This window comes from Saccopteryx leptura, chromosome 8 (assembly GCF_036850995.1).
Source record: "Saccopteryx leptura isolate mSacLep1 chromosome 8, mSacLep1_pri_phased_curated, whole genome shotgun sequence".
NCBI lineage: Eukaryota > Metazoa > Chordata > Mammalia > Chiroptera > Emballonuridae > Saccopteryx > Saccopteryx leptura.
This window is the reverse complement of record NC_089510.1, coordinates 85,914,559-85,978,220: the sequence shown is the minus strand read 5'-3', so window position 1 is coordinate 85,978,220 and position 63,662 is coordinate 85,914,559. Positions and strand designations below refer to the sequence as shown.

At 40.1% G+C, this 63,662-nt stretch overlaps 1 protein-coding gene and 1 pseudogene across 1 annotated transcript; one reads left to right on the top strand and one right to left on the bottom strand.

Annotated features, from left to right (window-relative positions):
- Positions 1–19,577: 19,577 nt before the first annotated feature.
- SEC62 (SEC62 homolog, preprotein translocation factor) lies at positions 19,578–53,008 on the top strand. The gene is made up of 8 exons (XM_066346876.1): positions 19,578–19,936; positions 30,959–31,067; positions 32,026–32,131; positions 37,838–38,042; positions 38,284–38,376; positions 42,209–42,269; positions 44,704–44,823; positions 51,466–53,008. The coding sequence occupies exons 1-8, from the start codon at positions 19,901–19,903 to the stop codon at positions 51,933–51,935; spliced, it is 1,200 nt and encodes a 399-aa protein (XP_066202973.1). The 5' UTR covers positions 19,578–19,900; the 3' UTR covers positions 51,936–53,008.
- LOC136380181 (small nucleolar RNA U3) lies at positions 42,971–43,072 on the bottom strand (annotated as a pseudogene).
- Positions 53,009–63,662: the final 10,654 nt, after the last annotated feature.

The window sequence follows — 63,662 nt, the reverse complement described above, 5'->3', positions numbered from 1 at the left end:
ACTGATAACAAAATAAACAGAAAGCCAACTAAATGGGAAAGGATTTTTTCAAACGACAGCTCAGATAAGGGCCTAATATCCAAAATATACAAAGAACTCATAAAACTCAACAACAAACAAACAAACAATCCAATAAAAAAATGGGAAGAGGATATGAATAGACACTTCTCCCAGGAAGAAATACAAATGGCCAACAGATATATGAAAAGATGCTCATCTTCTTTAGCTATTAGAGAAATGCAAATCAAAACGGCAATGAGATACCACCTCATACCTGTTCGATTAGCTGTTATTAGCAAGTCAGGTAACAGCAAATGTTGGAGAGGCTGTGGAGAAAAAGGAACCCTCATACACTGTTGGTGGGAATGTAAAGTAGTACAACCATTATGGAAGAAAGTATGGTGGTTCCTCAAAAAACTGAAAATAGAACTACCTTATGACCCAGCAATCCCTCTACTGGGTATTTATCCCAGAAACTCAGAAACATTGATACGTAAAGACACATGCAGCCCCATGTTTATTGCAGCATTGTTTACAGTGGCCAGGACATGGAAACAACCAAAAAGCCCATCAATAGATGACTGGATAAAGAAGATGTGGCACATATACACTATGGAATACTACTCAGCCATAAGAAATGATGACATCGGAACATTTACAGCAAAATGGTGGGATCTTGATAACATGATACGAAGCGAAATAAGTCAATCAGAAAAAAACAGGAACTGTATTATTCCATACGTAGGTGGGACATAATAGTGAAACTAAGAGACATTTATAAGAGTGTGGTGGTTACGGGGGGGAGGGGGGAATGGGAGAGGGATAGGGGGTGGGGAGGGGCACAAAGAAAACAAGATAGAAGGTGACAGAGGACAATCTGACTTTGGGTGGTGGGTATGCAACATAATTGAACGACAAGATAACCTGGACTTGTTATCTTTGAATATATGTATCCTGATTTATTGATGTCACCCCATTAAAAAAATAAAATTATATATATATAAAAAAAAAAAAAAAAAGAAAGTCAGAGTCTGTTTATCACAGTACAGAGTTATGGCACGAAGCCACTATATTAATTCCTATCCAAATGGCATAACTTTATTTAATTTTAATAATTACTTTTAATATTATTTTAATTACTTTTATATATCTTCCATATTTTTATATTTCTATATATTTAATTATTATAACCTTATATTACTACAACATTATTAGATTCCATGTGTAAGTGAAATCATATAGTACTTGTCTTTGTCTGACTGGTTTATTAGTGTTGGAATCCATGGGAGTCCGAAAAGACCAGAGTAACAGGCTTTATTGAAAGGAAGAAAGGAACCCTGCTGGGCTGACTGGCAAGGGGAGTCATGCCAGGCACAGCCTGGGGCTGGGTTTTAAGGGTTTTGGGGAGGGAGAGTGAGATGGGTTGTGGAGCATTAGCCCATTGGCTGCTGGACCAAGGAGGGTCTTTTATGGCAGTTTGCCAGGACTTTTTGGCTTGTGACATCAGACATTCCTTTATGATTCATCATCTGCTGCAAACCCTGAAAGGAGACTTACTGGCAGGGTTAAAGAAATGAGACCTAAGAATTAGCTTAGCATAATTCTCTCCAAGTCCATCCATGCTGTCTCAAAGGTAAGATTTCCTTCTTTTTTACATCCAAGCAGTATTTCATTGTGCAAATGAACCACAGTTTTTTTATACATTCATTTATTGATGGACGCTTGGTGTAAGGCCGGTGGGCATGGCCATGCAGGTTCCCATTAGATTTCACAGACGGTAAAGGAATTGTGGAGCCTGAGGATGGCGGGCCATTCCGTTTATTTAGAGTCTGGCAACGTGGACAGAGCAAGCAAGCAGGGAAAACCACTTCTCTCTCTCAGGACTCATGAGCAAACAGGTGGGGAGGGAGGGAGAAACCCATTCACCAGCAAATAATGGCCCCTCTCAATGGGTGGCAGGCAATCTGCAGTCTACAATCTGCTGCCCTGAGGGCAAGCACCTGCAGCCTCACATAGACTATAAACGTGTGGTGCTGTCCCAGCTCATGCACCAGTCAGGCAAAGTGCAAGTGAGGCAGCCTAACACACTTGTTTGCCCAACACTTAGGCAGCTTCTAAATCTTGACTATTGTAAATAATGCTGTAATTAACATAGGGGTGCTTATATTCTTTTGTGTTTTGGGTTTTTTCAGATAAATTCCCAGATATGCAATTGCTAGGTCATAAAGCAGTTTCATTTTTAATTTTTTGAAATAACTATATACTGCGTTTCCCTGCACCAATCTCCATTCCCACCAATAGTGCACAAGAGTTCTTTCTCCACACCCTCGCCAATACTTGTTATGTGTTGATTTATTGATAATAGCTATTCTGACAGGTGTGAGGTGATAGCTCATTGTGTTTTTAATTTGCATTTCTCTGATGCAAATTAAACATCTCTGATTAGTAACATCGAACATCTTTTTATATGTCTATTGGCCACCTGTATGTCCTCTTTGGAGACGTCATTTCAGATCCTTTGCCCATTTTTAAATTGGATTGTTTGTGGTTTTGGTATTGAGTTTTTTATACGTTCTTTATAAATTTTGGGTATTAGTCCTTTATCAGATGTAATATTGGTGAATATGTTCTTCCATTCAGTGGGTTGTCTTTTTATTTTGTTGATTGTTTTCTTTGCTATGCAAAGCTTTTTGTTTTGATGTAGTCCCATTTATTTTTTTCTTTTGTTTCTCTTTTCTAAGGAAGTATATATATTTTTTATTTTTAATATGAAAACAGCAGAATTTTTTTCAAACATAAAATTATACTATCAAATATGCACATGACTTGCTAGTTTACTCTCTTTGGAGACACATACACACAGAGAACACCTCCAAATTTTTAAATTTTAAGTTTTGTCACATAACATTTCAACAGCTGTAATTCCCAACATGCAGAAGTTTCAGAACATGCCAAATATAAGTTAACAGATGTTCTGGTGTAGATAAAAGGAACGTTTCATTAATATTTTTAGAGGCAGAGGAATCACGTGGTTCAATCCATATGCTGGCTTTTGAATTTCTTATTCCTGCTAAATAAATCAACTGAGTTGGTACCTGATTCACTATAGCAGATGTGTCTCAATGTTGCTCTGAGAAAATATTCTGATATGCCATTCTAGCATGTACTATCACCAAAAAAAGCAAGGTGATTAATTTTAGATCTGTGCACTAAAAAAAGAACCAGAGGACACATTGTAAACCCCAGCTCTCAGCACTCTTCTTTGGAAGAAAAGGAGACTGAACTTGCTTGTCTATAATAAGTTTGCTTTCTTTTCAGATTAATAATTCTAGGTTACCTTTTAACAAAAGACCCACATTAGTAACAGAAAGGATTTTGTTTGGATTGAAAATGTTACTCATATAGAAGTAGTTTTTAACTTTTCCACAAATGTTACTTTAGTCATGAGTATACTCTGCACCTTTTGTGAGAATTAAACAACAGCAACAACAAAAACAAAAACCTCTCTTATGTTTGAAAAACAATCAATAAAACTGTGTTTGCTAAATAGTGTCTTCTGATTTATGAAATATTCGGTTTAGATAGATTAAATAACAGAATTCTATGCAACTGTTTTCATTTTCACCTCTGAAAAGTAAAGGATCTAAACAATGATCATAAATTGTTGCTGACATCACAAAAAGAGAAAAAAGAAACAGACATTATATGTCTTATGACAGGGGTCGGGAACTTTTTGGCTGAGAGAGCCATGAACGCCTCATATTTTAAAATGTAATTCCATGAGAGCCATACAACGACCTGTGTACGTTAAGCATTATCCAATAAAAATTTGGTGTTGTCCCGGAGGACAGCTGTGATTGGCTCCAGCCACCCGCAGCCATGAACATGAGTGGTAGGAAATGAATGGATTGTAATACATGAGAATGTTTTATATTTTTAACATTATTTTTTTTATTAAAGATTTGTCTGTGAGCCAGATGCAGCCATCAAAAGAGCCACATCTGGCTCACGAGCCATAGATTCCCAACCCCTGCCTTATGATGAAAGTCCATGAAACAGTTATGAAAATAGCAAAATCCAAACTGTGGTAACTATACAGTAGAAATTACTTGATTTTCTTCAACAAATAAATTTCAAGGAAAAACCAAGTAAGAAAAAAAAAAAACCCAATAGATTATAAGATACTAAAAATTCAAATGACCCAGATGTAAAAATTCTGGAAGTAGATACGTGGATATTTTACTACCTTCACTGGTCACTAGGACAGGAAGAATGGCCATCAACCCAGCCATTCTAATTTCCTACCACTTCACTGCCTAAGCACTTCCTGTAATAGTCAGACATCTATTCTTTATTCTGAATTGTTTGGTTCTCATATGGTGGTCATCTCACCAGTTTCCCACTCACTGCCCCAAGGTCCTGGGGAATTATGCAAATGACTCCCGGGATACCAGGTGATAATCTTCACTTTCTTCAAGAGCACACTAGGATGCACAATTGATGAGCTCTAGTTACACATGAAACTGAAATGGGCTTTTTTCTGTGTCTTTTACTGTGGACTTTTTTCTTAAAAATATTTTTAAGATTTAAATCACCCAATATAAATATTTGGATGTTTATTGAATATACTGTAAACAAATTAAACAGTTGGAGAAATTTGAATACAATTGGTAATATTCAATGCTATTAAAAATTATTGTCTATTTTAAAATGTGATAATAGTATTTTGGAGGGTTTTATTTATTGTGGTGAAAACTTTAACATGAAATCTTTCCTTTTAACAACTTTTTAAGTGCACAATAAAAAGTTAACTACAGGAACAATGTTGTATGGCAGTTTTCTAGAACTTATCTGTTTGGGGTTTTTTTTGAGAGTACATACCTCTTAGATTATATACCAAAATATGTACTGATAAAATAATATATGTAAGATCTGGGATTTGATTTTACCTTACCTATAACCTAATAAATTAGCCCCCTATTATTTTACGGAGGTTGGCAGAATACTCAAGACCCTTGGGTGAAAGACAAAAGACTTGATTACTCATTATACAATAAGCATCATGAACATCAGTATATTTGTGTCGATTCACCTTGTCCTCAAGTGTCATGAGGACAACACAGATGGGCCTAAAGGATGCTGCACGTGCAGTTCCTCACAGCTGAGGGACACTGAGCTTGGGGAACCCACTAACTTTATAGCTAGCAGTAAACAAGCCTGGGCTTTTTCCAGGAGTGGACATAGAGTGTGGAGGAGTGAGGAGATTTTACCTAATTTTTTACAGTTATCAGGTGCATAATCAACAGAGGTAGGAAATTTATGTTACCCACCATCCTAGCTTAATTTCTCAATCACCAAAGGTAAAAACAACACTGACTCACCCATCACTCATGTACTTCATTCTTGACCAGACCCTCTGCCTTGTCTTATAGGAAAAGAGGGAAGATTTTTATTGTGTTCCAGGTAGAGGAGAAGGTAAACCACACACTGTGCTTTGGATTCACTCTTTCCAGTAACACTGCCAGGGAAGATGAACGCCCCCAGGAGAGCACCCAGCAGATAGTCATCCATCTTTTTGCTCATGGTCCCTCTTTTTTCTAACAACTTTTTCTTGCTGAAATCATCTCACAGGTCTCCTAAATTAGGGCTCTGAGTTCTCACTCTGCCTTTCCCAGGTAAGCAAACCCAAAGAGTTCTACCCACTGTGAAAATCTTTCAATTCTCAGAAGTCTTACCCATCTCACTCTGTGGAGGTATGTTTCTTCCTGTCCTAGTGACCAGATTGGCAATGGATGTATCTACACCCTTTGTTCTGACTCCTGACTCTCAATTCTTAAGGCCATCAACCCAGCCATTTAAATTTCCTACCACTTCACTGTCTAAGCACTTCCTCTAATAGTCAGACATCCATTCTTTATTCTGAATTGTTTGGTTCTCATATGGTGGTCATCTCACCAGTTTCCCACTCACTGCCCCAAGGTCCTGGGGAATTATGCAAATGACTCCCGGGATACCAGGTGACAATCTTCACTTTCTTCAAGAGCACACTAGGATGCACAATTGATGCGCTCTAGTTACACATGAAACTGAAATGGGCTTTTTTCTATGTCTGCAATCCATTCTGCTTCTTCTCTCTGACTTATCTGGGTCCTTAAATTCTGTTTTACGCATTTCTACATCTTTATTCATGCTGTTGTAGAGATATTTAATGTATTTAACTGGATGCATTATGCAGTATCTATAAGGCAATGCTTAGGTGTTTGTGATAGATTAGAAGCCTGTTTCTCTCCTAAGGTAGGCTGTGCCACCCGTGGCCTTGAATCATAGTCTAGAAACGCCATTCAACTTCCCTCTGACACTGCAAAGTATTCTGTGGAAACTGGAAATTTCAATGCTTCTGTTTGGGCCAGGTAGATAATTTGCTAAACTGTCAATCTATTGTTTTGCATTTGTATAAACAATCCAACCAGTTCTGTGAAGGAAGCACAATATTTGCAAGTTATGTCAAATGTAGTATTGTGCTTTGCTTTGATAATAGAACTTTGCTTCCATTTTCTTTCACTTTCAAAACAGAAATTTCAAGTGTTTACAAAAAGCACTGCTACAATTCAGTTAATAATGTTTGTTCCCTGATCTTCAAGACTTCAACTGCAGACCTCTACTATAACAAGTTTCTTTTCAGGCATACATTTAGATCTCCAGACACTGAATAAATAGAAATGACTTCACTCAAAATAGCAGAAAGAAATTTTGTCTGTGTTACATTGTTGTATTTTGTTTTCTGGGTTGTTTTTTTTTTAAGTAAGTGATAATCAGGTGGTTTATTGTTTTATGAGATTACTATTGTAGTCTAACAGTGGGTTTAGAATCTTTTTTTTTTAATTTTTATTTATTCATTTTTTAGAGAGGAGAGAGAGAGAGAAAGAGAGAAAAGAGAAGGGGGGAGGAGCAGAAAGCATCAACTCCCATATGTGCCTTGACCAGGGAAGCCAGGGTTTCAAACCAGTGACCTCAGCATTCCAGGCCAATGCTTTATCCACTGCACCACCACAGATCAGGCCTAGAATATTTTAACAATCAGCTTTTTAAAAATTATTATCTTGGCTCTATGCGCTTTGTAGTAACATCAATGGTTTGCCACTAAAATCACTCATTTAATTCACAGCACAGAAATTAGAAAGAATCAGGTATCTGATTGCATAGGTTGTACATGAGAAGGATATCAGCAACTCCAAAGGACAAATCTGTAAAAGGCAACATCTTTATTCTTGGTAGGATATGAAAAAAAAGTCTTTATTTCAGGCCTGATGACTGTTTCCATGCCAGAGACATTAAAATATCAGTATTCACTAGCCTTTGTCTACACTCACCAATTCTTTAGGCAAATGACATCCACAGAATAGATTCTACATACTGCTTCTCTTATAGAGATATTTTCAAAGTGACAGGTCTGATTGGGTTACTTCCTATGATTACTATCATTGGAATATTTGTTAGTTCAAAAATCAGGGCTTTATTTTAAAATTTAAGATAATAATTAACAATAAAATGCAAGAATTCTTGTGAAGATTCAAACATTTTATGTGAACATTAAAATTTTTTATTTAAAATAATACTTTGTTTTAATTATCTTGTTTTAGGATGTTGTATCTATTAGGATGCTCTATGATGTAAGTGACAGAAAACCCAATTCAAACCGGCTTAAACTATAAAGGAAACTTATTGGATCTTGTAACTAAAATGTCTAGGTGTCTGGTGTCAGGCCAGGCTTAGCTCGTGGTTCAAACGATGTCACCAAGGATCCAGGTTCTCCTTGTGCTGCCTTCGTTTGACGTCATCTTTAGGTTTTATAACAGTGGCTTCCGAGCAGCTCCAGGGCTTTCTCTTCTGCTAGTAAAAGATGTGTAGCTGTCCAGACCTAATATTCTCAAGTCCTGGTGTAGAAAGAAAGAGCCCACGTCTCTTCTAATACATTTCAAAGCCTGGGAGTCACTCTGTCTCACTGAGTTCTGTGCTCAATCCCTGTGGCCAGGAAGGCTGCACACGATTGGTTCATGCTTGAAGTGGGAATTTTTATATTTTTGTAGACCCGTAATTTTATTTTTCATTTGTGATATCTCATCTCACCCTTTTGGTTATTAGCCCCTTGAGAGCGGCAACTATGACCTCTAAATTCCTGCACTATTTCAAAGTACCTACAACAATAAATGTTCAACAAATTGGATTAAATTATTTGTTGTGATGATTATAATAGTCATTTGTTTTGATAAACTGTTCTCTAGAATCCCCAAATACACTGTAAAAACAATATTAGAGTCCTAGGATAATGAATGTTCTTCGTGAGCCTTCTAGATTCCCTCTGCACCCCTTTCTACCAAGCTCAGCGCCCCAAGAGCAGGGTTCAATAGTCTGCATTAAATGGTCATTATTCCCTCTGGCTTCTGCTTGGTTTGGCCAGCGGGAAATACCAACAGGAAAGGGAGAAGAAAAGAGAGGGAAGAGTATTTATTTCTTGGTCTCTTCCTGCCAGGCTGCTTTCCTCATGAAGACCGTAGCTCCTGTCAGGCAGCCCTCTCTAACAGCTACAGTTAGGGCTCTTCTCAAGCTCTGCATTCTGGGAAGCAAGGCCCTTCCCTTGTAGTTTCAGGCCATCATATAAGAAGGTTCCCTGTTATTGCAGGTTCTTGTTGGCTTCCCTTAACCCCACCCCACCTGTGTAAATGGTTCTTCATTACCTTCTCCTCAGCTGTCTTGTTTAAGTGTGCCATTTGTGTCCTGCCAAGATCCTGACTCATTCACTCACACACACACACACAAACACACACACTTAACAACCCAAGTCAAACTGGCTTGAATCATCAATGAAATTCATTAAATCATATAACTGAAAAAATATAGACATTTCCTTTCAAGCTAATGCAATAGCTCAAATGATGATTTCAAGGCTATTAGAACTGGGAGGGACTTTATGAATCAGATTGTTACCTTAATTATTATAATACAATTAAACCTATGTGCCAAAGAAATGAGAGGAAGTTTTCTTGCTCCATTTTGCTGTTAAGAACACTAAAGAATGAGGCAAGTAGTTTGCTGGTTGTTTCTGAATTCGATCTTAGCACTCTGTAAACATTTGAAATAAATAAATGAGAACTTTCAGAGGCCAAAAGCCAAGACAAACTCCACGAAGTACACAGAACCTAAAGAGAAAATAAATCATTGGTCATCAATTACATCTTTGCATATTATTAACTTTGTCATTTGATTCACTGTATCTAACACAGTCTCTATAGGATAGGTGTTCAATAAATTGATGATTAATGGAAAGTCCAAACTAAGTATTGTAAGATACTTTCCCCGCCGAGGAAGAAAGAAGGGCATAGCCACAAAGGTTGGAATAGCAAAAGCTTTCTTTAGTAGAGCGCTTCCCAGATGATGTTCTCTGGTCCTCGAGAGGGGGGCCAGAGAAGTCACGTGAGGGGATCTGCGTGGGGGTAATTTATAGGGTCGTTAGGGTGGTCGAGTTGATATGACTTGGCGAAATTTCATTGGCTGACAGTCATTCTTTTTCAAAGGGCTCTTGGGAAGTTTCTTTTGGCACGCATGGGAGTTCCAGCCAAAGTTCCCGGGCCTGGTTCCCCACATGACCTTCCCCCATTGCCAACTGACCTCACAAGTATTTTCTTTCATGTGATGCTGGAGATGATGTAGCAACTGTTCCCAAACATTTGCAGGCTTATCCTGACAATTTCATATAATGAAGAGACTGAGGAAGACCAAAGGTACTACCAATAAATGATTTATTTACCAAAGGCAGCAAAACATACACCAGTTTTGAGACTTGTACTGTGAACATAATGTTTCTAAAAATGTGGTAATGTTAAAGAACAAGATAGGCTCTGGCCGGTTGGCTCAGCGGTGGAGCATCGGCCTGGCGTGCAGAAGTCCCGGGTTCGATTCCCGGCCAGGGCACACAGGAGAAGCGCCCATTTGCTTCTCCACTCCCCCCCTCCTTCCTCTCTGTCTCTCTCTTCCCCTTCCGCAGCCAAGGCTCCATTGGAGCAAAGATGGCCCGGGCGCTGGGGATGGCTCCTTGGCTTCTGCCCCAGGCGCTAGAGTGGCTCTGGTTGCAACAGAGCGACGCCCCGGAGGGGCAGAGCATCGCCCCCTGGTGAGCAGAGCGTCGCCCCTCGTGGGCGTGCCGGGTGGATCCCGGTCGGGTGCATGTGGGAGTCTGTCTGACTGTCTCTCCCCGTTTCCAGCTTCGGAAAAAAAAAAAAAAAAAAAAAAAAAAAAAAAGAACAAGATAATGAGAAATGTGCTAAAAAGTTTCTCATTATTTCAAGTACTTCGTTTTTCCCTGTGAATAATGGACAATTGCCCCCATTAAACTGAAATACTTGTATGAGTTTTAACAAGCTAACCTCTCAAAACTATTTTTTTTTTTATCTTTTACACTGTCTAAGTTAGAAAAATATTTTTTAAATATTTTTGATTCTACAGAGAGGGGGACGGAGGGGTATACTGGGGAACACGGGGGAGGGGAGGATGAATTCGGGGGGACACTAGAATCTATGTAAACACAATAAATTAATAAAAAATATATTTTTGATTCTCTCGTTAATCTCTTCTTTAGGTAACCAGTGAATGTGTCTCTGTCATTCCATGCTACACCAATGACAGCAATTTGTCTCTTATTTAACACAGACAAGAGAGTAACACGACCATTAGGAATTAGTACAAAGCATCTGTTGCCCAAGAGGCAGTAGATGGGGTAAGACAGGACATGCAAATGCAGGAACAAGCCCCTCCTTGCCTGTGTTCTCACTGAGCCAGGGCTTGCTGGAGTAAACTAGAGACCACCAAGGACACCTTGGCCCCAGGCTTAAGAACACCTGAGCACAGCCCACTTGGATCTCTGAAGAACTTAACTGAAGCAAAGGAAATCCTAATATCAAAACTGGTTGAGACAGGAAAATGATTAATAACTCAAATGTCTGGGTGGAAAGGGATTATGAACTGTCACTGCCTACCCATTCCATCCCATCAAGCTCAGAGCCATTTCAAAACATCATAGCAATTCCTTGAGAGCATTTAAGAGATGAGATGTTTCCAGCATGATCTGGGTTGTGCTGAGGTCTCCTTCCTGCATGTGCCTCCTCACCCTGCCTAAGCAGAGGGTAGATTAAACACGGTGGAGGAGACCAGAGAGCAGCAGGCTTGGAAACCTTGCTCCTGGAAGTCTGTTCACTCAAGTGCACCGTGGCATTGGAACTCACCACCTCCAGTGTCTGCTTTTTCTAAATCAGGGGTCCCCAGACTTTTTACACAGGGGGCCAGTTCACTGTCCCTCAGACCATTGGAGGGCCGGACTATAAAAAAAACTATGAACAAATCCCTATGCATACTGCACATATCTTATTTTAAAGTAAAAAAACAAAACAGGAACAAATACAATATTTAAAATAAAGAACAAGTAAATTTAAATCAACAAACTGACCAGTATTTCAGTGGGAACTATGGGCCTGCTTTTGGCTAATGAGATGGTCAATGTCTGTTTCTATATTTGTCACTGCTAGCCATAACAAGTGATATGACGCGCTTCCAGAGCCGTGAGGCGTGGGTCCCGCGTCACCGGAAGTAGTACTGTAGGTGAGCAATGCCGCGCTTTGCGGTGCCACCACATACAGTACTCCAGGAGCATCCGCATCCTGTGCTCCTCTCACTGACCACCAATGCACTTCCCGGAAGTGCACTGGGGGGCCGGATAAATGGCCTCAGGGGGCCGCATGCGGCCTGCAGGCCGTAGTTTGGGGACCCCATTCTAAATAATCAGAACAGGTTTGTTCATTCCCAAGACGGGTGAAACGCTCTCAATTTTTACTCATTTCCTCTAGCTTGGGACATGTTGCTCCTATGCTTATAGCATCATGGTGCCAGGCCTGCCTGGAAGTGTTGTCATTCATTCCAAGGGCCTTGCTGACCTAGCTATCATTATTGTGACCACCAAATGGGATGTGCGCTTAACAACTGGGTCCTCCTCTTCGTGCAGTGGTAGGAGCCACTGCTGCTTATCTTGCTAATAAAGCATTCCTCTGAACCAGCAGACTAAACAATTTGACTTCTACTCCCACCTCCATCTCCTGCAGGAGCACTCCATTGGCTGAATGTCACCAGAGTCAGAGAGGAAGGGAGACCATTGATATAACCACTGAGTCACAAAGTAATGGAGAAAGGCAAAGAGGAGAGCTGGAAGATTCCCTGCATGTGCACAAAATGACAAATCCCATGTTCCCTTGGAACTTGTTCCCTCAGACTCTCTACTTTGCCTCTTGAATTTTCTAAGCTCCTGGAAGACAAACACTAGTGGATCTAAGGTTTTTAGTCATGACTATCCATGCTTCCCCGCATGGTAGTTGGACACTGTAGCATAGTAGCCATATTGCCTCTGTATATGTTACTTGTAAAGTTTTAAAAGCTGATCATCTGGATCTTAGATTAGCACAGAGTCTGACAGAAGAAAAAGATATGAATAAAGAAGAGGCGGTTAATATTATTCATTTGCTCCTGGCAGATAATGTTTTGTGAAGATCTTGTTTTACAGGTTGAAAATAGCTAACATGTGTGCTCTGGAGACCAAGTAGGCTAAGTTAAGCCAATTATTCTTTTCACTCTAGAATCCTAGTGTCTCATTATTTTAAGGCAATGGGTACAAATTAAGCCTCATTGATATTAATATATAAATCTTATTTGTACCTCATGTCCACTTACTTGCTCAGCAATGTTAAGAATCCTAATTTTTAATGGTGACCCTATTTCTAGAAATTTGCTAGAATCCTCAGGGATTCTACATGTGCCCATGAGTCAGTCGTGGTCATTACTAGTTATTCTGGTAAGACGAATTAGGGTTTCACAAACTCAGGGGCTGATGATCCTATAGAAGTATCACACAGACCTGAAACGGCTCTTGTGCCCAAGGTCACCCCCTGAGTACTAGTAGAGCAGGAACTCAACAATGCCTAGAGCTACATCAAGTGTCATTAAGCTAGAGCCATGCAGCTAGCTGGCCTGGTGGAGTTGGAACTGCAATGTTGCCTATGAGGTTAGAGTTCCAAACATTGATCTTACAAAATGACAATACTCCCTCTAGGTTACATTCAGGTGCAGCAGTACAGGGTCCCACAACAAAGTTGCATGAACCCAAAGTGTTAGAACATTTGGTCTCATGGTTTTTTAAAATAATACAGTATGCAACTTTTACCTAGGGTCATACCTACTGCTAGAGGTCTGTGTAGAGGTAAGTTCTACAGCAGTGATGTAAAGTCAACACCCCCTCTGAAAGTTAGGCTCTGTTTCTGGGTCTAACTGGCTGGACCAGCCTCCTTCTTCTCTAATAAGGAGCTCTCATTGGTCTCATGCCCTACATCGTTCCTTTCAAAACGCTGGCCCTCATGTCCACCACACATGTTGCATATGCCTGTACAGAGTTCAAAGTCTTTTTCTTGGAAAGATGTTTGGCCTTGTTATAGATCAATGGATGCAAACAGATTCATAGTGAGAGATGTTCCTTAGGGCTTTCCAAAAAAACAACATCAGCTCTTTTCCAGACCATTCCTATCTAAAAAATAATAATTTAGCTGCACAGCTATGGTAAAATGGAGTAGTACTTTTGGGGTGGAATGGAGAGTACAATACCCAAAGGCAGTGGTGGGATTCAGCCAGTTCACACCAGTTCGGCAGAACTGATACCTAATGTTTTGTTGAGTTCAGCCAACTGGCTCTTAAAATGGCACTGGTAATCAGGGTTCTCTCTAAGGCAGGTGCCTGGGCAGCCGCCCAAAGTGGAAATCACAAATTTACATTCCTTACTCTTTTTTTTTTTACAGAGACAGAGCGTGAGTCAGAGAGAGGGATAGACAGGGACAGACAGACAGGAACGAAGAGAGATGAGAAGCATCAATCATTAGTTTTTCATTGCACGTTGCAACACCTTAGTTGTTCATTGATTGCTTTCACATATGTGCCTTGACCACGGGCCTTCAGCAGACCGAGTAACCCCTTGCTGGAGCCAGTGACCTTGGGTTCAAGCTGGTGGGATTTTGCTCAAACCAGATGAGCCCGCGCTCAAGCTGGCGACCTTGGGGTCTCGAACCTGGGTCCTCTGCATCCCAGTCCGATGCTCTATCCACTGCCTGGTCAGGCCATTCCTTACTCTTTTTTAATGTTCATCTGTGCAACAGCATATTCTAAGCACCTATAGTCATGTTCATTCTGTCCACAGGTGAGTAAAACTGCAAGTGAGGACGCCAATCAAGAAGCAATATGGAAATGTCTTAAAATAACAGTTTTGTTGTTTTTTGTCACGTATTATTTAATATTTTTTCATTAATATTTTAAAACTTTCTTATAACAATCTAGTTGTATGTACCTCTTTTATTGTACTTATTTACATATTAAATGCACGAAATAATAAACTACCTTTCAGTATATATTTTTTTATATTTAAAATGGTCATTAAGGCAGAGAATCAGTTGTTAAATTATTTGAATCCTACCACTGCCCACACAGGTTACCATGTCAACTCTCATTCACAAACCATTCCCGATTGACACTGACTCTAGAGAGTCAAGCCAAACTGATAATTTAATAAAGTAAGTAACTAAATGAATAAAAAAAAACCTCTTCCCTATAGTAGTATCCCAGTGAATAACTGTAGAAGGAATGATGAAAATAGAAAATCACTGTTTGGCAGACACAACAGAAATAATTATTTCAGGCAGAGGTAATTAATGGGTGCTAAAATGAGTAGGCAAAATGTGATGAAAAGAATATTTACAGAGTTTCAAAGGATCTCCAGATTAGATGCTTATTGATTTTAAAGAGAAGAACAATACCTACAGTGGTAAAACCTTGCAGATGTCACCTTAACTACAGTAAATGATCAAAGCAAGCATCACCCGTGATGGGACACATTGACGACAAGAAGCACTGGAAAAGCACAATGCCACTTTTATGACATTCTTGCCAAAAGTGTGTAACCTGAGTGTAATCACGAGGAAATATTAGAGAAATCCAAATTAAGCAACATTACACACACACGGACACAAACAAAACAAAACTGGCCAATTCTCTTCAAAAAGTCAAAGAAAGATAAAGGAAAATCTGAGGACTAGTCCCAGGTGGAAGACTAATGAGCCATGAAAACTAAATACAATGCAGGGTCTTGGATTGAATCCTAAGTAGAAAAAGTACATTAATAGGACATGATAAAATTTTAATAAGGTCTGTAGATTACTCAGTAGTATTCTGTCAAGTTAATTTCTTCTTTTGAAAATGGTACTGTGGCTGTAGATGTTAATATTTGTGTGGTGGGTGAACAGCTGGGTGAAGATTATATAGGAACTCTTTATACTATTTTGTTGCAACTTTCTCATAACTGAAAGTATGTCAATATTAATACTGAAAAAATAAAAATAAATGTTAAATACTGGCTGAGCAAAATTTACTTATTACAATATTGGTTTGAGGGAAAACACATTAATTAGAAGAAATATCCTCACTCTTGAATTTAAGATTAGACAAGCAAATTTTGATTAGTCATGTGCAAGATTATTCAAGCATTTCTTAAAAGCACATTCTAAGATATCAGTATTTATTTTACCACCAAAAGTTGAAGGTCAAAGTAGCAATTGTATGTGAAAATATTTAGGTAATCCTGGTCTGTCCTGTAACAATACGAATAAGCCTCTGCTGCAAACTGGCTTTTTGTTTTTGAATGAGAGGAGGGGAAATAGACTCCTCCTGCATGTGCCTCGATCCACCGGGATCCACCCGGCAACCCCTATCTGAGGCTGATGCTTGAATCAGACAAGCTATACTCTATATCCCGGGCCAATATTTGAACCAATTGAGCCACTGGTTGTGAGAGAGGAAGAGAGAGAGAAGGGGGAGAAATAGGGGTAAGAAGCAGATGGTTGCTTTTCATGTGTGCCCTGACTGGGGATCAAACCCAGGACATCTGCATGCCAGGCCAACGTTCTATCTACTAACTAAGCCAACCAGCTGGGACCTCGAAACTTTCATTAAAGCAATCAAACACTAAATACTCAACTTTCAGATCAGCAATTCCTAGGTGGAAGGCTAAAGGAAGAGGAAAGTTTTCCATTTGGCAAATGAAAAATCAAGATCCCCAAATCCTTTTCCTTAGGAAGTATAACTTAGAAATAGAATCTAGTACTTTTTGCTCTTTGGTCTGAAACATGTATCACTTCAAATGCAGTGAGTTTATTTCCAGGGGCAGGGGAGAAACCCTGCATAATTTAAGATTAGACAAGCAAACTTTGTCTAATCTTGAATTTAATTACAAAATTCAACATGTGGGAAAGTGAAACACTAATTGGAGCCGCAGGAAGCAAAACATCTTGCATGTCACATAGGATTATAAAATGCTATATTTTAGTAGTTTCTTAAGTAATACACAGGAAAAAAATAATTGAATAATTAGTAGCTTTAATTTGGGGATAGACCCATTAATTATCACAGCCTCCACAAAATTATTTAATTACCTAAAAGTTAAAATATTCACTCCATAAAATCTACTGGACTATTGTTCTTTTTATTTCGGAGAAATCAGCATTATTGAACTAGTACTTGAGAACAAGAGCTATCTGAACATTATCTGAAACCACATAAAAAGAAAAAATATTGATTTTTTTCCCCCAATCTCATGTGAGGTCCACATCTAGACTATTTCCTCTCTTTCTTTTGCCAAAAAAGTTCAATACTCCTAATTCAAGAAAGAAATAAAAGTTAAATGACAGCAGTAAGATTCAAAATCAAAGGGAAATCAGAGCAAGAAGTGGCTAGGAGAAACTCTCTATTATCCTCTTCAAAGATGTAAGTGGGGCTGAAAAGAGTGTTCAGACTATTTTTACATAAATATTAAATGGAAGGAGGATCCAAAATTTTCACATTTGGGTGAGAATATTAGCCATCCTTAATGCTGATGTACACAACTGGGGAGAAATGGTGGATGAGAGCAGTGGTTAAACAAGGGAATGGAAGGTAATATAGACTGTAGAGAAGATAGAGTTGGGGAGAATGATTAGGAGGCTCTTGCAATAATAGTTCAGGGAGGTAATGATAAAGACCTGGTCAAAGCAATGGCAGTAGGAACAAGGAGAAAGGGAAGAATGCCAAACCTCTTAGTTGTAAAATCAATAGGATTGGCGACTCATTGACAGAGGCATGGCTGAGATGCCTCCGAGGTTTCTAATAATGAGCAACTGAATGAACAATGATGTGGTTATTAGAGTTTCAAAATAAAGTACAAGGGGGAGATTTTGTGGGGAAAATGGGGATCTCTAGTTGGACATTTAGGAGATATCCAGAACACAGCTGGAAATAAACATTTATGCAGTATTTTGGAATTAAGCTGTAAGCACGAATGAGAATTCCCAGAAAGCATAGAGAAAAGAAAAGGGGAAAAGCTGAACCTGGAAGCATGGTGGTCAGGAACCTATGAGGGCTGGGTAAAGAGAGAGGAGCCAAGAAGAAATCAGAAGGAAGAACCTGGTATCATAAATGCTAAGGAAGAAGGATAAGTCAAGAAGTGACTTGTCAGCATTGTCAAATGCTTAATAAGATGCTAGCCGAAAAGAGCTATGGGGTTTGATGGGAATTATTAATAGATGATGAAGGTAGAAATTGAATTGTTGTAGTCTAATAAGTGAATGTCAGTGAGAACATAGGGATAGTAAATTAAAATTTTTCTGAAAAGTGAGTAGTCACTTTGAGAAGTCATTGGTCACAAAGCATTTTTGTTCCTTATCATAGTCCTAGCCTAGCATTTTGCATCTAGGCACTAGATATCTATTCTTCTTATTCTTATTCTTATTACTATTTTGTTACTCTTTTTAGGTGGGCAGGGGAGATAATGAGGCAGACTCCTGACTGCGCCCCAACTGGGATCCACTTGGCAACTCTGTGTGAGGCCAATGCCTGAGTACCGAGCTAACTTGATATATATTAAATGCAATATTTTCATTTATTAATCAGCTCTCCTATGAAAAGAATCCAGTGTTCACCAAATAAAAACAGTACAAAACAGATCCATCATTTTGGATGGGAAGAGAAACTGAAGGAAATAGAGACATTTCATAGTTTATGTTATATTTTGGGTTAATTCGTAAGAACCATCTCTTTTCTCCGCCTGCTGGAGCACACACACTAATTGTAGATTAGAGAAGGGAGAGAAACTAAGTGGCTTTTGATCCTGTCCTGAGTACAGCATTGCATAGCCCAAAAAAGAACTGTATGGCCCTGGCCGGTTGACTCAGTGGTAGAGCGTCGGCCTGGCGTGCAGAAGTCCCAGGTTTGATTCCTGGCCAGGGCACACAGGAGAAGCGCCCATCTGCTTCTCCACCCCTCCCCCTCTCCTTCCTCTCTGTCTCTCTCTTCCCCGCCCGCAGCGAGGCTCCATTGGAGCAAAGATGGCCCGGGCGCTGGGGATGGCTCCTTGGCCTCTGCCCCAGGCGCTGGAGTGGCTCTGGTCGCGACAGAGCGACGCCCCCTAGTTGGCAGAGCGTTGCCCCTGGTGGGCGTGCCGGGTGGATCCCGGTCGGGTGCATGCGGGAGTCTGTCTGACTGTCTCTCCCCGTTTCCAGCTTCAGAAAAATACAAAAAAACAAAAACAAAAACAAAAAAAAACCGTAGCTATCTTACGTTATAAAAAATTTTTAAAAACCACTATTTGCCTTAGTTACACATTTAGTTTTTATTAGATTATATATTTAATATGGGAAACTTGAAGAATTTTTAAATGATATAACTGCTTGCAAACCTGGTATCAAGTGGAACAAAAAGGCTACCATATTACATACACAGCATAATCTCAGTTTGGGGAAGATGTATAAATATAAATACAAATACACACACAAAGTAGGAATAAATACTTAAAAAATAATCTAAAATGATAACATCTCTGAGAGGTAAAATTAAGGATTTTTATTTTCTTTCCCTTGCTTTTCTGTATTTTCCCAATTTTCTACAATTAAAAATGCCTTAGAAGCTCCACGAAGTCATGGGAATTTCTAAACACTTACTAGCAATCTAAGCTCATTCTCTGGTATAGGTGGTTCAAAAATAACAATATTTAATGTAGTAATTCACCAGATGTGAAGTACCCTCAGGCCTCTTCGTTCCCAATTTCTTAGATTCATCTTCCTACTCAACTTACTAGTTGCTGTACTTCTTTCCCTAGGTTCTTTCTGACTCTTGGAATCTGGAGGTGAGTTCTGGAAGCAACGCAGAAAATAGAATGGAGAGCCCAAAGCAGATGAGCCCGACTACCCTGATTGTTGTATGGAAGAAAGGCACTGGCTCACGTCTCCGCCAGGCGACCAGCTACGCGCTGCGCAGCATGCGGTAAGCCAGTTCATAACGCTGCCCCTCGGCTGCCCCGTCCTGGAAGAGGAGCGAAGAGGCCGTGCTCGCGGGAAAGGCCGGGCAGGGCTCACGGGGAGACAGGAGGAGCCACGTTAGACGCCTCGAGCCCCGTGGGTCTCAGCCACCACTCCGCTCCCAGCTGCTGCCTCGGCGGGGTGGGGCCCGGGAGCCGGCATCTCAGGAGCTTCTCAGGTGATTCAGATGCTCAGTCTGGTTTGACAGCCAAGGACTCTTTCCAACCTTCCTGTTTACTGGTCCGCTTGTCAACTTCCTTCTGGTTTCAGCCACTTCCAGCTCCAGCACGAAAGGAGCCGAGGGAAGAGCGACAGACCGCGCCGCCGCCCACCCTGAGGGGCGCCGGCCGAGGGTTACATAACGGGCCCCGGGAGCGCTCTCGCGAGGTTTCCGCCGCCCCCTCCTCGCTCCACGTCAGAGGGAACCGGGCGGAGCGGCCAACATGGCGGAACGCAGGAGACACAAGAAGCGGATTCAGGTAGCAAAGCCGAATCTCGGGTTAGGGGCTCTCACGGCGCTCGGAAGGGGAAGAAGCGGGGGAAGTCCACGGACGGGCGAGCGGGACCGAGTGCGAGGCGGGGCGGGGTTGTGTCGTCTGGCCTCCGGCTGCGGGCGACGTTGTTGTGAGAGGCCTGGAGGCCGGCGATGCGGGCGACTGCGGCGCTGAGGCCGGGAAGGGGCGGCGCAGGCGGCCTGTGCTGTGCTGGGAGGTCAGCGACCCACGCCCCCCGGCCCTTTCTCCCCGGCATCCTTCGGCCTTAGCTGTCTCGGAGTGAAGGCCGCGTAGCAGCCGGCGGAGGACTGGCCTCCCGCAGCCCGCTCTTTGTGCGCGGATGGGGGGCTGTGCAGGGGGCTCCTGTGCGCGGACGGGGGGCTGTGCCGGGGGCTCCTGTGTGCGGACGGGGGGCTGTGCAGGGGGCTCCTGTGTGCGGACGGGGGGCTGTGCAGGGGGCTCCTGTGCGCGGACAGGGGGCTGTGCAGGGGGCTCCTGTGCGCGGACGGGGGGCTGTGCAGTGTGCAGGGGGCTCCTGTGCGCGGACGGGGGGCTGTGCAGGGGGCTCCTGTGCGCGGACGGGGGGCTGTGCAGTGTGCCGGGGGCTCCTGTGCGCGGACGGGGGGCTGTGCAGGGGGCTCCTGTGTGCGGACAGGGGGCTGTGCAGTGTGCCGGGGGCTCCTGTGCGCGGACGGGGGGCTGTGCAGGGGGCTCCTGTGCGCGGACGGGGGGCTGTGCAGGGGGCTCCTGTGCGCGGACGGGGGGCTGTGCAGGGGGCTCCTGTGCGCGGACGGGGGGCTGTGCAGTGTGCAGGGGGCTCCTGTGCGCGGACGGGGGGCTGTGCAGGGGGCTCCTGTGCGCGGACGGGGGGCTGTGCAGGGGGCTCCTGTGTGCGGACGGGGGGCTGTGCAGGGGGCTCCTGTGCGCGGACGGGGGGCTGTGCAGGGGGCTCCTGTGCGCGGACGGGGGGCTGTGCAGGGGGCTCCTGTGCGCGGACGGGGGGCTGTGCAGTGTGCAGGGGGCTCCTGTGTGCGGACGGGGGGCTGTGCAGGGGGCTCCTGTGCGCGGACGGGGGGCTGTGCAGGGGGCTCCTGTGTGCGGACGGGGGGCTGTGCAGTGTGCAGGGGGCTCCTGTGCGCGGACGGGGGGCTGTGCAGGGCGCCCACTCTCTGCGCGGACGGCGTGGGGGGGGCTGTGCAGGGGGCTCCTGTGCGCGGACGGGGGGCTGTGCAGGGAGCTCCTGTGCGCGGACGGGGGGCTGTGCAGGGCGCCCACTCTCTGCGCGGACGGGGGGCTGTGCAGTGTGCAGGGGGCTCCTGTGCGCGGACGGGGGGCTGTGCAGGGCGCCCACTCTCTGCGCGGACGGCGTGGGGGGGGCTGTGCAGGGGGCAGGCTGGGTTTGGGCCGTTGCCCTGGGGCCCCTGGCGGCGACCTGCCCCCCAGATGTTCGGTTGCGCGTACCCTCCTTTACCCGCGACTGTGGTAACTGGGTCGTCCAGTTGTGGCTCTGCGGCCTCCTTTCCGGCCTCCCAGTGTAAATACACACAGCCCGTCGGTCCTGCAGCGGCTGGTCGCGCCCAGAAACGTCTCAGTGTGTCATCCTCCTAACCCGCATAGCAGCCTCCCTCTTCCACACGCCTGTCACCTGCGCACCCATCCGTGCCATCCCCCCACCTCAGTGCCACCCCAGTTCTTGCTATTCGCCAGGATGATTAAATACCGGAGCATCTTAGACTCGGGATGTCCGTCGTCTCATCAGCTCCTGGGCCTAGAAACCTCCATATGTCGTAAACTGATAGCATGTCGTTTTGAATTGTTGCTATGCTAATCACACATTGCTATGCTCATTATCTTTCTGTTCCTTACTGCTTCATTGCTTAGAATGACTTTTTCTGTGTCATATTGTATTCCAACATTAAAATAAAAACCTGATCACTTCAGTGGCTTACACCACGGGTGATTTGAGCTATGCGAGTTAAAATTCGCCTGAAAACTGTGGAATGTTGGAATTGGGCAGAAATATGTAAGTAGTTCCTAACAGGAGGCAGTAGGAGATCCTAAACAAATTCCTTCCAAGTTCAGACAGGTCCTAAAAACCAAGGTTTAAGGTTCTTATGGAAGAAATTTCTAATTATACTATTCAGTCTTTCAGAATTCAGTTATTGATCAGGTATGAATATATAAGGCTTATTAGAATTTGTATTGACTTCATCAGATTTGGACTTACTGAATTTCTTATATTTACACATATAGTACATTTTATGCCCTTTAATAAACACTGTTTTTATCATTTCAATTATGACTTAATATTGTAAAGGGGATCTTAATTCACTTTTTGAATAGCTGCTCTCTTTCAGTTGTGATTTTATATTAAATGTAAAGGTAGATTAAGAAGCTGTATTGTAGTGGTAATGGCTAGGGGCCAAAACTAGAGCCAGATTAGACTGCCTGTTTGTACCGCATTTCACCAACTGTTAGCTGTGTAACTTTGGGCAAGTTACTTAACTTTTTACCTCAATTTCCAAATTTGTGAAAAAGAATATTTATCTTAAAGAGGAGGGGGGATACCTCCTAGGGTCATAAAAAAAGAAACATTAAAATACTGCTTGGGGCCTGACCTGTGGTGGCGCAATGGATAAAGCGTCGACCTGGAAATGCTGAGGTCGCCGGTTCGAAACCCTAGGCTTGCCTGGTTAACGCACATATGAGAGTTGATGCTTCTAGCTCCCCCCCCCTTCTCTCTCTCTCTCTCTCTCTCTCTCTCTCTCTCTCCTCTCTCTCTCTCTCTCTCTCTCTCTGTCTCTCCCTCTCCTCTCTCAAATGAATAAATTAAAAAAAAATACTGCTTGGCACATAACTTCTTCCTTTAACAGATGAAGGATATAGGGTGGTTTGTTTTGGTTTTTGTTAAGCAATCTGACAGGCTGAAGAAAGATTAACCCCTGTCTATTTCATAAATAGTGAGTATAAAAAATACAGCCATTTGCTTACTATTGTTTAGTTGAAGATCAGATAAGTATGTGAGGGTCTGATTGTTAAAAACAGCTTGGCATACTGCTAAATCAAACTAAATAATACTTGATGTTTTTCATCCTCAAAGTTTTCTACATAGTGGTACCAGAATGTGAAGATTTTGGGAGTGCTACTTGGAGTACTACTAAACAGTATTAACAAATTAATTAAAATATACAATATTTTAGAAAATTCCTTTGTTTTTCCCAGAATGACAGAATTTAGAGTTTAAATTACAGAAAAGATTCTACTGTAAGACTTTGGGGCAAAAAGGTCTGTAATATCCACCAAGTTTTCTGTTGTAACTTGCTGTTTTCTGTTTAGAAAAGATTTTTATGTTTAATGGAGTTAGTGACCTTGAATTATAATTTGTACATTGGTGGAAGTGATTAATACAGACAGGTTCAGGACTTTAAAAAGTAGCTAGCTAATTTATTTGCTTTCACTAGTATAGCATAGTTTCAGATTCTGATACCCCATCCAAGTCAGAAGCAAGAGGACTATTTTGGCACAATACCTTCTTGGACTCACTTTACTGGTTACTGAAAACCAGAAGGGAGCTATATATTCCTTGACATTATATTGGGAAGTTTTGATGATTGAGATTTTCAAATGAAAGTGATCTCAATCTAAGTTAATGAAACATTTGAAAATAAGTAATTTAAAGTTAAGAAATACAATTAAATAAAATTTTAAGAATGTAACAGTGTGTATAGGTTAACAAAGTGTTTGCTTACTAGAAAGGATGATTTCAAATCCTTGACCTATGGTGGTGCAGTGGATGGAGCATCAAACTGAAATGCTGAGGTCACTGGTTCAAGACCTTTGTCTTGATCAGTCAAGGTGAGAAGCAACGTGTTAATGCTTCCTGCTCCACACCCTTGCCTTTTTCTCTCTCTCCTCTCTCTAAAATCAATAAATAAAAATAAAATCTTTTTTTTTTTAAGAATCCTAGCCTGTATCATGAAATTATAATAGTTCTAAAGGATTTTCAAATAGTAGGGTTTGTTTGGAGTCCTTTTGCACAAATGTGGTTCTTATAACAGCAGAACGGTGGGCCCAAAGCCTTATCACTTCAGTACCCCACTACCATCATCCCTACGTCCCATTTTCCTTACTTTTAGGACCTTGATTAAAAGCTATTACTAGATATAAAACTTACTGCTCTAAACCATCATCTTCACTTTACAGATAAACTGAGGTTCAGTGATTTAATATAACTTGACCCAGGGTCACTCATCAAGATAGTAAAACCAGATTTAGACCAAGTCATTTAATTCTCAGTTGAATGTTCTTTCCACTGCACCATTGATAAAATAAGATTATATTAAATGTGTAACATACTTAACATGACTTGTTCCTGCTAAAGAGAGACAAACATCATGGGCCAATATGCTTAATTTTAGAAGAGAGAAGAAAAGAGAAATTTTAGAACTGTAAATTCTGACTCTCTGGGACCTTCTGATGAAAGAAGAGACCCAGGAAATGGTCCTAAGTGAAAAGTTTCCCAGCAGTTTAATGGAGGGCTTACAATAGGAGTGGAGCAAGGGGGTATTACAGAAGGATACTGTCAGAGTTAAGATACAAAGACTTGTAAAACTATTAGTAATGTGCTGTGTGACTGTAAGCAAATAATTTACCTAAGGTTCCCTCCAGCATTCAGATTTTATTCTGTTAACCCTATTTGCATTTTCACCAATATTTTTAGACTAACTTGTATGAAGATACCCAATTCAGATTGTAAACTAACCTTTTTCTTTTTCAGTTCACTCAACAAGTCAGCTAAGTTTGTTTCTATTGACTATAGCAATTTTTAAAATTCTTCTACACTGCTCACAAAAATTAGGGGATCAGGGAACGTGCGGATACTCTACTACTTTCAGCCTTTTGTATAGTTCATTTCAGCAATGAAATAAAAGGTGATTTTGCATTTCATTTGCATAATCTAACAACTTTCTTTGACTTGTCATTTGCTTTTCTGATGTTCTTGTTTAATAAAAAAAAAATCAGCCCTGGCCGGTTGGCTCAGTGGTAGAGCGTCGGCCTAGCGTGCGGAGGACCCGGGTTCGATTCCCGGCCAGGGCACACAGGAGAAGCGACCATTTGCTTCTCCACCCCTCCTCCACGCTTTCCTCTCTGTCTCTCTCTTCCCCTCCCGCAGCCAAGGCTCCATTGGAGCAAAGATGGCCTGGGCGCTGGGGATGGCTCTGTGGCCTCTGCCTCAGGCGCTAGAGTGGCTCTGGTCGCAACATGGCGACGCCCAGGATGGGCAGAGCATCGCCCCCTGGTGGGCAGAGCGTCGCCCCATGGTGGGCGTGCCGGGTGGATCCCGGTCGGGCGCATGCGGGAGTCTGTCTCTCCCTGTTTCCAGCTTCAGAAAAATGGAAAAAAAAAAAAAAATCAAATCAAATCAAATGCTTCTTTTTTTATCGCTTCATATTCATTTTGAAATATCTCCTAATTTTTGTGAGCAGTATAAATCAAAAATTCTGTAAGACTGAAAGAAGGCTGCAGCTTACTGACTTTTCTAATTTTTTTTTTCTCAAAAAGATTCCCTTAAGTACTGGCTAATATATAAATATAATTAGAAATGGTAATTTCTAATATAATTTCATTATAGTATTTGAATATTGATGTATCAAGTAAAAATAGTGTTAAATAACTAAAGAATGTTCAAACTTTCAATTTATATAATTTTGGATTGTGAGTTGTAGCAGCTAGGATCTTGGTATTTGGGTGCAAAGATGACTGTCCAGCCTCAAAATATTGGTTCCTTACTTACTCATTCTAAGACATTTGAGCTGCATTGAGCTATATAAAGTTCTTTTCATTTGAGGGTTGATGAGCTGGTTTCAGTTTATTAGTGGGTCATGCTATTCCCAAAAGGCCTTCACTCTTTGTTAGAAAGTTTCTAGAAAAAATATGGAAATATTCTGAAAATTTGTTCACATCAAAAGGGGAGATACTGCCTGACCAGGGCAGTAGCACAGTGGATAGAGCGTCAGACTGGGACTCAGAGGACCTAGGTTCAAGACCCCAAGGTCGCCCCAGCTTGAGCATGGAGTCACTGGCTTGAGTGTGGGATCATAGACATGACCCCATGGTTGCTGGCTTGAGCCAGGGGTCACTTGGCTTGAAGCCTAAGGTCGCTGTCTTGAGCAAGTGGTCACTCTGCTGTAACCCCCCCCTTCCATCAAGGCACATATGAGAAAACAATCAATGGACAACTGAGGTGTGAACAACTTAGGTGCTGCAACAAAGAATTGATACTTCTCACCTCTTTCCCTTCCTGTCACTATCTGTCCCTCTCTGTCTCTCTGTCACCAAAAAGAAAAAGGGGGAGGGAGGAGGTACTATAGTCTGATATGTAAACAGGAAAAGGTTAAGACTGTTTTGTACTCTTCAGGCTGCAGCAGAGGAGCAGTGAGAGGGAAGACTCCATGGTGTGATCTACTATTTGACCAGCTTCCCATGGTCATGTTCTCTTGGTGCTCTTCTATAGCAATCTTTCTTTTTGGCTTCAAGGCCCCAGCAGACGGCACAAATTCTATACTTTTTGTTAAGGACGGCCTACAATATACAATTTATATATGGTATAATGAACATTTATTTCATAGTATTTGACAAAGAAAAATAGAAAGTTTTTTAGGATTTGAATTTCAAGGAGCAAGAAAGGTGTCAGTTCTGTTGAACCAATATCTTGATAGAATTCACTACTTTTCTAGTTATAATTTTAAGGGAAGACTCTGATACTTTAAAGTATTAACGGATAAGTAACTGTCTAGTTGGGACATTCAAGTCCATGCTTCTGGGTCTGTTCTGTTCATTGTGCTTAGTAGTGCTTTTACCAAGGAGGGGAAAAGAATGGAAATAGAATACAGTTGACCCTTGAACAACATAAGTTTGAACTGTGTGGGATCATTTATATGATACATAATTTTTTTTTCAATAAATATAAGCTGCCCTCAGTATCCCTGTGTTTCACGTCTGTGGATCAACCAGTGGATCCTCAGTTTTGACTGTATGCATTTATTGATCCATGCCATTTCATACACAAACTTGAGCATCCAGGGATTTTCATGTGTTGGGGGTCCTGAAACCAGTACCCCATGGATACCAAAGGACAGTTGTAAAGATTTGGGGTACTCAGAAGTTAAACAAGGGTTTTCAACTGTGTGGGGATTTGGCTCTCTTAACCCCGGCATTGTTCAAAGCTTAACTGTATTTGTCTGTTTTGCAGTGTAGAAATGAGTTTGGTAAACTTGAAGTTAATTGTTAAAGTGTCTGTTGTTAATTGTTAAGTGTGAATTTATGTAGTATCAGATTCCCTACTGTATAATAATAGAATGGACTTTTCAGTTTCTTGTGTATCTTACTATCAGATTTATATGTGATGCCTCTGTCAACAATCAGTAGATTAATGCATTTTTGCTTGTGTTCAGTAAACAGTTTACTTGGGTGTTAGAAGGATGTAGACTTGTCATGTCTAAAGTTGATTGTTTTTTTCCCCAGAATCACCTTCCTCCCAAATTTGTTATTGAAAAATTATCCTTTCATTTGATCAAAGTAGAAGTCTGACATTATTTACTCAGCCATTTCATTCATCCGTTATCATTGAGTCCTATCTATTCTACATTTAAAATGTTTCAAATATCCACAGTCCTTCCTATTCCTAGTCCAGTACCACATCGTTTTACTTGAATACTAACTAGTTGCCCTGCCTTGTGCATTTTTTCCCAATTCATTATTTACACAGGCACCAAAATAATATGTCTAGGTAATTTTTTCTAACTATGTCCTTCTATTGAAAAACTACTAATGGTATTTCTGCTATTTACAGGGTAAAGTTGAAATTTCTCAACTGCCATGAAGACTTTATCCCTATTCTATTTATACACACTTATATTACCCTCACAGTGCTTCCTAACTTATCTCTACTGGAGCCCAGTTTTGTGCTTCTTCTCAGCCACATTGTCCACGCTGTCCATTCAACTTAACTCAGACTTCTTTCAGAATCCAGCTCTTTCTTCCAAGAGGGCTTTCATAGCTGTTCTCATCCACATTGGTAATCCTACTCCTAAAATAGTTTTTTCCCACTTATTTTGGAAAATAACAATTGCTGTTATGGATAGTTGCGACAAAGTATAACTATCATAATTTTGGATATTACCTGTAACACCCAACGATATTATAGGGTAAAAATAGTATGTAATTGAATGCTTTATGTTTGTTGTGACTTCTCACCCACAATCATATTTAATCAGGTATATCCCAGTAACAAGTTATCAGTTAATTATATTAACCTTTAAATTGACAACAGGTAAATCAAATGAAGGGGGGAAATGAGCATATATGGATATGCTATAAAATATAACTTGTTTCTGTACACCAATTATGGTATCAATATTTTTTAACTACAGTATTACTTTTTTTACTGTATCTCAAATACATAGGATATTATTTACTAATAAATGAGGCTCCTGGAAATGCAGTATGTTTTACACAAGCATAACTAAGTACTATCACTTAATATATGAAATTAACACGTTAATATATTTTAGTGTGATTTCAAAAACAAATATAGAATTTTCATCTTTTAGCATTTCAAATATTTTGTGACAAGGCTCCAAATTAAATCATTATGAACCTTGTAGATGTTAGTGAGCTTGGCGTGTTACATTTTGAATTTGAAATATTTTAAGATTTTATTTTTCTGTGATATGTACATATTTTTATATGTAAAGCTAAAGATTTTAAATTCATATAAATACTTGCTTTTTATTATAGTCCTTATTTGTGTTTATTGGTTTGTTCTTTTAAATAATAACCCACAGATGGGATAGCAGTGGAGTATAAGAATCCTACGCTGTTAGTTGGGCTACTGGAAGTAGAGGAGTTGGGAAATGCAAAGGAAGAAAGATGAGAAGCAGCTGCCAGGTGACTGACTCAACAACCAAAGCACAGGCTTTCCCTTCATCTAACAAAGTACCCCTTTTCAGGATAAAATTAAAACTGAAACCTTGGTTTGTTCATTGTTTTGTAGTTTCATCAAACAGGACTGAATTCAGTCTAAATTGTGGGAAAACTGACTTAAAGACAGATGGTTTAGGTAGTTTTTTTTCTATTTCATGTTAGTAGAATGTCTTACCTGAAATATAGCTGTCTTTAACATTAATTGTTCTCAGCATCCTAGATTTTGGGCAAATAATTCTTTACTATTATGTGAGTCTTTGCTTAGAAACAGACTTTCCTGAAATCAGTCACGTTTAGATTATATACTGCTAAAAATATTGTTTGTGTGCTCTATGTATCATGCTTAAACATGTAATTAAAGACAGTACTTTCGTTTCAATAGTTTATAGCAATAAGACAACTTCTGAAAGTAGATAAAAACATAGACCACCTTCATTTTCTTCAATATGTGGATAAAGAGAATAAGTACACAGGAGAAATTATCAAATTAAAGTATGTAATTCAGAATGTTAGGAAATAAGAGAAAGATAGGGAATGATAAACAATGAAGAAAGTAATAGAAAATTTAGAAAAAGAAAGAAAAGAGAGAAGGATTAAAAGGAAAGAAATGAAAGATGAGAGAAGCCTTTCCAAAACTCTGTGCACTTCCATAAATGGGTCTTCAAATAAGAGTGTAATTTATCTGTTTATTGCATTTTTATTTTTTGCTTTACTACTACAAGGGAAGAAAAGAAAAGGCAAGAAAGTCAAGTCCCAGACAGTATCTGGGATGTGCAACCACAAGGGGAAAGGGAAGGAAATACAAATCTTCAACACCTCAAAACTTCGTAGTTCTTATGTAGCCACCCTTACGGCTACAGCTGTCTTTAGTTTTTTTTTTTTTTTTTTCTTTTTTTTTTTTTTGTTTTTTTTTTTCTGAAGCTGGAAACAGGGAGAGACAGTCAGACAGACTCCCGCATGCGCCCGACCGGGATCCACCCGGCACGCCCACCAGGGGCGTCGCTCTGCCCACCAGGGGCGACGCTCTGCCCACCAGGGGGCGATGCTCTGCCCATCCTGGGCGTCGCCATGTTGCGACCAGAGCCACTCTAGCGCCTGAGGCAGAGGCCACAGAGCCATCCCCAGCGCCCGGGCCATCTTTGCTCCAATGGAGCCTTGGCTGCGGGAGGGGAAGAGAGAGACAGAGAGGAAAGCGCGGCGGAGGGGTGGAGAAGCAAATGGGCGCTTCTCCTGTGTGCCCTGGCCGGGAATCGAACCCGGGTCCTCCGCACGCTAGGCTGATGCTCTACCGCTGAGCCAACCGGCCAGGGCCAACAGCTGTCTTTAGTTAATGAGAACTGCTCCTAAGATCTATTGTCCATTGTTCAGGGTATATAGCTTTGGTTGTTATTTAGTATTTATTTATGACTCCTATCTTTACTTAGACATTTGGGCACTTAGTATTAGCAGCCACTTAATCTTTTGAATAATTGCTTTGTGGCTTATAAAAAGAGACCAGGCAAGAGTGAAGATGAACTGGTACAACGTAGTTACCATACTGGAAAAACAACTCAAAATAAATGCCAAGAGGCAGACTGGTTTTGTCTCTATCAACTTGTATTTGAAAAACATTAATTTAAAAGAACTCACCTGACTTGTGATGGTACAGTGGATAGACCATTGACCTGGAACGGTGAGGTCGCCGGTTCAAAATCCTGGGCTTGCTTTGCCTGGTCAGGGCACAGGTGAGGAGCAACAGCTATGAGTAGATGTTTCCCACTCCTCCCCTGCCTTTCCCTCCCTCTCTCTCTCTCTCTCAAATCAATAAATAAAATTAAATTAAATAATTAAAAATTCTCTATCCTGTCTTGTGTAGATCATCAGTTCTGCTCCAGAGAAAGCTTGAAAGAAAGGCCTATGCTCCACTTTTTTTTTTCTTTTTTTTCTATGCTCCACTTAAAAGGATTTGCAAAACAGATTATTCTTCAGTGCATGAATTTCTCAAGTACATGATTACATTAAATTAATATTTTTACTTTGCAGGAAGTTGGTGAACCATCTAAAGAAGAGAAGACTGTAGCCAAGTATCTTCGATTCAACTGTCCAACAAAGTCCACCAATATGATGGGCCACCGGGTTGATTATTTTATTGGTAGGACTACATGAGTAAAATTATATTAGTGTATATACATCTTATGAAGATACCTAAATTTAGGGTATATATATGTTTTAAAAAGTATTTTCCAAGTGTAATTAGTGAAGCTGGGTGAGCGTATGACAATTGATTATGCTATTCTTTTATGATTGAAACTTTCAATAATAAGATAAAAGGAAGTACTTTGTTATATTTATTGGGAATTTTTAAAACATTTATTTTCAGTGTAATACTACCTTTTGTTCAGGTAGTATATATACTTAAAGGTAATCCTTTGGTAAAACTCGAGTAGAATTCAGTGTGAAACAAGTCTGTTAGAACCAATTTAGGAACTTTGGATTTTCACATAATCCAAACAACCATCTTTATAAGCTAATGTCATCTATAACATAGCAAGTTCGCTTCTTTGATCCATTAAGATTCAATTGTCATTAGAAGAAATTTCTTGTCTTTCAATTGAATTTGCTATTCATTAAGAGTTTAGAAAAAAAGACATGCCATTTGCTTCAGAATAAATTTAGCTTCTAGTGACAGCAGTAGATTTTTAGAGCTTATTCCTTAGTGGGTTATAGTAACGCATGATAACAGAATTTTTATTACTGTGGGAAAGGAAGATTTTTGGTTTATTTATCCCACCTATGATTATTTGATAAGAATGATACTTATATTCATTTGGAATTTTTTGTTTAGGACATTTCTCCATTTATCTTGCTTTAGTTTATATTTTTAATGTCATTTATTTTCCAGCATTACTTTAAAAAGATGCTTATTGATATACTTCATAAATTGAGATTTTGAGGAACTGTTTATTATGAATATGTCACACTTAAATTTTCTGTTGAATTTTGTTTTATTTTCTGATGCCAGGATATTGAAATTCGCCTTGTAAAATACTATCTATATAAACATAAATATCTACGTTTACTAAATTTAAAATAATAAATTTCTTCTTTAGCTTCAAAAGCAGTGGATTGCCTTTTGGATTCAAAATGGGCAAAGGCCAAGAAAGGAGAGGAAGCTTTATTTACAACAAGGGAGTCTGTTGTTGACTACTGCAACAGGTAGTGTTTATTTCTTAGTGAAGGATAACTAAATAGTAATTTAGTAATCTCCATAGCTCTAAAGCATCTTACCCATTTCCATCATTAAATGTATTGATATTACAGCATAGTTCAAACGTAGCTTTTACATGCAAACTGGATTTCTTCAGTACCTTTGGAAATATATTTACTTGATGTTAGACTAACGTATTTTTATAATTTTTATTTTCTATTAATATTTGTACATTTGCCAGGCTGACTAAACTGAATGGTCACCAATAAAAATCATACACCAGTGCCTACAGTGAACAAAAAAGTCTTTTCTAGAGCAAATGGTTGAGGAATCTTTTCCAAAACTTGGGCAGGGATTCCTAATAAACCTGTTGTTCCTGGGCTCTTTGTTTGTCTGTTTGTTTGTTCAGTGCCTACACACTGAACTGTTAGCCAGCACTCTTCCCTAGTTTGTTTAGTGACAGCTGATGTATTCCTTGTAAAATCAAGGCAGCTGCAACATCAACCTTTTCTTGGCTCCAAGAGGAAGAATAGACAATTCAGTAACGTATTCATGTTTTTCATAATAAATACTTCTTTGGGAAAAAACTTGTTGGTGAGTGATATACAAAAATCACTTTTCTCTTAGAAGTATGCTGGCTTTTCTTTTCATTTTTTCCCTTGGTTTAAATAAGTAAACATTTATTAAGATGTTGATAAACCAAATTTTGTTTTTGTGACACTACAGTTTATATAATAGGTAGGAATTTGGCATTTTAGATTATTTTGTGTGTTTGATAGTAAGGTACATATAGCAATTTACTAATATATTGTTTAATGACATTTGAAGTATCAGCCACCTGAGGCCCCTCTTAAAAACCACTATTTCACAAGTTAAAAGATTATTAAAAATGTCTTCAAATTTGTAATTGTCATAAAGTAGAGTCACTAATGGACCTTTCAGAAACAGTGAAAATTTTATTGTGGAGCAGGGATGAGCTAACAGTGATATAGTTTCTTTATAGCCATTTGTGTGTTTAAAACTTCAAAGTGCAAATTTCCCTGCCTTGCCTCAAAATGTGTAGATTTACTTTATATATGTGTAATAAAAACTAAGATGTACAATAAATGCAAAACAGAATGTTAGCTAAGTTACCTAAGATTATACAGTTAGTAAGTGTCAGAGCCACAATTCTAAATCCAACAGTCTGGCTCCATAGTCCATGATCTTAACCACTACATGTTATACTGTCATCCCCAACAAAATGATTCATTTAATGAAGCAAAAATTAAGGTGGAGTCACCTGTCATGACAGGTATCCTTCATTTTTGAAAGTTCATGAAAGATTTACATCAGCATGGTAACAGGTTTATTTATAAAAGAGAAAATTCTCTTCAGGGTTTAGAGAAAACAGGTGCTAATCAGGTTTTTTGTGAAAGTGAAGTGACATAAAGCAAATTTTCTTTCTTTCTTTCTTTCTTTTTTTAAGTGAGCAGAGGGGAGATAGTGAGACAGACTTCCGCATGTGCCAGAATCCACCTAGCAACCCCTGTCTGGGGCCCATGCTTGAATCAGCCGAGTTATTTTTAGTGCTTGAAGCTGATGTGCTTGAACCAACCAAGCTATCAGCGCCCTGGGCCATGCTCAAACCACTTGAGCCACTGGCTACAGGAGGGGAATTGGGGGAGAAAGGGGAGAAAGAAGAAGAGAAGCTGATGGCCCTTTTCATGTGTGCTCTGACTGGAAATCGAACCCCGGATGTCCATATACCGGGCCAACACTCTGTCCACTGAGCAAACCGCCAGGGCCGTGAATTTTCAAAAAGGATGGGATGTGTTTAATTTTGTGCCCTTTCAGCTTACAAAAGGTTTTATAGGCATGCTCTACTTTCAGATAGCAGGGGAAACAGTAGTATTTGAATATTAAATCTCTAAACCCAAATCTCAGAAGAGCAGCCAGCATTAATCCACAATTTCTTGGCCTTTTAGTAGCCTTAATCCTTATAATATGAAAAGTCCAAAATACCTGAGTACAAAAAATGTCCTAGAGATAACTCAATTTTCATTGTATATATTATTCCCATTCATAGATTGTTTGTATCCTTTCTGCACATTTTAAAATAAGGAAGCGTAACTACCTAAATTCTTCAAAGCCTCTTCTGTTACAACCATGGAGGCTTCCTGGTGGCCAGCCATCAGGGGTTCCCACTTGGCTACAGACAAAAGTACAAAAGGATACTTTTCCTGTCTCAATTTCTGAAGCTGCTAAAGTGGGCTAAGGGAGTCTGAGGAAAAACAGTACAAGGAAGTGTAGGATAATACAAGAGCAAATCTAGTAGCCCTAATGCCTCTTTATGGCCTATTTCAAGTATGAATCCTTCAGCCTTTAGCACCATCCTAACTCCCAATGACTGCAGCACCAAACCCCACTCTAATAATGTCCTCTGACTCCTCTTCATATACCACATTTGTTCTCTCCACTGGTCTGTACTTGAGCATAATCTGCCACTTTTCCCAATGGTTCTCCCTCTATCTTGCCTGCTTTTCAATAGAAGTATCTCTCAAGTTCCAATCTCACCATGTTGTATTCCCCAGGCCCTCCAGCCCACATTAATCATTGTATCTAAACTTCTATAGTTGGTGTCGTATAGTTTACTTATTTTAGAATTGTTGCATGTGTTAGTTGTTTTCTTTAATTTTTTGGCAACTAAATCTGAAGGCAATTGTAGGACTGTTTTAAACTTTATTGTAACTCCATAGCACAGTGTGAGACACTCCTCAACACATATCTGGCATCAATAAATGTTCATTAAACATGAAAAAAAATTAAGAGGTGAGGAAAGCAGTTTAATAGCTTGCTGCTTTTAATTCATTTGTTTATTCAACAAATATTTATTATATGCTGGCTCCAGAAATACAATGATGATTATGACTTGGTTCTTGCCTCCAAAGCACATATTCTAGTTGGATAAAGAAGATTCATGACTACTACAGTGCAGTGTGCTCTGTAAGAAAGACAGATAGTGAAATAACTTCACAGGAAAAATGTGTCTTTTCAGATTTTGAAACATAAATAGGTGATTACTCAAGCAAACAGTAGGGAAAGGACATTCGATTCTGGCAAAAGGCACAGAACATATTAAGATAGGGAAGCATGAATAGTTCAATGAAAATGCCAGATGTATAAGTAATATGTACTGATGATGTATTTAAAGCTTTCATTGATGGAAGAACTGATATTATTACGATAGTAAATGGCATCTCACTTTTGAGGCATAGTGTGAGTTGAGGTATATTCCATTCTCTGAATTCCTATCAAGGAATAAGTCAGTGATTCTACTCATTACTACTATTTATTACAGAATGGAATGATGCTATAATTAATGAATTTGTGAAATCATGCATGTTTGCGTATGTGTACTCCATAACTTTTATGACTGTTATACTTTCATATTAAGGGGTAATAAATATTCTTGATAGAAAATCTGGAAATCAAATAAGTACATAAGTAAATGAAATTAGAATATTTTAATTGTAAATTTTTATAAGTCCCCCTTCATATTCAAATACCCACCACTACACTGAAATCTCATTTTCTGCTCATAAGTAGTTAATTATTAAGGAATCCATTTCAATTTTTTGTTTATTTACATACATATGTATATGTGGAGCAGATATTAATAGTGGATGGAGTTTTGGGGGGCATTTCAGACACTTACACATTTACTGTATTTGCTATGTAGATCTTCTGAATAAGTAGAAGACCAGGTAAGGAGACCTAGAAGTTACCTTTGTGGAAATATTTAATATTCATGGCGTATACTAATTATAATTAGGCAGGCGAAAGAAGCCCAGCCAGGCAGATAAACACACAGGTGCTCCAGAGGGCACACTAAAGACCAGAAATAAATGGTCGTTGAGCAGGAGGGAGGCATCTAGATAGTTAACAAGCAGTATGATGTGTTTCAGCAGGCACGTGTAGGGTAGAAAAGTAGATAATCACCATTTATAGGCACAGGTGGTGGCAGTGAGTTGTGTTTTGGTGGTTGTAATTTATTAGGCAGAAATGAAGACACAAATCAGGAATTCTGAAACTGGAATGTAAGATTTGGAAAAGATGGCTTTTAAGTGACAGATATAAGGGCAACACAGTTTTTTAGTAGGATTATATAATTAAAAAGAAACTACCACCAAGTTTGACTTAATTTGGGGTCAGCTGAACTTCTAAACTCATCATATAAAGAAATGAATAGGCCCTGGCCAGGTGACTCTGGTAAAGCATTGTCCTGGGGTGCCAAAGTTGGGTTTCAGTCCCAGTGAGGGCACAATTAAGTGGAATGGCAAGTTGATGGTTCTGTCCCCCTCTCCCTCTCTCTGAAATCAATGGGAAAAAATGTTTTAAAAGAAAAGAATAAAGCAGGGATCTTTCTTGTAAATAGGTTTCAGTCTGGTAAAAGGGACAAACAGGCATCACATAAATTCTGTATCCACTTAGATAAACATATGGATAGGATAACAGGAAAACAGGAGGAAGAATGGGGAATGAATTTATAATTTTAAATAGGGTAGGCCTTGGTGAGAAGGTAACGTTTGAGGGAAGATGAAGGAAATGAGGTAGTGAATTAAAAGGACATGCTTATTGGCCCTGGCCGGCTAGCTCAGCGGTGGAGCATCAGCCCAATGTGTGGAAGTCCCAGGTTCGATTCCCGGCCAGGGCACACAGGAGAAGCGCCCATCTGCTTCTCCACTCTTCCCCCCTCTACTTTCTCTCTCTCTCTCTCTCTTCCCCTCCAGCAGCCAAGGCTCCATTGGAGCAAAGTTTGCCCCGGGCACTGAGGACTGCTCCATGCCTTTGCCTCAGGTGCTAGAATGGCTCCAGTTGCAAAAGAGCAATGCCCCAGATGGGCAGAGCATCGCCCCCTAGTGGACTTGCCAGGTGGATACCGGTTGGGCACATGCCGGAGTCTGTCTGACTGCCTCCCCGCTTCTCACTTCAGAAAAATACAAAAAAAAAAAAAGAGAAAAGGACATGCTTATTTGGGGAAGAGCATTTCAGGTGGAGGGGATAGCCAGTGTAAAAACCTGAGGTAACAATATAACTTGAACGGAAGGAAGAGCAACGTCTTGAGAGAAATTAGTGAAACGAGGAGTGTGTAGTGTTGTTTTGCCAAATATATTGTACAGTTGTCAGTTTGATATTGTGAGAATTGTTTTCCAAATTCCAGAAATTTCATCTTAGCATATTTAATTATTCACTACTTAATTGAAGATACTTCATTATAATAGCAGCCTGAATGGTGAAGTACATGGCAAAAAAATAATAGAGAAAGATAGCATAAGACACGATTTGGATCAATCATATCATGGGCACATTTTTAATCTTGTTAACATTTTTTAAACTTAGATTTATTGGACATTCCTTCTGTGTTCTCTTGAATTTGAGACTTTATTAGTCTTAATGAACATACAGAAAAGTTTTATGAGGATAATTCCAAATCTGTAATATCATACCTAAATTATGTAGTTAGAAAGTGAAGATTAGGGTGAGAACTTTTATATAATTGGATTGGCTGTACAGTTTTTTGTTTAGAGATGGGTTTGACTTTTTTTCTCATGGGCTTACTAATTATAATTTCTCTGAGTTGCCAATGTATGTCTATCTTTGCTTATTTTATGCAGGTCTTGATGTTCTTGCATTTATTCTATCTTATAATTGTCATACCTTTTTTTCTGAAGGCTTTTAAAGAAACAGTTTTTTCACCGGGCACTAAAAGTAATGAAAATGAAGTATGATAAAGACATAAAAAAGGAAAAAGAAAAAGGAAAAGCTGAAAGTGGGAAAGAAGAAGATAAAAAGAGCAAGAAAGAAAATCTAAAGGATGAAAAGGCCAAAAAGGAAAAAGAAAAAAAAAAAGATGGTGAAAAGGAAGAATCCAAAAAGGTGATTTCAACTGAGATTAAGTACAAATCAAAAGTTATTATGTGCACATGATCACTGGCATCTGAGCACTTTTGAAATATGCAACAGCCACTTAAAATGACCACATCAGAGTTTTTATAAACATGGTTCAGAATTTTTATTTCTGTGTCTCATAGAGTGAAGTTTTGACTATATGAATGTCTTAGTGCTTTCTGCTTATTTGTAAGTCTCTTTTTCTCCCATTTAACTTGTGTCTTAATAGGAGGAAACTCCAGGAACTCCCAAAAAGAAGGAAACTAAGAAAAAATTCAAGCTTGAGCCACATGACGATCAAGTTTTTCTGGATGGAAATGAGGTAAAATTATCTAGCTGATAAGTAGAAATCCAGTATTCCATAGGAGTTTTTAGAATTTTCTGTGATGCCTTCACTAATAATTCACATAAATCTAACCATGTAGAGATTACATCTACTCTTTTTAAAAATTAATAATTTCTCTGAATTTATATTTATAAAATGAAAAGTTAGTCAGAAATAGGGTCAGCTATGTATATATGATAGGAAACCTGCGTAACCGTGGCTTGAGACAGAACAGACACTTACTTCTCATCAGTGAAATGTTAAGGTGAGCACTATAGATAATGGCAGCTCTGCAGCAGATCTGAGCTCTCCCTCCTGTGTGACAGAATTAGTAAAGGTTACCTCATGGTCCTAAATGACTGCCAACCTTGTATCTGCACCCAGAGGAGGGAATGAGAGACATGCCTCCTCTTTAAGAACATCTTCTAGCTAGCAGTTTCATTTCTGCTTGGATACCATTCTCTAGATTACAGGGGTCTCAAACTTGCGGCCCGCCCACCAATTGTGTGCAGCCCGCAGACTAATCAAACTTCGTGGATTAGTCTGCGGGCCAGTCTGCAAGCTGCACAAAATTGGTGGGCGGGCCGCATGCGGCCCACGGGCCCGAGTTTGAGACCCCTGCGAGTCTAGAACCTAGTCGTATGGTCATGCCTACTTGTAGTAAAATCTTAGAAATGTGCCCCTTTTTTTTCTTTTCTTTTTTTTTTTTTGAGTGAGAGAAGAGGAGCTAGTGAAACAGACTCCCTCATGCGCCCCTACCAGGATCCATCTGACAACCCCCATCTTGGGCCAATGGTCGAATCAACCGAGCTCTTTTTAATGTCTGAGGCCGAAGCTCAGACCAGTGAGCTCTGCTTAGCACTGGGGGTCATTGCTCAAACCTGTGGAGCCACTGGCTGTGGGAGGGAAGGGAGAGAGGAGGGGAAGAGAGGGGAGAAGAGAAGCAGATAGTCACTTCTCCTGTGTGCCGTGACCGAGAATTGAACAGGGACATCCATACACTGGTCCAGTGCTCTATCCACTGAGCCAACCAGCCAGGGAAGAAGTGTGCTTTTTATACTGGGCAGTCATTTGCCCTGCCAAAATGCAGAATTTTCCTGGCCGGTTGGCTCAGTGGTAGAGCGTTGGCCTGGCGTGCGGGGGACCCGGGTTCCATTCCCGGCCAGGGCACATAGGAGAAGCGCCCATTTGCTTCTCCACCCCCCCTCCTTCCTCTCTGTCTCTCTCTTCCCCTCCCGCAGCCAAGGCTCCATTGGAGCAAAAATGGCCCGGGCGCTGAGGATGGCTCTATGGCCTCTGCCCCAGGCGCTAGAGTGGCTCTGGTCGCGGCAGAGCGACGCCCCGGAGGGGCAGAGCATCGCCCCCTGGTGGGCGTGCCGGGTGGATCCTGGTCGGGCACATGCAGGAGTCTGTCTGACTCTCTCCCCGTTTCCAGCTTCAGAAAAATACAAAAAAAAAAAAAAAAAGCAAAATGCAGAATTTCTATTACAATCAAAAAAAGAAGAACATAATGATTAATGGGGGACACCTACCAGTTTTGCCTCTTAAAATCAGATACACTAGTTTAGGGGCCTAAAATTTACAATGTAACTTGATGCTTTACTCAAAGAGATGGTTTTGTTGTTGTTTTTGTTTTTTGGTTTTTTTTGTAATGGAAGATTGATGTGGTGGTAGTGTTCTGGGAAGACTGCTTAATTTAGTCATTAAACCAATACAAAAACATTAGTTTTATACTGACTATTGAATTGTGAATTTCAAGATACAGCTCTTCTTCCAATACCTAATACAAAAGTAGTATATATAAAGTAGTGATTCTGGGAGGTATGAGTTTGAAATTCTAGGAAAGATTTTCAGAAGACAAAGTGCACTAGGCTTATTCCAGGCACACTTTCATGAGAATCTCTACTGTGTGTGTTTTGTGTAATATGTTCCAGGATTCTGATGTGAACCCATGCTTAAGGACCATGTAATTGGAGCCAAAGGTCTTTCCTAATGTGAAAGCTCAAATACCTTCAGTTTTTGATATCAAGCATCAGTATATGCCAAGACATTTTCTGTACATGCTGGGAATACACGATAAATAAGATAAAATTAACTTTTTAGAAGTTTTTATATAGTACGGTGTTTTTTAACAACCAGTCTGTAGACTGGCCCACCAGAAATTTCATAGTGGTCCACAAAAGAGTTAACCGCCTGATGTTGTATGAAAATTATATATAGACCCAGTGATCTTAGTTGGATTTGCTTATGCTCAGGGTGATTTCTGCCTTACAGTGCCTGAAATAATTCTCCTATTTTCACAGGTCCCCAGGTGTAAACAGGTTGAAACCACTGGTCTAGCAAACATACTCACTTTTAAACATGGTACTGTGTTACAGTGTTTTAAGTGTTACGATATGAAAACACCAATTAAGGACTGTTAAGTTAATTAAGAGAGGGTGAGGAGGTTCTGGAGAATGACCACTGGAGCTGAGCCCCGAAGGCTGACTGGCGCCTCGGCAGGTGCACTGGGAAGTAGATCCGCTCGGCAGAGAACGCAGTCTGAGCAAACCTTGGGTGCTTGCATCCCGGAAAGGGCTAGATTTTATTCTGTAGAAAGAAACATTCTTTCAAACTTGAAAAGGTGGGAAATCTCTTTAAAAACTTGTTTTTTTAGAATGCTGACTGCAGAAGTATGTCTGTGGATCTGATTTCTAGGGGAAATGTACAGAATTTTTTTTTTTTAAAAAAAGAGAAGAGTGAAACCTCCGATGTTAGAAGTAGAAAAAAATCAAAAGACAGTAACAAAGAATTCTGGTCAAAGTAGAACTAAGAAATAGAAGAGTACTGTTATTTATTAGAAATTAAGAAATCTACGAGTTTTATAGATGATGAAGTTAATTTCTTTTTTTGTTTGGGGGGGATAGACAAGGACAGACAGGAAGGGAGAGAGATGGGAAGCATCCACTCATAGTTGCAGCACCTTATTTGTTTACTGATTGCTTTCTCATATGTGCCTTGACCAGAGGGCTCCACCCGAGCCAGTGACCTCTTGCTCAAACCAGTGACCTTTGGGCTCAAGCCGGCAACCATAGGGTTGTCTGTGATCTCACACTCAAGCTAGCAACCCTGTGGTCAAGCTGGTGAGCCCACACTCAAGCCGGTGACTTCAGGGTTTCAAACCTGGGTCCTCAGCATTCCGTGCCGATGCTCTATCCACTGTGCCTCTGCCTGGTCAGGCATCAATTCTGTTGTCTAAAGGAAATGAAGCTTTAAAACAGTCATTTCCCAGAGTATGAGCTACAGACACTTCATGGAGAAGTAGACAGTGAAATTACTGCATGGAGTCATGGAATCTATGTTCACTAAGCATGATCTTTAATGGCAGTTTTCTGTGTCATCAGTGGGAAAGCACAGGGTGGATTGAGAGCTGCTTGGTCTGTAAAAGGGCCTGGCTGGCCCCTCTCTGAGCTGTGCTCTTAGCCCACACTGGTTCCACTCATGCCAGTGCACATAATTTAGGGCAAAAGGATTGTATAATATTTGGTCTTCAGGTTGAATAAATAGTGGTTTATACATATGAACAAATTGTTAAAAACAGGTAAGTATGTAGAAATTTAAGTGCATTACAGAACTGATAATTTTTAAAACCATTTTCTAACTGAATGGATACCAAAAAAAACACTCCTACTGAAGAGCAAGTCTTTGGAATTTGTTCACCTTAAAAAGCAGTTTGTATATGTTAAGAGGTTAGAAGTTACTCTTATAGAAGATCTAAAATATAGAATTAAGCTTAACTTTCTAATGTGACCTTAAAACTTAAAGCAGTTTGGTTTCTTGATTCTTCTAGGTATTTGTGTGGATCTATGACCCAGTTCATTTTAAAACCTTTGTCATGGGATTAATTCTTGGTAAGTATAGTCTCTAAAATTTAGAAAGGAAAATAAAAATACATAAGTCCTAAAGAAAAATATTCAACATACAATATTTCTTTTTTAAAGTATACTTTAAAGTCAGGAGATGAATTGTTAATTGAGGAAAATATTCGCGGCACATTAAAGCAAAGATATTTAAGAAATTAACAAACCTGATAGAAAAACATTAATGATAAAGATAAAGAAATACAGTGATCAATATTTATATATGATACTTAATCACACTTATGATAAATACAAATTAAAATGACAGTGTTTAAGAGAATGACAGAGTTGGATAGTACCTGGTCTTAGTGAAGATCCAACACTTAGGAAAAACCAACAGTCTCCAACAATTGCTGGTCTGTCCATTGTTTTCATTTTTATGGAGGGCAATTTACTAATACCGTTTTACATTTTAAGTGTTTATGCACTGACCCAGCTATTCTACTTCTAGGAATTTATCCCATGGCCATTCTTAGTGCACTTGCACAAAAAATCTAGTCAGAAGTGTGCACTGACACTATTATCTATTCTTATTTAAATCCTTCAGATTATATTTAGGAAGGTAATTAGCTATACCATTTGACCTAACAGTTACACCTCAAAGAATTTATCATGTGCTGTCAGCAGTTGTACAAATGTACGTGTACTTTGGCATTTGTTGTACTGTTGTCTATAATAGGATAAAACTGGAAACCATTCAAATTTTTCATTAAGAAAATGGTGAAACTGCCCAATAGAATACCATATGGTTTTTAGTAACAAACTATAGAAATGATCCCTGAAAGTATAGTCTTCTATATGGTTTTTAAAGAATTAAGTAGGATGTACTGATAGACATCTAGATTCAACTAAATGGGGGGGGGGGGGGACTGCAAAAGAATAAGAATAGTATAAGCTTATTTATGTAGAAAATATTCCGTGGCTAGTTTTAATTTTATATAGTCAGTCTCTGGTAGTACAAATAAGAAACATAAATTAACCTCTGAGGAGTAGACAAAGAATTGGGTTAAGACTTTACTTTATACCTTTGGCTTAGTTTTTATTTGTTTTGTTTTGTTTTTAAGTGGGTATGTGCTACTCAGGGTAGAGGGCATGGATGGGCAAGGAGAGAATGATTTAACAAGTAAAAAAAAGCAGTTAAACTGACACTCGAGCACTAAGCTATCATAGGATCCGATTCAAAATAACTCTTAAGAGGTGAAACTCAGTTCCAACCCAAATATCTGATAGCTATTGATCACATACTATGTGCTGATAACTTTACTAAATATTTTATGTGCATTGTTTCATTTCATTCTTACAACCTTTTTTAAAAATTTTTATTTAGAAAATTAAATCTAACAGGGTAACATTGATCAATAAGATACGTAGGTTTTAAAAGGTAAACGTTTCTATAACATTTGAACTGTTTGTATACCCATAGCCCAAAGTCAAATCATTTTTCATCACCTTATATTTGTCCTTCTTTACACCCTGCTCCCCACCCACAACCTTTAAAAAATAGGAACAGACACATATTAAATATAAAGTAACCTAGCCTCAAAGGGTTAAATAACTTGCCGGGGGTTACTTTAGCTTATAAATCATAATAGATAGAATTTGAATCCTGATTTCTTTTGCTCTAAAGACCTACTAACCAGACTTCTAATATTCTATGAGTGTTTAATATGGTTCCACTGTACTTAGAAAAAGACTGGAGATGTTTGTATACAGTTTCCCTAACTACCACAAACCATCTGTATCACCCCCTAAATGCACCTCAATATAAAAGTGGTGGTAGTTATGAATGATTTTAATATTATTTTTACACTTGTTTTTATATTTTACAATGAACATATTACTTACCATGAAAAACTTCAACAAATATTATTTTTCTTAAAATCCTAGTCTTTGAAGATTTTCCCATATAGAATGAAAAGTGGAATTCACTTTCACTGTGGAAGGGAAATAGGAGTATGTCTTAGTTTAGGTCACCAGCTGTCAGCTTTACCCTAGAATCCGAATCTCTGGAGAGGATCTGTGGAATTAATTTTTTGGGTTAGTTTTGTTGTTAGGTTGTTTCTTTAAGGCTCTCTTATTTAGTAGACAGAGATCTCACAGTCAGAAAGTGAAGTAAACATTGCTGGAGAACAGTGGCAGTTGGTCATTTGAGGAGCTAACATTTTGACAGCACTTTTTTCTAACTATATGTAACTTATACTAGAAAAATCCTAACCTAATTTAAGAAGAGTAGTTAAAATGTTAAATTGGATTATAGGAAATGGCTGACAAATGATTATTTTTTTATCTATAAAAATGACAGTTTCTATGTATTACCATGTTTATATTTCCATTGTTTCCCCTAGGAATATATTGTTATTGCAACCAGGCCATTTAAAATTTTAATTAAAAGTAATCTATGTAATTTTGTCATTTCTTGTTCCAGTGATTGCAGTGATAGCAGCCACCCTCTTCCCTCTCTGGCCAGCAGAAATGAGAGTAGGTGTTTATTACCTCAGTGTGGGTGCGGGCTGTTTCGTAGCCAGCATTCTTCTCCTTGCAGTTGGTAAGTACTGTTATTAATAAAACTGACTTCAGTAAGGTAGATACTGAATGTTTAGAACTGTAGTCTGGAGCTTCAGTAAAGCTTGATAGCAAAATTATCAAGGCAAATCAAGGAGTATATGGACCTACTTTTTGGGTCCTATCCCAAATCTGACTCAGGCTTGATGTAGAAGTATATCTGCTTGATTAGATTTGGTCTATTCTGAAGAAAAAAAATTTAATATGACCTAATCTACACATATGTGGTTTAAAATTTAGCTACTGCAAGGATGTTAATAGTTTTATAGTAGTGTTCATTTATTAGACATAATATTGTCAGTAAAACATTTTTATATTTTGATTAAAAGCAGATGAAATGTATAAATATTTAAATTCTATATATATATATTTAATAAATTTTTCTAAACAATTGTTTTGTCATTAGGAAAAATCAATTTGTACCCATGTACCAAAATAAATTCTAGATGCATTAAGGAGTTTAAAAAAAAATTTTTTTTTTTAGTCAGACAAAAAGTGTAATTGTCTTTTTACATTTCTGGATATCTTTCATAGAATACATGAAAAATGTTCATCACTAGTAGTGAAATGGGTTTTGCCTATTTAATTAGGGAGATATTTTTGAAATGGAAATGTGCTAGAAGGAGGTGCCCCTAAATATAACTAGTGTTGTTAGTTATGATAATTATAATGTTATTTTTTACAATGAGTATGTTACCATGAAAAAACCCAACAAATATTATTTTACTCAAATCCTAGTCTTTGAAGACTTTCCTATATAGGGTGGACAGGTCTAATTTAACTTTTCACTTTGGAAAAGAAATAGGAATTTTTCTTAGCTTATCCAAAGCTGTCTAGTGACTTTTTACTTCTGTATAATTCCTTGAGCCATCTAGAGTTTTTGTTGGTATATGGTACTAAGTTCTGATTATTCTTCCCAAATGATAAATCAGCTTTTCTACCAAGACATATAGAAGTACTTCTGTATAAAAATTATAACCAATACCCATATTATTGACCTAATACCTATTGTTAGAGGATATAAGTTGGCCAAGAGTGTCTGAAGTGGGTGCATGTTATTCTGAGGTTCTATGATAATAATAGACTGTTAGGTTTATAAACATCCTTTCATCCTGGACATCAAGATATGTCCTGAGTTGATGCCACCATTCCTGGGTCCAGGAGCTCATCTAGTGTTTTCATTTAAATTGTGTTTATGGACCTCATTTCTTTCTCAGATCTCAAACTCTGTGTGAAGCCTTTTCACCTGTCTTTCATTTTTTTCCTTCCTCTAGTTTAGTTATCTTGAAAAAATCCCAATGCTTCTGCATGTAAAACAGCACATTTGTAGGCCAAGAAATAATATCTAAGACTGTAAAGCAGGTAACTAGTGGTAGAGTATCAAGAATAATAAGCCATAGCCCTGGTTGTGTTGCTCAGTTGAACATTGTCCTGATACACCAAGGTTGCAGGTTTGATCCCTAGTCAGGGCACATAAAAGAATCAACCAATGAATGCATAGATAAGTGGAACAACAAATTGATGTTCTCTCTCATTCTTTTCCCCTTCCTCTCTCTCTCTCTCTTTCTCTCTAAGTCAATAAATTTTTTTTTTTTTTTAGAAAGCTGGGTCTTTTTTTTTTTTTTAATTTAATTTATTTATTTTTTAGAGAAGAGAGAGAAAGGGAGAGAGAGACAGAGAGGGAGAGAGAGAGACAGAGAGAGAAGGTGGGGAAGAGCTGGAAGCATCAACTCCCATATGTGCCTTGATCAGGCAAGCCCAGGGTTTCAAACTGGCGACCTCAGCATTTCCAGGTTGACGCTTTATCTACTATGCCACCACAGGTCAGGCCTTTTTTTTTTTTTTTTCTGAAGTTGGAAACGGGGAGGCAGTCAGACTCCCACATGTGCCTGACCGGGATCCACCCGGCATGCCCACCAGGGGGCAATGCTCTGCCCATCTGGGGCATTGCTCCGTTGCAACCAGGGCTGTTCTAGCGCCTGAGACCGAGGCCACAGAGCCATCCTCAGCATCCGGGCCAACTTTGCTCCACTGGAGCCTCGACTGCCGGAGGGGAAGAGAGAGACAGAGAGGAAGGAGAGGGGGAGGGGTGGAGAAGCAGATGGGCGCTTCTCCTGTGTGCCCTGGCCGGGAATCGAACCCGGGACTTCTGCACACCAGGCCGACGCTCTACCACTGAGCCAACCAGCCAGGGCTACACTTGCTTATCTTTTATTTAACCCATTATTCACAATAATTTATGGTCATTATATTGTTCTACTCTTTAAAATACTGTATTTTCTATAATTTTGAAAATATATGGATTTAAAAAGCATTGTGCATTAAATAGTTTTAATTGATTTTAGAGAGAAAAAGAGAAATATCAGTTTATTGTTCCATTTATTTATGCATTCATTGGTTGATTCCTATATGTGCCCTGACCAGGGATCAAACCCACGACTTTGGCATATCAGGGTAATGTTCTAACCAACTGAGCTACCCAGCCAGGGCCTCAATAATCTTTTGTTGTTGTTGTTAATAATCTTTTGAATTAAACCAGAAAATAAACCCAACATTTTGTTGTTTTTGTTAAAAAATGTAATTCCAAACATGCTTTCAAATAATTTTGATATACAGCTCATTTATAAACTGGTATTTTTTTATAATATCCTATGAGGTATTCTGTATGGGTCAAAATTATATTTGGTGCTACTTTGAATATGTATTGTTAATATTACCACTTAAAATAAGACCTTTGACAATTTTCTAAATGTGTCGCTTTTATTTATTTTTTTGTGACAGAGAGAGGGACAGATAGGGACAGACAGACAGACAGGAAAGGAGGGAGGAGTGAGAAGCATCAATCCTTCGATGCAGCTCTTATGTCTCCTTAGCTGTTAATTTTTTTCTCATATGTGCCTTGATGGGGGGGGGGGGGGTTGCTACAGCAGAGCGAGTGACCCCTTGCTCAAGCCAGAGACCTTCAGCTTCAAGCCAGCAACCTTTGGGCTCAAGCCAGGGACCATGGGGTCATGTCTGTGATCCCACACTTAAACTGGTGAGCCCATGCTCAAGACGGCAACCTTAGGGTTTCGAACCTGGGTCCTCTGCGTCCCAGTCTGATGCCTCTATCCACTGACTGCGCCACCGCCTGTCAGGCATTGTGTCACTTTTAGTGTAGCAACAGTATGACAATATATGTTGTGGTTTTCACATGAGTTCTCCCCTTTTGTCCCTGGTAATCTAATGTCACATTGAGAAAAATTGTAAAACGCGAGGATTCTGCTATGCCCAGTTTAGATATGGTAAGAATTTAGATTTTATTTGTGCCAGTTCTATATCACTTTTTCTTAGATTTGAGGCAAGATTTTATATTGTGAACCATCTGTCTTACAACTCTACAAAGCGTATTGTATGTAGCATCATAATTTTTGTCTCTTCTGTTTGTACCACAGGATACTAATATGTACAGGTTTTTGGAATATTTATGTTCTTTTGTGAAAATAGAAATTAACACCTTATAAAAATAAAAACAGCTAAAACTGTTTTCTTCTATTTATGCAAAGCAAAATGAAAGCAGCATACATGAGCTTTTTTAGGCCTTACATGAAAACAGTGATATAATTGTCTATAAAGAAAACCAAAAACCTGTTATAATGGACTATATTACATTTACATAATCATTATGACTTTTTTTAAAAATAGGAAAATCACTAAGCTCTATGTAATTGGTAAATTAAGAGAAAACTGTAAAATATTGGGTTTTGTGTTTGTGATAACTTTTTATGATAAAATTTCTCAAATTCTTCCATTAACTGGCCACAGGTTTGTCATATATTGCTCTAAAAGTAACCACAACACCATTTGTTTAAGTGATCTGGCTTTCATTAGCATTATATTGTTTCCTAATATTGGGAGAGGGTTGGTCCTTTAAAAAGCAGATATTAATGTTAAAAAATGGTAACTTCTGGCCCTGGCCGGTTGGCTCAGCAGTAGAGCGTCGGCCTGGCGTGCGGGAGACCCGGGTTCGATTCCCGGCCAGGGCACATAGGAGAAGCGCCCATTTGCTTCTCCACCCCCGCCCCCTCCTTCCTCTCTGTCTCTCTCTTCCCCTCCCGCAGCCAAGGCTCCATTGGAGCAAAGATGGCGCGGGCACTGGGATGGCTCCTTGGCCTCTGCCCCAGGCGCTAGAGTGCCTCTGGTCGCGGCCACCCCTGGTGGGCGTGCCGGGTGGATCCCGGTCGGGCGCATGCGGGAGTCTGTCTGACTGTCTCTCCCCGTTTCTAGCTTCAGAAAAATACAAAAAAAATAAACAAGTAAATAAAAATAAAAAATGGTAACTTCTAGGAAAATGTTCTCTAATTGTTTTTACTTAGAAGACATATCCTTTAGGCAGAATAGGCAAATGGCCTTGGACCCACAGAAATATTTTTATTTTCATTTCTTTTAAAATCAGTATCCTAAAACAAGACAAGGTCACAGGTTCCATCCCTGGTCAGGGCACAAATGGGAAGCAACCAATGAATGTACGACTGAGGGAAACAACAAATGAATGCTTCCCTTCCCTCTCCCTTTTCTCTCTCTTCCTCTCTCTGTCTCTCTAAAAATCATTTGATAAATAAAAAGCCCTGACCAGATAGCTTGGTTGGTTGGAGCATCATCCCAAAGCACAGAGGTTGCTGGTTCAATCCCAGTGAGGGCACATAAGGAACAGCTTGATGTTCTTGTCTTTCTGTAAAAAAAAAAAAAAATTAAAATAAAAAAATAAAATAAAATTAGAAGTAATAATTTGTATATATGTATGTAATAATGAATCTATGCGGGATTATATTTTATCACCAATATGGTGATAAAAGTATAATTAAAAATATTTTTTTCCATTGATTTTTTGAAAGAGAGAAGCATCAACTCATTCCACTTAGTTGTGCACTCACTGGTCGCTTCTTATAAGTGCCCTGTTCGGGGATCAAACCCTCAACCTTGGCACCCCAGGAAGACACTATCCACTGAGCCACCTGGCCAGAGCCAAAAGGATAATTAAAAAAAATATTTTTTTTATCAAATTTTGAGATAGAGGAAGGGAGAGAGAGAGACAGGGAGACAGGAACATTGATCAGTTCCTACAGTGTGTCCGTAAAGTCATGGTGCACTTTTGACCTGTCACAGAAAAGCAACAAAAGATGATAGAAATGTGAAATCTGCAACTAATAAAAGGAAAGCTCTCCCAGTTTCATACGTATTCAGTGCATTGCGATGTGGGCTCACGCACAGATTTTTTAGGGCTCCTTAGGTAGCTATCCCGTATAGCCTCTACAGACTTGTCACTGACTGATGGCCTACCAGAACGGGGTTTCTCCACCAACTGCCGGTTTCCTTCAACTGCTTATCCCACCGACTAATATTATTCCTATGTGGTGGCGCTTCGTTATAAACGCGCTGACATTCACGTTGCACTTTGGTTCATGGATTTGAATTTAGCGAGCCACAGAACACACTGAACTTTCCTCTGTACCGTCCACATCTCGACTGGCATGGCCGTGGGCTGCTCCACTGTATACACGGTGTTATGTCATCATCTGCGCATGCGCACATGCTGCCACATCATCCTACAGAAACTGGGAGGGTTTTCCTTTTATTTGGTGCAGATTTCACATTTCTACCTTCTTTTGTTGCTTTCCTGTGACCAGTCAAAAGTGCACCGTGACTTTACGGACACACTGTATATGTGCACTGACTGGGGATCTAACCTGAACCTCTGTGCTTAGGGACAACATATCTAACCCAGCTGTCCGGCCAGGGACAAAAGTATAATTTTTAATGTTTATTTTTATGGAGGAATTGCCTTACAAGGGCTAAAGTGCTTAGGGTCTAGGAAAGTCATCTTGCAGCCCTGTTTTTTTTTTCTTTTTAGAGGCTTTTTAATATACCTCTATTCCTTACATTTATTTCCTTTTTATATGATGATCTTGTGCATACTTAAACATCCAACTGATGGCTATTCTTATTTAACTATAGCATAGCAAAGTGCATAAATCATTTAGGAGTATACCTATGAAACAGCACCCAGCTGGAAAAATAGAAGAGTAATTTTTTGAGTGGTATTTTAGCATTATGCCTCTAAGCAAAACGCTCCATGCCTAGAATACTGAGATAGCTGCTAAAGTAATCAGGATTTAATTGTTTAATTTAATTGAAGGTGCATATAATAGACAAATAAAAACACTGAATGGCCTGACCAGGCGGTGGCGCAGTGGATAGAGCATCGGACTGGGATGCGGAAGGACCCAGGTTCGAGACCCCGGGGTTGCCAGCTTGAGCAAAAAGCTCACTAGCATGGACCCAAGGTCACTGGCTCGAGCGAGGGGTTACTCAGTCTGCTGAAGGCTCGCGGTCATGGCACATATGAGAAAGCAATCAATGAACAACTGCGGTGTCGCAACGAAAAACTGATGATTGATGCTTCTCATCTCTCTCCGTTCTGTCTGTCTGTCCGTCCCTATCTATCCCTCTATCTGACTCTCTCTCTGTCCCTGTAAAAAAATTAAAAAAAAACACTGAATGATTTCCTGGGATTTTATTAACAAATATTCCCTGCTGTCAGAGTCAATGCTTGAATTATTCAACTAGAGAAATTTTTCTCCCACAGCTCGTTGCATTCTGTTTCTCATCATCTGGCTCGTAACTGGAGGAAGGCACCACTTTTGGTTCTTGCCGAATCTGACTGCTGATGTGGGCTTCATCGACTCCTTCAGGCCTCTGTACACACATGAGTATAAAGGACCAAAAGTAGAGTTAAAGAAAGATGAGAAATCTGAAGCCAAAAAGCAGCAGAAGTCCGACAGTGAAGAAAAATCAGACAGTGAGAAAAAGGAAGATGAGGAGGGAAAAGGAGGACCAGGAAATCATGGAACAGAGGGCTCAGGTGGAGAACGGCATTCAGACACAGACAGTGACAGGAGGGAAGATGACCGATCACAACACAGTAGTGGCAATGGGAATGATTTTGAAATGATCACAAAAGAGGAACTGGAACAACAAACAGATGGGGATTGTGATGAGGAGGAAGAAGATGACAATGATGGAGAAACAACTAAATCTTCACATGAAAACTCATAATCTGCCTAAATTTGGGACTAAAGAGTACAGGAGGTTGGATTTTCTATGTTGGCTGATCGTCATAATGTACACATGACACTTGTAGCGTTCTTGAAGTCCATGTACTGAAATGTATTTGACATCCAAGGACTATTCAGTTCTTCATTTCATAAAATACTATTATTGGTACAGTGAAAAGCCATTTATAAATTTTATCTATTTGATAATTTTACAGTAAATAGGGTCTCATTAATTTTGATAGTTGTCAAAGATGCACTTTCCACAAGGACATTTAGATTAATGGCATTTTTGATAGTTGTATGGCTTTTTACTGTTACACTAATCAAAATAATTAAAAGGGATAAAAAAGAAACACCAACATTTCAGATTATGTATAGTTATATAGCCATTTTAGTTTCTTTGAGATGAAATGCTTAAACTCATTGTTTTTGATAGTTATCTTTGATTTTAAAATTATACCAGGAAATTTCTAAGATTCTGAATTAACAGTGTTCAAAAGCCAACTAGTAATACTGCAACAGCACTTTTAGTTTAGCTACAATTCTCCTTTTCCAGCTTAGGAAATCCAAACTGGTTTGTACATCTGATCAGAGAAAGATGGTCATCTCCAACGAAGGGAGCACGTTGGCTGAAGGGGCCACTCTTCTTGTTTCCTTGTCATAAAGTAAAATGTATTCTGTATATAATTTACAAATAAACATTTTATTTTAATTGTTACTTATTATTTAGACATTTTCTTAACACTTAAATTTGTAAATTTAAGACCATTTAAGGGTATGTTTTTAGAGAAACAGAAGTTTCAATAACCCACAGAACACCTGCGATCTTTCTACAGCAGCTTCAAGTTTTGTGCCAACATTCCATGTATTCGAATGAGTTAAAATGATCCTTATTAAATAAGAACAGACTTAAAGTAGCTCTTTGTACACCTTAATGTTCATTTTGATTTATCTTAAATCTCTACATTCGGAAGTGGGGTACTGTATTAGACCAGGAGGCACTGCTTTGAAAGATAATTTACTGTTCTAAAATATCAATTTAAAATAAAGAACATAAAAGAAAATATAAGAGAACGATTGGACTCTAATTGCTTTAAACTAGTTTTGCAGCTTAATTTTTTTGTCTTGCATATCTTAGCTACAAATGAAAAATCTTGCTTTTGTTTATGAGCATAATCATTCCTTGGAGTTATACTGTTATAAACTGATAATATTAAATTATTTTCCTTCAGTCACAATGAAAGCATTTTGCTTTGTAGTTGAAATAGGTGGTGTGTGTGGGTCTTTATTTTTTAGGCTGTTTCCCATCTAAGTTTGAGTAAAGATGTTAAATTTTTCTAATTGTGCAAAAGTAAACTTTCTGTGTACTGATACATTTTATTACATATAGCTTTATAGTTTTTCTTGTAAGTGGACAGAAGTGTGGCTATTTGATGATGCAGCTCTATCAAGGCTATCAAGGTTAGTCATTTTAAAAGTCTTATTCTAGCAAATATTTATTGATTTACATGTGTGGGTGTTTTCCCTTCACATTTTCAGAGCCCTTCTGCATTATTTCCACAATAAAGAAGGTATAATTACAGCTTTCTGAGCTTCCTAAATGGTAGCATTAATACCTATTTTTGGGTATAGTATGGTACCAAAGTGTTTTTTAGAAATAGAAATTACTTAAGCTTTACTACTATGATAATACCCAGGCACTCAATATTTACCTTTAACTTCTTTATAATGTAAATATTGTGTCTCAACAACATTTGGTGCATGGCAGGAAAGGTAGCTTCTTATTGATGTTTGTGCATTCTTACAAAATGTTAGTGTGAATTTTTATAAATATCTGGTAGTGCCCAGGGGAAAATGTCATTCTTATTATGGTTAAAAAATGAGTGAGAAATTACAGCTGTGTGTCTTTTACTATTCAAGGTGGTGCACTTTAAACAAATATAAAAATCAAAAGGCTGCCACTGTTATAAGTTCCTCAGGGTAGATGGCTGTCTTTGTTGTCTAATAGTAAATCTTATATCAGGGCATAGAGAACTGTTTACATTAGCCAATGAAATGGTAATTAAAAAAATCAACTTCAGGCCTGACTAGACTTGGCACAGTGGATAGAGCGTCGGACTGGGATGCGGAGGACCCAGGTTCAAAACCCTGAGGTTGGCGGCTTGAGCACAGGCTCACCAGCTTGAGCGCGGGGTCACTGCCTTGAGCGTGGGATCATAGATATGACCCCATAGTCGCTGGCTTGAGCCCAAAGGTTGCTGGCTTGAAGCCCAAGGTCACTAGCTTGACCCCAAGGTAGCTGGTTTGAGCAAGGGGTCACTCGCTCTGGTGTAGCCCCCCAATGAAGGCACATATGAGAAAGCAATCAATGAACAACTAAGGTGTTGCAACAAAGAATTGATGCTTCTCATCTCCCTTCCTGTCTGTCTGTCCCTATCTGTCCCTCTCTCTGACTCTCTCACTGTCTCTGTCAAAAAACAAAAACTTCACGTTTGCCATGCTACTTAAAGTAGAAGCATGAAGCTTTTGGATCATGTAAGATTTATTGTGGGGTGAGTATAAAGAGGCCTAAGCAAGCAGGATTGAATTCACCAACTGAGTCCAAATAACAAGAGTAATGCACTGTGACTGTTCTTAAAGTCAATGTATTAAATAGATTATTTTTCTTTTCCCTTCATTGATTTCTTTAGTTTTCATACTATGTGGCCTTCTAGACAATTTTAATTGATATTGGTTTAATCAAATACTATTCAGAAAATAATAAATTTTCATATATCACATTGAAATTATGCACAGTGGCAATGGGTTTTAATGTTTTATTCCCATTTCTGGTTCTGTACCAATTAGCTGCTGATTAGAAAAAGCATCTTCTATCTTTTGTAAATTGAATTTTCTTTCTTTGAATCTATATTAGGAACTAGAATACAACAAGTACAATTGATTATCATTACTCGTAGTAGTTAGGTTCTATAAAGTCACCACCAAAATGCAAGTAACAAATCTTTCCCCAGGCTATTGTTCTGTAAGCCTCTGGCCACACTCATCAACCAGCCATACATAAACTTATTTGAGGTGCCTTTCTGTTTTGTTGATTTACTAACATGAAGCACTATTAACTTCATGCCTGAACAAAGCTTATCTAATTCATATTTTCTGCATAAGGTATATCACAGCCTTCTTTCACTTAGAAATACCAGACAGCACTTCACTAAATTTACGGACTATTTTAAACAGCAAAATCATTAAAAAAATACAAAAATTTTAAAAATGCTCTAAATAGAGCAAAGGACACTTGTTAACAAGATGAAAACAAACAAAGCTGTGTGTCGCCTTGTCAATCTCAATTTGGGAACATACTCAGAGCAGTTCAAATTTCTCACCTCTCTACACATGACCATGAAAGCAAATGAAACTTTTGAAAGTGGGCAAATTTGCAAATATGGACCCCACAAATAATGAGGATTAACTATACTTAACTATACTAAGAAGTATTTCTGTAACATTTTAAATACCCACTCTCTGAAAGTAAATACTCAGTTCCTAATTGTGTATAGTAGATAATTTGCTTTTACTTTTTGTTTCAGCAATATTTCAGTGTTCATTCATTCAGTAATACGGAGCACTTACCATGTGCCAGAATTTTACTAGGCATAGCCATGAATAAAAACTCCAGTTCGGCCCTCTGGGACCATTAAGCAGTGTGCTGAGTGCTATGGTAAGGCTTTTCCCAGTGTGCTGGTATCTCCAGTTCTCCAGCTCCTCTGTGCTCTGCCCCATGAGGCTGATGAATGGGCCGCAGCAGTGGGCTCCTTTGCCTCCTGGCTTCTGGATGAGTTTGGCCAAGCAGTGTTCTGGCCAGAGATCTGAGGATGGTTAGGGTGTCTTCTTTTGCCTCTCCCCCAGTGTGCCTGCATCAGCAGTCAAGGGTCACCACTTCCAAACTTCCTACTTTCCTTCAAGTTGCCACTCCCTGTTCTCTTCCCTTCTGGCCAGGGGATGAGGCCAGCTCTGCTGTTACTAGTGTGCAGTTGCTGGAACCACTGTGCTTCCTCCTCTGGCTTGCCTGTCCCGGATCTTTGTATAGTGTCTCCTCAGAGTATCTCAGTTTCAGAACCACCTGTTTCCTGTTGGAACCAAGGCAAGTAAATCAGAGAACAGGGATTCCAATGAGGAGTTTACCTCCTTGACAGGCCTTATCACCAAAACTTGTTAGAAAGGCTCTCACAACCTTACAGAGCATGTCCTAAGAGTTTCTATAGCCCAGATCCTGCTCTAGTGCATATCTCTGCAGGTAACTGCACAAAAATTAATTCATCATCTTTGGTAAGCTCGTAAGGCAATGTCTGTGGCATTTGTGAATTTCTGAGTAGGTCTACTTTTTCAGCCTAGCCCAGAGACCTTTTGAATTTAAATCAAATGGCTTTTCCAGCCAGATAAAATTTTCAGTCAGTGAGGACCTCTTTTCTTAGGTTTATACTTTAAAGATTGTCCAAAGCCCTGGCCAGTTGGCTTAGCAGTAGAGCGTTGGCCCAGCATGTGGAAATCCCAGGTTCAATTCCTGGCCAGGGCACACAGGAGAGGCGCCCATCTGCTTCTCCACCCCTCCCCCTCTCCTTCCTCTCTTTCTCTCTCTTCCCCTCCTGCAGCTAAGGCTCCATTGGAGCAAAGTTGGCCGGGGCGCTGAGGATGGCTCTGTGGCCTCTGCCTCAGGGGCTAGAATGGCTCTGGTTGCAACAGAGCATCGCCCCCTGGTGGGCATGCCGGGTGGATCCCAGTCAGGTGCATGCGAGAGTCTGTCTGTCTGCCGCCCCCCCCCCACCCTCCCCCCTTCCTACTTCTCACTTTGCTAAAATACAAAAAAAAAAAAAGGATTGTCCAAAAGGCCTGTAATCTCTATTCTTAGCGTGGTATTAGAGAGGGCAGGTAGTCTTAAGTTTCTCCTCAGACCGTTACACTTTGGTACCAGAGCACATCAACTGTTATATGCCAAGGACCCTTTATTAGAACAGTGTTTTTAAATATGTACAGGAAATAAAGTGGATGGGATTACAAAGAAAAGATATTAAAGTATAAGTTACCAAAATTCTGAAAAGTGATAGTTCATTTGATAAATTCATTTAATAACCAGATCTAGCAGGGAGTTTTAACAACTGTGATGACATTGAAGTAGCATAAACATATTAAGATCTCTGCAACAACTAGGATACAAAATATGAAAATACCTGTTAGAATTATTATTATAGAATTATTGACAAATCCATAATTACTGCCTAATAAACTCCGGGTGGTTGCCTGAATTTATAATCAAAGGCAATTGCAAACTAAATTTTAATTATAATGAAAATTAACTTTTTGCCACCCACATTCACATATCCCCTGAATTCTCTAAGTTTCTTAGAGGTCTGTTAACTTCAGGTTAAGAAACCCTGACCTAGCTAATCAGATCCTCCAATATTTCAAATAGCTGGAGAAGTGAACCTGCTAGAGCCCACTCACCAGTCACGCTGACCGTGGGCAATCTGTCTGGCCCAGTTGATTCCATTGAGGTAATGGAGCTGAGAGCAATGCCTGACCACAGTCATGTGGGCAGGTGCCCTGCTCTGGAAGGAACTATTCAGAAAAGGTCTTTGGGCCTGACCTGTGGTGGCGCAGTGGATAAAGCATCGACCTGGAAGTGCTGAGGTTGCCGGTTCGAAACCCTGGGCTTGCCTGGTCAAGGCACATATGGGAGTTGATGCTTCCAGCTCCTCCCCCCTTCTCTCTCTCTGTCTCTTCTCTCTCTCTCTCTCCCTCTGTCTCTCCCTCTCCTCTCTAAAAAAGGAATAAATAAATAATTTTTTTTAAAAAAAAGAAAAGGTCTTTGCAGAACCACAAAAATAAAAAAGACAGGGAGGGAGATTGGAGGGAGAGAGAGATGGGTCTGGAGAGGGATCCCAGTGGCAGGACATGATTGGCCTCTAGATTTCTACCCTGGGGGGTAAGGATCCCTTCCCTTCTGTAGATGTCCTCACTCCATTCTAGGGTGACTGGCCCCAAGGGAGAGCGACCAGCCTATGCTGATCCAAGTCCTTTCACTTCCTCAGGATCTTGAGTTTTAAGGACCATGTGGGCCTGGAGATGTTGATAGCTATGTTGCCTCCACATGGGCAGAGCCTGTCTAGAAAGAAAACCAACATGAGCAGAACCAGGAAAGACAAGGTACTGACGCCACCTTTGGGCTCCCAGCCCTGCCTAAAGCCGACACTGGACTGCTCAGTTACATGAGTGAGCAAAGTCCTCATTTTTGCTTACGCTGTTTTCAGTGAGGTTGCTGTCGTGTGGAACTGAAAGATGACTGACTGACACAGGATGATAAGGATGAATAGTGACCCTGAAGAGCCTTTAAAGGGAATCGCTCAAAGCGAGGAAGTACCACAGTCAAATCTGCATCTCTGACTGGACTAACCACAATGAAATGGTCTGATGAGGAACAATTCTAGGCCACAACTCCCATCTTGTTGTTTTCAAATAATTTTAATTTTCTTATTACAGGAAACTGAAAATACTTAAATGCAAAAATAAAACCCCCAAACCTACCCTTCCAGGACAACCTCTATAAAAACTCATATATATATAGCCCTTATGTGTGTGCCTGCGCCTGCACATTCGCTGAGGTGGAGAAAGGTATTAGTCAGTGGCATCATACCATATTACCTTGCACTTAGAATATGCAAAAGGTGATGTCTAGGGAAAAGAATATGTCCTGTGAAACCACAGAATTAACGTTTTCCAGAAGACCAAAACATTGACCAGCTTATGATAGTGAATTTGTATTTCTGCTCATCAACTTCAAGCTTTGAAATGTACATTGATGTTAACCCTACACTAGGAAAATGCCAAACACCTGTTACAGAGATTTTACATTCCAATGTGTTTGATGACCAACATAAGAAGGGTTAGAAGATGAAGATTTTTTGATGAACTTCCCGATTTCTTCAAATACAAATCTTCACCTCTTAGAGTTGTGGCACTTCGCACTGCAAAGAAAAAGTAAGGATTGCTTGACCTGTGGTGGTAAAATGGATCAAGTGTTGACCTGGAACGCTGAGGTCATGGGTTCAAAACCCCAGGCTTGCCTGGTCAAGGCACATACAGGAAGTAACTACTATGAGTTGATGCTTCCTGCTTCTACCCCTCTTTCTCTCCTTTCATTCTCTTTCTAAAAAGCAATAAATAAATAAAAAACAAAAAGGATCACTGACAAGTAAATTAGGCTACAGCTGAGGAAAAGGACAATCAGTATGTAGAAACTGGTCTGCATTTGTGTAGAGAGACTACACAGTACCTGACCCATTTCACAACTGTGAGAGCAGTTGGCAGGATGCGGCCCAAAGGCAGACAGCACGTCCCATCCCTGCTCTCTAGTTGCATATACTCTGCAAGATCCACAAGATTGAAACTTATTCTTAATGACTTCTTCCTCACTGACCTTTAATAAGAGAAGTGTCAGAGTTCTCCACTTCTCCAATTCCTGGACACTTCCTTCTACCTCACCTTCCATCCTACCCCCACTGAGTCTCTCTCCAAAGGGTAGATTGCAAATTTTACTTCCTAAAACAGTATATTGCAAGGACTCTGAAGATGTCTAGTGCTTCCCTCCGTCTCTAACCAAAGTGACAGTACTGGAGGGGAGCATGGAATGTTTGTTTTCAAGTTTCCATCAATGCCAAGCCACAATTATAAAGTTAGTTTTCCTATAGCAAGGGAACCAGCTCCTGGGAAACAAGTTGAAATTTTCAGGCCCATTGCTAACTCACTTCTTTACTCCACTCTGTACACTGTGAGAGGAATGTGGTGACCAGCAGGAACAGAGGAATGCCATTTAGAGTCACAATATAGACCACAGGTGGGTTTTTCAAAAAGCAATTCCAGTTTTCTGCTGCAGTGAGGAGGATGGGCAACTGAAGACTCTTCAAACTGGGAGACTTGATCCAGCATCCCTTTTATTCTTCATTCAGCCAACACTTCCTGAGTTTCTGCTATGTACCAAAGAAATGCAAACATGAGGAACCTGTCGTCCCCACGCCCGACTGTTCACAGTCCAGCAAAGGACTAAGAAACCAGCTCTGCCCACACAAGCACATGGTACAGAAGAAGCATCTCTCCCCCAAGAGAAGATGCTTCTCTTTGCCACCTGAAAGCTTCCAGCCTGGCGGGAATGTGGACCACTGAGCAGAAGGAACCCTGTGTGCTAAGGAGACAAAGCGTGGTGCTGGGGGGGTTGGGGAGAGAGAGATTGTGAAGGAGAGACTGAGGAGGTAGAAAGAATGCAGAGATAGTGCTTACCCAATAAGCAAGGATTTCCCAGTGGCCATCACTTCTTCCCTAGCTTGCCATTTACCATCAACAAATGATTTCCAAAATTGGGAATACTGCCCTCCAGGAGTTTACAGATCCAGTTGTTGGAGTGGAAGGAAGGGAACAGAAGAAGACCTCCTTGCTCCTCTGGGATCGAGGGTTCCAGCAGAGCCTTCACATCTGGGACAACTATCAAGTAAGCATCCCGTTTATCTCTTACGATCTTGTGTTTATCAGAGTTAGAGTTAAACCTGCTTAAAATGGGATCCATCAGGATGCTCATTTTTGTTTACCCCACCCCACTTGCCACATTACAAAGAGGAAACAACCCAAGACATTGTTCTGTGCAGCCAAGAACAATCCCATTTCCTTCCTGTTGGCTGTTTTTTTTTGTTGTTGTTGTTGTTGTTTTCAGAGACATAGAGAGTCAGAGAGAAGAATAGACAGGGACAGACAGACAGGAACGGAGAGAGATGAGAAGCATCAATCATTAGTTTTTCGTTGCGCTTTGCAACACCTTAGTTGTTCATTGATTGCTTTCCCATATTTGCCTTGACCGTGGGCCTTCAGCAGACCGAGTAACCCCTTGCTTGAGCCAGCAACCTTGGGCTCAAGCTGGTGAGCTTTGCTCAAACCAGATGAGCCCTCGCTCAAGCTGGCGACCTTGGGGTCTTGAACCTGGGTCTTTCGCATCCCAGTCCGACGCTCTATCCTGGTCAGGCTGTTGACTGTTTTTTTCTTAAAACAACAAGTAGTTATAGAAATATTTTCAGACAGATCTGTTTAAAACTCAGTCACTCCTGTAGCAACATAAGACCCCCTCGCAGGTCAAGGTGGCCAAGAACTGTGTATTTAGAGCAGGTGGCTTACTTGCTTTAATGTTGTGGTGACTGCTGCTGCCTTTTAATATCCTGTTACTAAAACAGCTTAATTGGATAATTAAAAATCAACACATGCACAACAAATATTTTAAATGTAAATATACCTAAAGGAAAGTGCACAGATCGTAAGTGCATGGTTCCGTGAATTATCACAAAGTGAACCCATCATGCAACATCAGTCTGACCAAGAAGCAGGACACCAGCATCTAGAGGTGTGACCCTCCTCAGCGGCCTGACTCCTCCCTTCTTCACTGGGCACACTTGTGACACCGTAGATTAGTTTTGCCTGTTTTTAACTTCCTGTAAATAGAATTATCTTATGTACTCTTTTGTGTTGGACGTTTCAACACTGTATGTAGCAGCATTTCCTTCATTTTCTTTGCACAGATGATGTAATCACATCCTGGATGGGAGAGAGAACTTCACAGGTGAGTATAAGTTTCCCTCCAAGTGCAGCTAGCTCTGTGTCCTATCTCCCCAACCTAACACTGAATGAATAGTCGCCATTATCCACTGACGGTGGATTCATGGCTAGAAAAGTAATTTCCTGACCATTGTACCTCAATCTCCATAAAAAATTATTCTGCCCCCTGGCCCTGGCTGGTTGGCTCAGTGGTAGAGCATCAGCCTGGTGTTTGGAAGCCCCGGGTTCAATTCCTGGTCAGGGCACACAGGAGAAGTGACCATCTGTTTCTCTACCCTACCCCCTCCATCTTTCTCTCCAGCAGCCATGGCTCAAATAGTTTGAGCAAGGTGGGCTCCAGGCACTGAGGATGGCTCCATGGCCTCACCTCTGTTGCTAAAATAGCTCGGTTGCAGAGCAATGGAGCAGTAGACCCAGATGGGCAGAGCATCACCCGGTAGGGGGTTTGCTGAGTGGATTCTGGTTGGGGTGCATGCAAGAGTCTGTCTCTGCCTCTCTGCCTCTCACTTAATTAAAAAAAAAATTATTCTCACCTCTTCATTGTAAATTCAGTTACTATTTGCTGAGCACCTCCTGTGTATAAAAACCTGTGCTGAGTGAGTGCTGCAGAGATAACAACCCCAGCCATAAAGCTTACACTATAAAGAAGGAGCAATGAGACTAGTACCCAAATAACGCTCATTCAAGAGCATAGTCTGATTTAGATACGATTAGAGAGATACAAGGTGCTTTGGGAATTTTAAAATCAGGAAATCACAATCATTTAAGTTATCAGAAAGAGGCATTGAGATGGTGTTTGAGCCTTGGAGGACCAATAGGCTGTGGAATCAATAGATGATCTATGGAAATATTGCAGGCCAAGGCTATATCCTGAGTAAAAACAAACAAATAAGCAAACAAAAGCAAAGATAGATAATGGGGCATTATGTGGAAAATATTAAGTGTGCTGATTGTCTTAATCATATGGAATATTGCAGATTGAGTTTAGAAAGCCAGATGGGATTCATACTGCAGGACACCTTAAATGTCAAGCAAGAAAGGAATTCATCCCAGTGGATTCTTCTACTGGTTTTTGTCCTTTAGCCTACAAAGGTGCCCAGACCCCCAAATAGTAAGATATTTGGATAAATATAACCTCTCCCAACAGCTAAATCAAATAGCCTCTTTCTAACCTTCATTCATCTCTGCATCATCCATCATCTTGACCACCAACCAGTCCCTTACCTCCTACCCTCTTTGTTTGTTTGTTTTTTGTATTTTTTCTGACGTTGGAAACGGGGAGGTAGTCAGACAGACTCCCGCATGCGCCCATCTGGGGCGTTGCTCTGTTGTGACCAGAGCCATTCTAGCGCCTGAGGAGGAGGACATGGAGCCGTCCTCAGCGCCTGGGCCAACTTTGCTCCAATGGAGCCTCGGCTGCAGGAGGGGAAGAGAGACAGAGAGAAAGGAGAGGGGGAGGGGTGGAGAAGCAGATGGGCGCTTCTCCTGTGTGCCCTGGCCGGGAATCGAACCCAGGATTCCTGCACGCCAGGCTGACGCTCTACCACTGAGCCAACTGGCCAGGGTACCTCCTACCCTCTTAAACTTTCCTCTTCCCTCAGCATCCACAATCTGGCTTTTTTTACTGGTTCTTCTCAGCTTCTGGCCACCCCTTGTCCTCTATCTGCCTCTTAAATGTTGGGACTCCCCAAATTCCTTCCTTGGTCCATACTCATTACATACACTCTCTCAGGAGATTATACTTATTTTCTTGTCTTTAAATGTGACCCTAAATCTTTCACTCTCCCCTTGAATATCATATCATTCTGGGCCTAAATCCCACAGACACTTCAATATCAGCATGTCCCAAATGGAACTTTACTCTCCATTCCTGCAGAGATGTACCTCTTAATAATAACCTCAGGCCCAACTGGAAATTCAGTTATTCCTAGTCCCCATGTATAATCAGTCACTAAATTCTACTCATGCTACTTCAAAAATGTTCCTTTACTTACTGAAGTATTTAAAAGTTCTCTTAACTTAGCCCTCTACTTCCCACGTAGCTCAAGCCTTTACGATCCCAGGCTTGGATGAGAGTGACGCTAGG

Bases quoted from the DNA above. Each gene is read 5' to 3' on its own strand.
- SEC62 (XM_066346876.1), top strand. From the start codon at position 19,901: ATGGCGGAACGCAGGAGACACAAGAAGCGGATTCAG. The intron at 31,068-32,025 runs GTAGGACTACAT...TTTCTTCTTTAG, and splicing joins CCGGGTTGATTATTTTATTG to CTTCAAAAGCAGTGGATTGC. The intron at 32,132-37,837 runs GTAGTGTTTATT...TTTTTTCTGAAG, and splicing joins GTTGTTGACTACTGCAACAG to GCTTTTAAAGAAACAGTTTT.